At 40.7% G+C, this 61104-nt stretch overlaps 1 protein-coding gene and 1 pseudogene across 1 annotated transcript; both read left to right on the forward strand.

Moving 5' to 3' along the window:
- Positions 1–24123: 24123 nt before the first annotated feature.
- On the forward strand, positions 24124–38263 carry LOC118558874. Its single transcript, XM_036129467.1, has 6 exons — positions 24124–24159; positions 26548–26763; positions 28638–28705; positions 34483–34516; positions 36294–36533; positions 37794–38263. The coding sequence occupies exons 2-6, from the start codon at positions 26565–26567 to the stop codon at positions 38066–38068; spliced, it is 816 nt and encodes a 271-aa protein (XP_035985360.1). The 5' UTR covers positions 24124–24159; positions 26548–26564; the 3' UTR covers positions 38069–38263.
- Positions 38264–41182: 2919 nt separating this feature from the next.
- On the forward strand, positions 41183–60548 carry LOC118558879 (annotated as a pseudogene).
- The last annotated feature ends 556 nt before the right edge of the window (positions 60549–61104 follow it).

Below are 61104 nucleotides of genomic sequence, written 5' to 3' on the forward strand. Positions count from 1 at the left end.
AGTCTTTATGGACGGAGGTGAAGGGTGCGGAAGCTGGCTAGCAGGAGGAGCACGGGGAGACTGACCCGGAGGAGACTCGGGAGCAGAGGGCTTGAAAGCGTTGAGCTGAGTTGCATGACTGGAGGACGTTGAGCTGATTTGCTGGACTGGAGAACGTTGAGCTGATTTGCTGGACTGGAGAACGTTGAACTGAGTTGCTGGACTGGAGAACGTTGAACTGAGTTGCTGGACTGGAGAACGTTGAGCTGAGTTGCTGGACTGGAGAACGTTGAACTGAGTTGCTGGACTGGAGAACGTTGAACTGAGTTGCTGGACTGGAGAACGTTGAACTGAGTTGCTGGACTGGAGAACGTTGAGCTGATTTGCTGGACTGGAGAACGTTGAGCTGATTTGCTGGACTGGAGAACGTTGAGCTGATTTGCTGGACTGGAGAACGTTGAGCTGATTTGCTGGACTGGAGAACGTTGAGGCTGCTGTAGATCTCACCGTGCAGCCGAGAGGATTCTTGGAGGTGCAGATAGGCGCGGGCGCAGGAACTCTGGCAACCAGACGTGGGAAAATCTCTGGACAGAGGCGCAACAGAGGATGAAAACAGGCTGAGACTGAACGGGAGTGAACACTACGGGCCGGCAACGAGAGCAGAAAGAGGTATGTTTAAATAGAGGTGGAACCAGGTGGAAGCAGTAGCGAGTTGATTGCAGCCTGCCAGGTGAAACCCATCAGGCTGCGCAGTAACGAGAGAGAGAGGGAGAGAGGCTCAGCATGCAGCCCTCATGCTACATCCTGACAGTACCCCCCCCCCCCCCCCCCCAAGGCCGGACACCGGACGGCCCAGAATCTCCACGCTGGGTGGGTGGAGGGGGCCTAGGAAGGCGGGCAAGAGTCAAACTGAGAGACCAAAGAGCCAGCAAGCACCAAAGGGACCAGAGAACACTAGGGGAACCAAAGGGACCAGAAAACACTAGGGGAACCAGAGGGACCAGAAAACACTAGGGGACCCAAAGGGGTCAGAGAACACTAGGGGACCCAAAGGGGTCAGAGAACACTAGGGGAACCAAGGAGCTAGAGAACACGGGGGAACCAAGGAGCTAAAGGACACTGATGTGCCGGAGCACAACTAGGGCGCGGCACATCAGGGAAAGGTACGAGCGCTTGACAGCGTCGGGGGAAAGAGCGAGCGCTTGACAGCGCCGGGGGAAAGAGCGAGCGCTTGACAGCGCCGGGGGAAAGAGCGAGCACTTGACAGCGCCAAAGGGAAGGAACGGGCGCAACACAGCGCCAAAGGGCAAGAACGGCGCAACACAGCACCAAGAGGGAAGGATCGGGCGTACACAACGCCAAAAGGGAAGGATCGGGCGTACACAACGCCAAAAGGGAAGGATCGGGCGTACGGAAACGCCAAGGAACGGGCGTACGGAACCGCCAAGGAACGGGCGTACGGAAACGCCAAGGGGAAGGAACGGGCGTACGGAAACGCCAAGGGGAAGGAACGGGCGTACGGAAACGCCAAGGGGAAGGAACGGGCGTACGGAAACGCCTAGGGGAAGGAACGGGCGTACGGAAATGCCAAGGGGGAGGAACGGGCGCATGGAAACGCCAAGGAACGGGCGTACACAACGCCAAAGGGGAAGGAACGGGCGCACGACAGCGCCAAAGGAGAGGTACGGGCCAACAGCAGCGCTAAGGAAGGTAATGGGCGTATGAAACGCCAAGGGGAAAAGGACAGGCGGACTGACACGTCAGAGCTCAACAGCGCAAGAAAACACTGGAGCACAACTAACGTACAGAGACACCGGGGGAAAGGAAAGGGCGTGCGAAATCGCCAAGAGCAAGGAACGGGCGTATGGGACCGCCAAGGGTAAGGAACGGGCGTATGGGAACGCCAAGGGTAAGGAACGGGCGTATGGGAACGCCAAGGGTAAGGAACGGGCGTATGGGAACGCCAAGGGTAAGGAACGGGCATATGGGAACGCCAAGGGTAAGGAACGGGCGTATGGGAACGCCAAGGGCAAGGAACGGGCGTATGGGAACGCCAAGGGCAAGGAACAGGCGTATGGAAACGCCAAAGGGAAGACAACGCCAGAGCGTGAGGGAAGCGCTGGGGCCCAAGGGACGAGATCGCCGGGGCGTGAGGGAACCGCCGGGGCACAAGGGAAAGACTCGCCAGGGCGTGAGGGAAACGCCGGGGCGCAAGGGAAGTAACTCGCCGGGGTGTGAGGGAAACGCCGGGGCGCAAGGGAAGTAACTCGCCGGGGCGTGAGGAAAACGCCGAGGCAGAACGGGCGCACGGCAGCGCCAAGGGCTAAGTACAGGCGTACTGATATGCTAGGGCTCAACAGCGTACGGAAACGGTGGAGCACAACTAGCATACAGATAAGCCAGGGAGGAGGACGGGCGTATGAAAACGCCAGGGAAAGAACTGGCGCACGGAAACGCCAGTAAAAAAGGTACAGGCGGACCATAACACTCGGCTCAACAGCGTATAGGAACGCTAGAGCACAATTCGTGTATGGTAAACCTGGGGAAAAGAACTGGCGTATGGGAACGCCAGGGGAAGCAAGGACGGAGGGCGTCCTAACACGCCGGAACACGAACGGGGGCGTTCTTACACGCCAGGAAACACGAGTAGAAGGCGTCCTAACACGCCAGAAAACACGAACAGAGGGCGTCCTAACACGCCAGGAAACACAAACAGAAGGCGTCCTAACACGCCAGAATCAGGGAATGCGCCGAGCAGCAACTGGCCGATCGCACCAGAGGCTCAGCCGGCGACATGGGAGCGCCGGAGGGCTCTGATGGCGGCTTGCATGCGCTGGCAGCAACAGGCGGGTGCGCCAGAGGGCTCAGCCGGTTACTAGAAGCGCCGGAGGGCTCAGGCAGCGCCTAAACACGGAGGAAGACAAAACTAAAGACTAAGCCAGGGAAACAATTGATTACTACACTAAGACAGGGACTACTAGACTAAGACGGGGGCTACGAGACTAAGACGGAGGCTACGAGACTAAGACGGAGGCTACGAGACTAAGACAGGACTCGAGGGGGACTACAGGGACTAAACGGAAAAACCAAAACAAACCAGAAAGCTAGGAGGGGGACCGAAACCTAGAGCTAAACTATAAAACCAAGCAAAACAAGGAGATGAGGGCAGGTTCAACTAAACTGATGAAAAACTAGATAACTACAGCTAAAAATAGGAACACGAGCAAAACAGGAACTCTAAGGTGAAAACTAAAATTCAGAACCAACATTCGAAAGCCCAAAGGGAAACCTAGAACACTTGAACCGAACTGAAAATAAACCCAAAGCAAAACAGAAACTCAAATACTTTTAAAGAAAACGGAAAAAACCTCCTAAATATTTCCGAAACACAAAATTCCTAGATAAACCAAACTAAGGCTAAACCTATATAAATTATCAGAAAGCTGAACAACTAACCAACTTAAGAACTCTAAAGGAACACTAGAAAACTGTAAAACCAAAGAATGCTAAGTAACTCAAAACCTCGGGACCAAAATAACTCAAAAACAACAACTGAAACTAGAGAACTGGATGTCTAACTAAAAAAAACGAGAATCTGGAAAAATAAAGCTGAACTAGGTAACTAAGATCTAAGGTGGGAACTTGAGACACGCAGACAGGAACTTGAGCACGCAGACGGGAAGTTGGGCACGCAGACGGGAAGTTGGGCACGCAGACAGGAACTGAGGCGGGGCGGATCCAACCAGCTTCCGCACCTAGGCTCTGTGCGTGCTCGGGTTCATCCTTTGGCCGGCCCGTAATTGTCACGATTTGTCTTTGGATGAACCCGGACACAGCACGCACACACAGAGCTGTTCTTGAAGTGAGTTTTATTGTACAGAATGATGGGTGAAATGACGAGAGGAACCAGAGTCTTTATGGACGGAGGTGAAGGGTGCGGAAGCTGGCTAGCAGGAGGAGCACGGGGAGACTGACCCGGAGGAGACTCGGGAGCGGAGGGCTTGAAAGCGTTGAGCTGAGTTGCATGACTGGAGGACGTTGAGCTGATTTGCTGGACTGGAGAACGTTGAGCTGATTTGCTGGACTGGAGAACGTTGAACTGAGTTGCTGGACTGGAGAACGTTGAACTGAGTTGCTGGACTGGAGAACGTTGAGCTGAGTTGCTGGACTGGAGAACGTTGAACTGAGTTGCTGGACTGGAGAACGTTGAACTGAGTTGCTGGACTGGAGAACGTTGAACTGAGTTGCTGGACTGGAGAACGTTGAACTGAGTTGCTGGACTGGAGAACGTTGAGCTGATTTGCTGGACTGGAGAACGTTGAGCTGATTTGCTGGACTGGAGAACGTTGAGCTGATTTGCTGGACTGGAGAACGTTGAGCTGATTTGCTGGACTGGAGAACGTTGAGCTGATTTGCTGGACTGGAGAACGTTGAGGCTGCTGTAGATCTCACCGTGCAGCCGAGAGGATTCTTGGAGGTGCAGATAGGCGCGGGCGCAGGAACTCTGGCAACCAGACGTGGGAAAATCTCTGGACAGAGGCGCAACAGAGGATGAAAACAGGCTGAGACTGAACGGGAGTGAACACTACGGGCCGGCAACGAGAGCAGAAAGAGGTATGTTTAAATAGAGGTGGAACCAGGTGGAAGCAGTAGCGAGTTGATTGCAGCCTGCCAGGTGAAACCCATCAGGCTGCGCAGTAACGAGAGAGAGAGGGAGAGAGGCTCAGCATGCAGCCCTCACGCTGCATCCTGACAGTGTGATGTGGGTATATGTTTGTGCAAAGTGCAATATGATGGTGAATGAGCCAGTGGGGATTTTAGGTTACTTGATGCATTAAAAAAATACAAGCAACTTTTATAAAGCTCTGCTAATTGAAATGGGAATTAGATTGGTATAATTGTTGTTTATGGTGTTTATGAATTTGAGCGTTGTAAATATTGGGTTTGTATTAATTGTAATATTTGTTTTCAAAGGTTTTTACCTGACTGGTGTTGAAGCACTGAGAAGAAAAGAATCAAACAAAATAAAGAATGGGAAAAAGATTCAACTGTTCAGTCTGAGTAATTCCAGCTATACTCTTGTTGTCGTGGGTCAACCCCTTCAAGTGTGGGGTGCATTGGCAAAAGCACTTGACAGTGAAACATGTATTGTTCTCTGATGAGTCCACCTTTACTGTTTTCCCCACATCCGGGAGAGTTACGGTGTGGAGAAGCCCCAAAGAAGCGTACCACCCAGACTGTTGCATGCCCAAAGTGAAGCATGGGGGTGGATCAGTGATGGTTTGGGCTGCCATATCATGGCATTCCCTTGGCCCCATACTTGTGCTAGATGAGCGCGTCACTGTCAAGGACTAACGAATCATTCTGGAGGACCATGTGCATCCAATGGTTCAAACATTGTATCCTGAAGCAGGTGCCGTGTATCAGGATGACAATGCACCAATACACACAGCAAGACTGGTGAAAGATTGGTTTGATGAACATGAAAGTGAAGTTGAACATCTCCCATGGCCTGCACAGTCACCAGATCTAAATATTATTGAGCCACTTTGGTGTGTTTTGGGGGAGCGAGTCAGGAAATATTTTCCTCCACCAGCATCACCTGGCCACTATCCTGCAAGAAGAATGGCTTAAAATCCCTCTGACCACTGTGCAGGACTTGTATATGTGATTCCTAAGACGAACTGATGCTGTATTGGCCGCAAAAGGAGGCCCTACACCATACTAATAAATTATTGTGGTCTAAAACCAGGTGTTTCAGTTTCATTGTCCAACCCCTGTATTTGTGTCCATCCCTGCACATAGGGATGTTTTACCCACAGTGGATGCTTTGAGGACAGCCAGTGACTTCATCCAGCACAATAACTGACAGAAAAAGTTCTGGAATATTTAGAGTAGAGGTGAGTTTGATGTTTCCTTTCAAACTATTTTTAGGGTTGTTTCACAGAGTCATTTATTGTCACAATTGGACTCAAGGAACTATATATGAAATGGAAAAGCCAGGATCTGCAATAAAGTAATCTATACTGTTTGCAAAGATACTGCTATCGGACTTTTGGACTTGGGTACAAGTCTTATCAGCCCCTAAAGACTGCTTGCACACTTCAAGAAACATGCTGGTCAGTGTGATCAACTGAGTAAAAAATGTGTGTGTCATAATTTGGAAGCGTCTGGTATCGTTTTGATTTAGATTAATATTTTTTTCGTCGCTAATTTATGTTCTATAGGTCTTGCCATTGTCAGTTATTAGTTTTGCATCTGGGTCATGCCATATAGTTCACTTCTTCATGTTTACAATTGTTAGATGTTTTTCCTTGTTACCACATTTCTTCACTTTTTTGCCTTCAAGTTAATTCCTGTATTAATTTTTACTTAGAGTCTTGTGGTTGTGTTCTCAGTCAGATGTATGTCCTTGTATTCATTTGTATTCAATTATATTCAGCTCTATTCATGTTTATTTCAGTCTGTCACCCTCTGCCATAGCTCCAGCCAGTTTAGCTCATTTAATGCATCTATCTCATTGTATTCATGCCAATCACCTGTTTCCTCTGCCTTATATACCAGCCATTTCATTCATTCGTCATGGGTTTCTACTGTTTGCCTTACCGAGTCTGTTCTGTAAACACCACACCAAGCCTATTTGTTGTCATGCTGTTGTTTTTGTATCACTACTGTCATCAGTAAGTTTTTGCTTTTTATTGTTCATTAAATTATTCAGCTCATCTTGCTGCTCTTGCTTCCTTGTTTCCACCTGTCTTTAACTATCCCTGAGGGTGTGGAAAAATTAAATCTTGTTGTGTCGGCATCATGTTATATTTAATCCTGAACCGGTGTCTGTTTCATCAAAAATTTCAATATGGTAACACGTAATGACAATGAAGATTTTTTACCTTTATTTTAGCCTTTCTGATAAGTCCATTCTCTGTTCCTTTAGAACTAACATTAGATGAGATATGTTTTCATTACTGATTTAGTCTATAAGTGTGTTTTAGCCACTGTCATTCCCAACTTTCTCTTTTTATGGGACAATAAAGGAGTTACTTTATTTTATGACACAAGCTATCCACCCTGCATTACTACACACTAATAGTACCCACCTTGTGTCAAAAGTTAATTTATGACCCTTGATTTATGACACCTGTCACCCCCCCCCCCACCGGAAGTCCCGCCCCCTTCCGGAACCCCCCTCCTGACACCCCCCCCCTCACTTCCTGACCCCTCCCCATTTTATGACACCTGTCACACCTGTCCCACTTCCTTCCTTCCTTCCTGACCCCCTCCCCTTTTTATGAGACCTCTCACCCCTATGTGAACCCCTTCCGGACCCCCCTTCCTGACCCCCCACCTTACACACACACGCACACACGCACACACACACACACACACACACACACACACACACACACACACACACACACACACACACACACACACACACACACACATTACTTCAAGTATTTATTTGCCTATTTATTTAATTATTCTTTTCTATATTTAATTCTTTAATGCATATGGAGATGGTCAAGAAATGTGGTTTTTGTGGGGTTACTTATAACCAAATGTGTAACTTTAGTTGTATGAACCTTCAGACTTATACTCTGCGTTTGCAGGGTAGGAAACTTTGCTCTTTAGCATTACAACTTGTCTCTTGACACTGAAGGGCTGTGGTTGATGACAATAAACAGATTATACACATAAATCTGTAGCTCATACAGAACAACGGAAAAGAAAAAGGAGGCAAAATAAAAAAAAAAAAAAAAAATACCATCTCCATGCATGCTCCACTCTTGTTCTGCCAATAACCACACAACGGCAAGATAGGGTTTCTTCTCAATTCTTTCTCCCTCTAAGCAAACGGTACATTTACAGACACGCTCAGTAACTCTGCTGAGAACGTAATATTCCCCGTCATTCTAATAGTCAACTGAACGTGAGCTACAGCCGGGCTGTTTTGTGAGGAGTTTGTTAAAACAAAACTCCGATGCGTTTTATTTGTGACGTCGCATCTTAACCGGCATAAGGTTGGGGGGAAAATAAATGTAAGATCAAAGCTTATTCAATCAGACAAGTTTAGAGGCTGCAAAGGGAGGCTCCCATCCCCTGCTGGGCTAGGTGTCCCCGATGAGACGGGCGACAGCATGATGCAGCAGAATGCCCCTTCTGTAATCAAACACAATGGCGGGGGTAAATAATAAGATCAAAGCTTTTCAGGCGAGTTTTAGGGTTTTACGACGTGCTAGCAAAATGTGTTTCTTTTTCCCCCGGCTGCTTACAGTGAAAAAATAAGGCTCTTTCCTGTTACTATTCTGCTACATAGTGACTTATAAGGACATACACTACCCTGCTTTCCGACAAAAGTTTTCCAGTTTATGTTACATTACACCCACAGGCTTCAGTGTATTATATGTTGATTTTATATATTTGATCAAACCAGAGTAATTCAGAATTGTGAGGTTGAAGGGAAATTATACAGTTTTGGCCTTTTTACGAATGAAAATCTGAAATGAATGTGCTTGCCACGTCCACGAGGGAATAATTTATAGAATCCCCTTCTGGTGTGATTAGAGCTGGAGGTCTTATGGATCTATAAAACTTTACAAATCTAGCTCAAACTAAGAAAAGACCGATTTCTTTTACAATTTTCATCCATTCAACAAATCGACGAAGACTTTATGTGATAGACTAGCAGTGCATAATTGTCAAGCGAAAGAAAGATTCTAGTATATCGTAGTAAATACATAGTTTTAAAATAGCTTTAAAAATTAAAGTCTTAAAAGTGGTATGTGAATTTGAATTCAGTTGGCCTTTACTCTAATACCCCCTAAATAAAACCTAGGGAAACCATATCAGCAGTAAATAAAGTCACTTCACAAAGCCTCAGAGGTTTGATAGAGAACCTTAATAAAAACAGGCAACGTTCTGAAGACGAAGGAACACAGCGGATAGGTCAGGGATGAAGTTATGGACACATTTAGACAGAAAAGCCATTGTTAAAAGACAAATAGAGGGAGTCCCATTTAAACTTTATCGCTAGCCATGTAGGGCAGACAGAAAACATGGAAGAAGATGTTTTGGCCTTCATGACCAGTCTAACATAGGTAAAACCACTCTACCATTGCTCTACCAGTATGCTCAGGGTCTAGCCTCAAGTCTTTTGTCAGATTTTCTTCAAGGATTGCGCTGCATTTAGCTTAATCAAAGCCCCCTTTTTTTTGACTCTGACCAGTTTCCCTGTATCTAGTGAATATAGCATCCCTAAAGAATAAAAGCAACCAACACCACCACTTTACAACCTTTGGCCTGCAGTGTGGATACAACTAAATTCCATAATAATAAACAAGTGTTTTATTAGCAAAGTGCAACATTTTCGGAATACAAAATCTCTAAAACCATCATCAGATTATAAATCAACCAGCTGCTTGGGAGTCAGGGTAGAAAAAAAAAAAAAAAAAAGCCTAATCTGAGATACCATCACAAACTGAAAACGTAACTGTTCTGGGACTTAGACAGGAATTGTGTGCTATGGTCAGAAGAGACCAAGCTTTAGCTCTTTTTTTTTTGTTTTGTTGTTTTTTTGTTGTTGTTTTTTTAGGCAGAGGATTCCGGCATTTCTGTTTTAGAGAATGGTTTCATAATCAGTCTTACTGAATAAAAACATATAAAGTCTGCTTTTACCATCCTTAAAGCAAACAGTCAGCTCTATCGCGATAACATGTTAAAATTCCTTGCGTTTCATTAAAAATAAACAAAAGTAAATTGTAACAATATGGTTCTAATTCATCCATGACTAATTTAACTTTTTACCCACTACGTTTCTAAATATTGCCCTCTTTTTCTCAGGATTCCAAGATGCGTATAATCAATAAATCAGTTTTTCTCACTAATCTCTTACTCTGTATCTTAAATGCAGTAACAATGTAAGAAACAAAAACAACTAAAACAAAAGCCTGAAATATTTCTACAAAGGAGCAGCTAAAATGTCAGACCATTATTCTTCTGATTGGTTTCATGCTGTTATTTTTAATAGCTCACCTTCATTTATATATTTCGGTAAACCCACAGCCTCTTATGGAACAAAATGGATTTAACTATAGGATGTAAGAATGTAAAGACATGTTTAGCTTGATTTCTATATGTTATGCTGCTGCTGCGGCTCAATATTTCCCCACGTGTCAGATCAATCAAGTACATCTTGTCTGATTTATGTTTGGTAGATTTATTTTGTGCTTGGATGACATCGAAATGATCTTTTCCTCAATTCTAAACCACAAAAAGACGTAAGACACGGCGGGGGAGCCGAAATTTCCCATCATGCATTGCTCCTCATGAAGCTCTTCAAACCTTTTAAAAACTGATCTAAAACCATCGATAAAACATGGTTTACTTGATAATACATTAGAAAACACCCATATGAAAGAGTTATTGCGTGGTTTTATGGGTTATTTTAGCTTTTTTGAACTTTTTATGTTTAATTCTATCTGAGACCGTCACTCAGACTCAAGTAGCGTGGGATACACCGTCCATTTTCTTGCTGTAAGCCAAGCACTCTTGACAATGCAGAAATCTTGTAAGGCTTAGGCCTTTATATTGAGACGACTATGACGTCGATTCATGCTTTTGTGAAAACAAGGCAGGCATTGTTAATTGAAAATGAAGGTATGCTCTCGTTTCTCTGCATTCTGTGATAGGCTTATACTTTGCAACAGAAACAAACGTCAAGAGATTGGCTGCCCTGTGCAAATGGGGCTGCGGCCGTTGAAAATCAATCCGGTTAGACTTTATTTCAGTGTACTTGTAATATTTGTGACTGCTGTACGCATGTCGGCTAAAGTTATTGGGTACATGAAATGATGAACACATACATGTCTTTAAGTGTAGTTCAAAAAGTTCTGAGTATTGTGAAAATTTGTAAAAGCTATATGATATTCTTTCAGGAATTCCAATATAGTTACTATCCACAGTCCTATTGTATGTCGGGTTCTTAATGCTAATTTTGGACCGGTTTTTTTTTATCATCAAGGATTTGCGGATTTTATCAAAGCGGTTGAATGCAAACTCTTTAAAACAGCGGCGTTCACCATGGGTTGCAGGGTCTAGTTGTGTTTGGAAACAAAATGAAACATCCAACCACCACAAAACTCCCCCTCGAGTTCAGGGTTTTAGAGGATTTGCAGCACTGGTTTGGCTGTTAGTCTGTTGTTCCGCAGTTGCCGTTGATTTCCAAGCAAAATCCAACAATTTTGTGTTTGACTAAAAGTCTAGCATTTAAGGGGTTGATAGTATTGTTACCATGACTGTAAATTGTTGCTGGGCCATTAGTTCAGTCAGCTGTTAAATGCCTTCTAAACGGGTTTTAATGTCATACCTTCAACTTGATCAGTTGGTCTTTAATGAGCTTCTTCTGGTAAATGTTCCTCTGCTTTCTTTTATCTTCTGGTAGCTTTATTGTGTATAGATTAACCACGGTAAGTGAAGTTAATCCTTCTATATGTTACATGACTTTGAAGCATGAGATACTTGAGACTCATTTAGGAGCCAGCAACCCAATATGGGGGCAAAAAAAAAAAGAAAAACCGCAGTGTGCAGGTTGTGACAGGTTGCTGTATCTCACAGTTAGCCCAAACCCAGCATAAAACCTGCCCAATTAAAAAAAGCCCAAATATCAAACTCTCTCGTGTTAAAAGCACTGAACGATTAAACACCAGATCATGCCAATGGCACACAACTGCGCTGAAGCGATGAAAAAACTTCATGATAAAATAAAAATAAAAAAAGAAATCATGATATATCAACAGGAAAAATTTTTTATCAATAGCTTCCCAACAGGAGTAGTAAATCTTAACCTTATATAAATGTAATTTCTCTTACAGAGCTCAACCAAACATTTCTCTTTCACATAGCCATGAAATATTTTTAAGTTGATCAGTAGAACTCGACTCCTCTTGGGGCGTTTGCAACGGCCAATTATTCTTTTTTGTTTTATTATAACAATCAATATTATTCATTATAACTATTATTCGTTGATGAGGTCAAATTCGGCAGATTCGACTCATTTCAAAAATAAATTGACTGGTAAAATGAGTGCAAGGAGATGGCATTTTATTAAATTGGTTTTAGTTTTCTTCCAGACATTGACAACTATTTTAAGCAATTTTTGTTACAACTCATTGTGTTCAAAGGAAGCCTGATTGGATGGAAACCTGCCTAATTCGGCAACATTGACTACGCGATTGCTTTTTGTTTGTTTTATTTTTTAGATTTTGAGAATTTCTTTCTCAGCAGTGTAAAAGTAGTCACAGAACCGCTGTTCAGCCAGAAGCCTACAAAATGTTTTTTTTTTTGTTAAAAAAAAAAAAAAAAAGTGTTTCCCCCTAAACAAAATGGTTATTGACAAACGGCTCTGGCGGCTCATATGGTTAATATAGAAGGGGAACTGCATCGGGTCACCCCAACAGTGGCTAAGTCAAGGAAGAAGCTCTGTCATTAGCCTTCAAAATAAAAGCTCAGGACTCACTGAAGAGGATTTTTGACATCTTGATAGGTCTGAGAAACTGTAGTCATTACTTTGAATGTACAGCGTCTTCCAAAGTATTCACACATTTCCAGCTATTTCACATTTTGTCAAACAACAAAAAATGCAATCCTCCTACTAAAACATTTCGAGCTAGACTGTTTGGCGAATGACAGTGAAGACCTGTTTTCATGTTTTGCCACATATTCACGACTGAATTTAGATATAGACTTTGACTCGGCTATTCTAACAAATTATTTTAGCACATTATTATGCATTGGTTCGTGGCCTTTTTGAGGCTGGAGTTTCAGCTGGGATAATGATGATGAAGCAGAAGCATGTTGAAGCAATAACACGTTTATTTGTTGGCAGCACCATTCAACGTTAAAACCAACAACCAACCTGGTTCACGGACACAATCACATCCTTAAATACCCTTAGCTGATTAAGGGCTAAATCATTCTGCACCAGACAATTCACTACAGATTTTACCTATAAAATACAATATTTACATAATACAAATACACATATACACATTCCCACCTATTTTTATAAATATTTAATATTTTGGACCCACACCTAAAACCCCTTAAAACAAATGTGCCAAAGTTCCCCCCTGCTTTTCCCATGGTCTCTCCCGGAACCTATAAATGGTATCTGGAACCCTGGGGAAGTATTTGTCCAAACACCCTGGAGAGGACACAGAAAAACAGGTAAGTCACTAAATCCTAACACTTTTGTTTATATTCACACTTCCCACAGATTTTACACCACTATTTGCTTAAGTTTTTGAACAGTAGACCTTAGCTCCAATTTAACAATTCTTCTCTTTCCACAGACATCCACCCCATTTCCTAACGAGGAGCAGCTGTGGAGAGCCTGAAACAAAAGGCTACATGCTAATTATTAAAATATCCAATAGATATTCAATAAAGAGTTAAAACTTCTTGTGTGCAAATGGTTATATGTGTGCAAAATTATGCTCAAATATGCTGTGCTAAATAAAGTGCAAAAAGTACTCCTAAAGTGCAATACTGGTTACTTTTATAACAACAGTCCCAGTAATAAAGACCTCTTCATTACATTATGCTTTGATCTAAACTATACCGTTGTAGCTCTGGCAGGATGTTTAGAGTCATTGTCCTGCCAGTACAAATTTCTGTTGAATCTCTGTTTCACAGTGGGGATGGTGCGTACAGGGTGCAACGTTAGTTTTCCAGCCCACCAGTATTTTCAGCGTTAGTCTGATCTGGCCAGAGTCCCAGTTTTAAATAGGACTCAAGACTTTTCTTTCAATATGTAATATGTCATAAAGGTCAGATTTGCAGTGTACTTGACTGATAACAGTAGGATGTGCCCGGGAAACCTCCAAATAAAGACCCCTTGAAGATGTCAGGATCAGAAATTTAAATTACCCCAGTCGACTCCTCTCCTCTATCTATAAAAATCAGACATTTGACTTCTGACTACTGACTGGATACTTCTGCCATCACAATTAGAAATCATGTTCTTCTTACACTGGTCACTTAACTTTTACCTGTCTGGTACAACACTATACTGTTCAGCTGTGTTTTAATGGTGAAAAAGCAATATTTTGTAAAAAAAAAAATCCCCCTTTGGCACAGTTAAGCGCACAACCCTTGAACCTACCAAGACACCTGAGCTACAGATTATTGCAACTTCTCCAGAGTTACCAAGGGGAAAGATTGTTTCTCTGAGTGATACCCTATCAGACAAAACCGACTTACCGTACTACTTTTTTTTTTTTTTTTCTTTCTTTTTTTTTTTTTATGTCCATGAAGTAAGCCCTGCTTAGCCAGAACGTTTCCCCGGTGCATGGAGCGGGAGCTTTTGGTCGGACAGAGGGGCATGAGAGCCATAATAAAAACGACGAGCATAAACCGGGTTAAACTTTTCTGTTGAGACCGTTATCTTTTTTAGCCTTTAAAATGTTTAGGAGACATTAATGACCGCGGACGTTACCTGTACATGTCCTAAGTAGGGCTCTCATAAACTATTATTTTAATAAATTATTATTCTAATCATTATTCAGACAATTAATTGAGTAACACATTGTGCAGAATATTCACATAATTACTTAAGCTTATTGAATGAGTAATAGAAATAAAAAAATGCTAATCGGTAAATAATTTGCTTTAAATAAACAAGGATAAAACTACAGCTAAAAAGTTCTAGGATCAAAATGTTAAAAGTTCAGCCTTTTCTGGTTGACTTAACATCAATACAGTGCAGAGGCCTCTGTAGTAAGAATAGTCACAAAAATTATGAAGTTTCACTTGTACATTACATTCTGGATTTTTTTTCTTCTTGTGATTAGAATAGATTTTATTCTATTTATATAAATAGATTCTTTAGTGTACTGCAGGGCTAAAGTTAAACTTAGTTTTTTGTCAACAAAAGATAATATAATGATAATGGTACATTTATCACATAAGGTACAAATAAAGCATGGTAAATACTACCTTTTTCATATCACTCTGACCAGGTTTTAACAGAATAGAAACACCTGTACCGTCCCACAGTGGGGAAATTCAGTCGTGAATATGTGGCAAAACATGAAAACAGGTCTTCACTGTCATTCGACAAACAGTCTAGCTCGAAATGTTTTAGTAGGAGGATTGCATTTTTTGTTGTTTGACAAAATGTGAAATAGCTGGAAATGTGTGAATACTTTGGAAGACGCTGTACATTCAAAGTAATGACTACAGTTTCTCAGACCTATCAAGATGTCAAAAATCCTCTTCAGTGAGTCCTGAGCTTTTATTTTGAAGGCTAATGACAGAGCTTCTTCCTTGACTTAGCCACTGTTGGGGTGACCCGATGCAGTTCCCCTTCTATATTAACCATATGAGCCGCCAGAGCCGTTTGTCAATAACCATTTTGTTTAGGGGGAAACACTTTTTTTTTTTTTTTTTTTACAAAAAAAAAAAACATTTTGTAGGCTTCTGGCTGAACAGCGGTTCTGTGACTACTTTTACACTGCTGAGAAAGAAATTCTCAAAATCTAAAAAATAAAACAAACAAAAAGCAATCGCGTAGTCAATGTTGCCGAATTAGGCAGGTTTCCATCCAATCAGGCTTCCTTTGAACACAATGAGCTGTAACAAAAATTGCTTAAAATAGTTGTCAATGTCTGGAAGAAAACTAAAACCAATTTAATAAAATGCCATCTCCTTGCACTCATTTTACCAGTCAATTTATTTTTGAAATGAGTCGAATCTGCCGAATTTGACCTCATCAACGAATAATAGTTATAATGAATAATATTGATTGTTATAATAAAACAAAAAAGAATAATTGGCCGTTGCAAACGCCCCAAGAGGAGTCGAGTTCTACTGATCAACTTAAAAATATTTCATGGCTATGTGAAAGAGAAATGTTTGGTTGAGCTCTGTAAGAGAAATTACATTTATATAAGGTTAAGATTTACTACTCCTGTTGGGAAGCTATTGATAAAAAAATTTTTCCTGTTGATATATCATGATTTCTTTTTTTATTTTTATTTTATCATGAAGTTTTTTCATCGCTTCAGCGCAGTTGTGTGCCATTGGCATGATCTGGTGTTTAATCGTTCAGTGCTTTTAACACGAGAGAGTTTGATATTTGGGCTTTTTTTAATTGGGCAGGTTTTATGCTGGGTTTGGGCTAACTGAGATACAGCAACCTGTCACAACCTGCACACTGCGGTTTTTCTTTTTTTTTTCCCCCATATTGGGTTGCTGGCTCCTAAATGAGTCTCAAGTATCTCATGCTTCAAAGTCATGTAACATATAGAAGGATTAACTTCACTTACCGTGGTTAATCTATACACAATAAAGCTACCAGAAGATAAAAGAAAGCAGAGGAACATTTACCAGAAGAAGCTCATTAAAGACCAACTGATCAAGTTGAAGGTATGACATTAAAACCCGTTTAGAAGGCATTTAACAGCTGACTGAACTAATGGCCCAGCAACAATTTACAGTCATGGTAACAATACTATCAACCCCTTAAATGCTAGACTTTTAGTCAAACACAAAATTGTTGGATTTTGCTTGGAAATCAACGGCAACTGCGGAACAACAGACTAACAGCCAAACCAGTGCTGCAAATCCTCTAAAACCCTGAACTCGAGGGGGAGTTTTGTGGTGGTTGGATGTTTCATTTTGTTTCCAAACACAACTAGACCCTGCAACCCATGGTGAACGCCGCTGTTTTAAAGAGTTTGCATTCAACCGCTTTGATAAAATCCGCAAATCCTTGATGATAAAAAAAAACCGGTCCAAAATTAGCATTAAGAACCCGACATACAATAGGACTGTGGATAGTAACTATATTGGAATTCCTGAAAGAATATCATATAGCTTTTACAAATTTTCACAATACTCAGAACTTTTTGAACTACACTTAAAGACATGTATGTGTTCATCATTTCATGTACCCAATAACTTTAGCCGACATGCGTACAGCAGTCACAAATATTACAAGTACACTGAAATAAAGTCTAACCGGATTGATTTTCAACGGCCGCAGCCCCATTTGCACAGGGCAGCCAATCTCTTGACGTTTGTTTCTGTTGCAAAGTATAAGCCTATCACAGAATGCAGAGAAACGAGAGCATACCTTCATTTTCAATTAACAATGCCTGCCTTGTTTTCACAAAAGCATGAATCGACGTCATAGTCGTCTCAATATAAAGGCCTAAGCCTTACAAGATTTCTGCATTGTCAAGAGTGCTTGGCTTACAGCAAGAAAATGGACGGTGTATCCCACGCTACTTGAGTCTGAGTGACGGTCTCAGATAGAATTAAACATAAAAAGTTCAAAAAAGCTAAAATAACCCATAAAACCACGCAATAACTCTTTCATATGGGTGTTTTCTAATGTATTATCAAGTAAACCATGTTTTATCGATGGTTTTAGATCAGTTTTTAAAAGGTTTGAAGAGCCTCATGAGGAGCAATGCATGATGGGAAATTTCGGCTCCCCCGCCGTGTCTTACGTCTTTTTGTGGTTTAGAATTGAGGAAAAGATCATTTCGATGTCATCCAAGCACAAAATAAATCTACCAAACATAAATCAGACAAGATGTACTTGATTGATCTGACACGTGGGGAAATATTGAGCCGCAGCAGCAGCATAACATATAGAAATCAAGCTAAACATGTCTTTACATTCTTACATCCTATAGTTAAATCCATTTTGTTCCATAAGAGGCTGTGGGTTTACCGAAATATATAAATGAAGGTGAGCTATTAAAAATAACAGCATGAAACCAATCAGAAGAATAATGGTCTGACATTTTAGCTGCTCCTTTGTAGAAATATTTCAGGCTTTTGTTTTAGTTGTTTTTGTTTCTTACATTGTTACTGCATTTAAGATACAGAGTAAGAGATTAGTGAGAAAAACTGATTTATTGATTATACGCATCTTGGAATCCTGAGAAAAAGAGGGCAATATTTAGAAACGTAGTGGGTAAAAAGTTAAATTAGTCATGGATGAATTAGAACCATATTGTTACAATTTACTTTTGTTTATTTTTAATGAAACGCAAGGAATTTTAACATGTTATCGCGATAGAGCTGACTGTTTGCTTTAAGGATGGTAAAAGCAGACTTTATATGTTTTTATTCAGTAAGACTGATTATGAAACCATTCTCTAAAACAGAAATGCCGGAATCCTCTGCCTAAAAAAAACAACAACAAAAAAACAACAAAACAAAAAAAAAAGAGCTAAAGCTTGGTCTCTTCTGACCATAGCACACAATTCCTGTCTAAGTCCCAGAACAGTTACGTTTTCAGTTTGTGATGGTATCTCAGATTAGGCTTTTTTTTTTTTTTTTTTTCTACCCTGACTCCCAAGCAGCTGGTTGATTTATAATCTGATGATGGTTTTAGAGATTTTGTATTCCGAAAATGTTGCACTTTGCTAATAAAACACTTGTTTATTATTATGGAATTTAGTTGTATCCACACTGCAGGCCAAAGGTTGTAAAGTGGTGGTGTTGGTTGCTTTTATTCTTTAGGGATGCTATATTCACTAGATACAGGGAAACTGGTCAGAGTCAAAAAAAAGGGGGCTTTGATTAAGCTAAATGCAGCGCAATCCTTGAAGAAAATCTGACAAAAGACTTGAGGCTAGACCCTGAGCATACTGGTAGAGCAATGGTAGAGTGGTTTTACCTATGTTAGACTGGTCATGAAGGCCAAAACATCTTCTTCCATGTTTTCTGTCTGCCCTACATGGCTAGCGATAAAGTTTAAATGGGACTCCCTCTATTTGTCTTTTAACAATGGCTTTTCTGTCTAAATGTGTCCATAACTTCATCCCTGACCTATCCGCTGTGTTCCTTCGTCTTCAGAACGTTGCCTGTTTTTATTAAGGTTCTCTATCAAACCTCTGAGGCTTTGTGAAGTGACTTTATTTACTGCTGATATGGTTTCCCTAGGTTTTATTTAGGGGGTATTAGAGTAAAGGCCAACTGAATTCAAATTCACATACCACTTTTAAGACTTTAATTTTTAAAGCTATTTTAAAACTATGTATTTACTACGATATACTAGAATCTTTCTTTCGCTTGACAATTATGCACTGCTAGTCTATCACATAAAATCCAATTCGTCTTCGTCGATTTGTTGAATGGATGAAAATTGTAAAAGAAATCGGTCTTTTCTTAGTTTGAGCTAGATTTGTAAAGTTTTATAGATCCATAAGACCTCCAGCTCTAATCACACCAGAAGGGGATTCTATAAATTATTCCCTCGTGGACGTGGCAAGCACATTCATTTCAGATTTTCATTCGTAAAAAGGCCAAAACTGTATAATTTCCCTTCAACCTCACAATTCTGAATTACTCTGGTTTGATCAAATATATAAAATCAACATATAATACACTGAAGCCTGTGGGTGTAATGTAACATAAACTGGAAAACTTTTGTCGGAAAGCAGGGTAGTGTATGTCCTTATAAGTCACTATGTAGCAGAATAGTAACAGGAAAGAGCCTTATTTTTTCACTGTAAGCAGCCGGGGGAAAAAGAAACACATTTTGCTAGCACGTCGTAAAACCCTAAAACTCGCCTGAAAAGCTTTGATCTTATTATTTACCCCCGCCATTGTGTTTGATTACAGAAGGGGCATTCTGCTGCATCATGCTGTCGCCCGTCTCATCGGGGGACACCTAGCCCAGCAGGGGATGGGAGCCTCCCTTTGCAGCCTCTAAACTTGTCTGATTGAATAAGCTTTGATCTTACATTTATTTTCCCCCCAACCTTATGCCGGTTAAGATGCGACGTCACAAATAAAACGCATCAGAGTTTTGTTTTAACAAACTCCTCACAAAACAGCCCGGCTGTAGCTCACGTTCAGTTGACTATTAGAATGACGGGGAATATTACGTTCTCAGCAGAGTTACTGAGCGTGTCTGTAAATGTACCGTTTGCTTAGAGGGAGAAAGAATTGAGAAGAAACCCTATCTTGCCGTTGTGTGGTTATTGGCAGAACAAGAGTGGAGCATGCATGGAGATGGTATTTTTTTTTTTTTTTTTTATTTTGCCTCCTTTTTCTTTTCCGTTGTTCTGTATGAGCTACAGATTTATGTGTATAATCTGTTTATTGTCATCAACCACAGCCCTTCAGTGTCAAGAGACAAGTTGTAATGCTAAAGAGCAAAGTTTCCTACCCTGCAAACGCAGAGTATAAGTCTGAAGGTTCATACAACTAAAGTTACACATTTGGTTATAAGTAACCCCACAAAAACCACATTTCTTGACCATCTCCATATGCATTAAAGAATTAAATATAGAAAAGAATAATTAAATAAATAGGCAAATAAATACTTGAAGTAATGTGTGTGTGTGTGTGTGTGTGTGTGTGTGTGTGTGTGTGTGTGTGTGTGTGTGTGTGTGCGTGTGTGCGTGTGTGTGTAAGGTGGGGGGTCAGGAAGGGGGGTCCGGAAGGGGTTCACATAGGGGTGAGAGGTCTCATAAAAAGGGGAGGGGGTCAGGAAGGAAGGAAGGAAGTGGGACAGGTGTGACAGGTGTCATAAAATGGGGAGGGGTCAGGAAGTGAGGGGGGTGGTGTCAGGAGGGGGGTTCCGGAAGGGGGCGGGACTTCCGGTGGGGGGGGGGTGACAGGTGTCATAAATCAAGGGTCATAAATTAACTTTTGACACAAGGTGGGTACTATTAGTGTGTATTACTGAAAGTAAAAGTGAAAGTAATGTGAAGTGAAAGTAACTGCTGTTGTTTCACAGAAGCTATAGAGTTTCCTGTAAGTCACATGATCCTGGGGCATCGGGGGTATTTAAATGAAGACTTAGTTTGTCTTAGTGACGCTGCAGAACACCAGAAAAAGGATTTAATCGAAGATGAGAACACCATGAGCTCTGCAGGTAATCTTTACTTGGTTATACATTCCAGCTTTCTCTTTGATGTACAGTATTTTTTCTGTGCTTGTAGTTAAAATCTGTGTGGGAAGCATGGACCTGATTTCCCTTAAGATATATTTAAATTTGATTCACTTCAGATCCATAGAAAAATACAAACTGAAATTGTTACAGATGATAAACTAAGCCTGTATCTACCAATCTACTCTAGCTATTGTAATCTGTTCTATCTTAACCACACCTAATTTCCTTCTGCAGTCACACGTACTTGCAAGAATTCTTTAGAAAGAATGTTAAACAGTAAAATTCTATTCATTAAGTGCAGTAGTAACACACAGCAAAATGCAAAGATGAAAATATTTCATACATTTACAATCTTTGGCCTTTTTTTTGACAGAGACACGCTTACTGTTATTTTATCCTGACACATTATTCAATCTAAAAGTAAAAGTCTTGGTTTGAGTGTGTGGACTGAAGTTATGCCAAAAAATAACTATTCCTTGCTTTTTGTGTGTTTCTCTTTCTATATCCATGTTGAATCAATGGCTGGAGGCCAGGGAATAGTAACAGAAAGTAAGATTTGAAGTTTTTGCTCAGCTGTGCTTTCTGCATTGAGACTAAAGTCTTTGTTCAGTTTTGTATACTTCATGTTAGTTATGTATGTGTCAAAAAGAGGCAAATGCATTATCCCTCATGGGGTCGCGGGGGTTGCTGGTGCCTATCTCCAGCGTTCACAGGGCGAGAGGCGGGGTGCAAATGCGATACAAAAAACAATATTTCTTAATTTTTACACTTGTTTTTATTATATTTTTCAATGTGTTTAATAGCTGGATGTAACTGTTGTGTTTTCATGTGTGAGGTGCAATCAGTTTCAAATGCTTCTAAACAACAGATGACGAAGTCAAATAAATCCACATTCAGAAATTTCTTTTTCGTGAAAGTTGAACTTTACAGTGTTGTTGGGGGAGGTGAAGGGTACAACAGAACGACCGAACTGCTCCAAAGAACAAAAGAGGAGCTGCAGGGTTCTGCAGCTCAGGTGGATGATCTGTGACCAATAAAACATATAAGTTGCACTTCCACAGATCTGGTGTTTCTAAAATAGTGCTAAAAGATAATCATGAGGACTCCCTTTTACTATTTGCATCAAGTCATATAGATGAAAAAGACATTAGGAACAATGTGTTCCCATCAGATAAATAAAACTTTAACACCTAAAGTACATGTAATGCATCATCCTGAATTTAAAATACCCACATAAATCATTAGCTAAATTTCTCTTAACCAAACGATTGTAGTAAAATATTTTGTTAGTTTGTTTTATTTAAAACATCTTATGAAAAAGTGACATTGCACTGAGGACAGCTTCACAGATTAACAGCCATACACACACCTATAACTGCAACATTTTCACAGGAGTACAAGGAAGTGAACGGGATGATAAAGAGGCAGATGAGCTGGGAAAATCAAACAATCAGGAAGACAAGAACCCACAGCACAACACAGACCCAAAATGTTTGGAGTCCACGAAGGAGGCTGGGTATAAGATCAGAAAACTTTATATTCTCCTGGTTATAACGGGTGATGTTTTGAGCATCACATACAGCAGTTTAAACAATCTCCAGCTGTTTAATTTTAAAACCTTTTAACTATCCAAAAACGGCTGCAGCTCACAATCATCAGCAAGATAGCCTACCTCAGAATGCAGCTCTTCTATGATGGAGACAAACGTGTACTTAAAGTCATAAACAGTCTAATCCTCCAACCCTTGAGAAACACACTTTGCTCCTTATTGGAAAAAACACAAAAATGCAATTACATGACCTTAAAACACCAAATTAACTTCATAAAAGCACACACCAGGGTTCCAGAATTTGCTTTTCTAGGATGCTAACAGCCAGGTCTGCAGCATGGGCACCTCATTGCTTATCTGTAGCTACATCATGTGGCTAAACTACTCAGACAAGTTCCATGTTGCATAAAGCTTCCTTAAGGTTTAAAAACTCCCAGAGGGTGTGTTTCAAGTTGACCCATGTTGAGGTCTGGTCGAAGTAATGGTGTTAGCTGTTTGCACATCTTTTCTACACATTAATTTCATTCCTTCCAACAGAAACATGTCTGTACTCAACCAATAGCAATGTCTGAACTGTTTAGTAACAATGTAAAAATTGATACTAAAATATCAATACCTCCCGATTTTGAGCTCTAAAATCGATTCTCAAATCAAAATATAGATACTTTTGATTAGCCATATGAGTTAATGAATAGAAATAGCAATAACACCATCAAAAGCAACTAAACTACTGAGGTAATTCCTAAATTACAAACAATGTGTTAAAATAATTTTTTCTTCTCCTTTGGTAAGTGCAAAAAACACCGCTCAGTCAGTTGGTAGACTACATGTGTCAATGCGGCCCAGCAAGGCAATTTATCCAGCTCTCAAGAGCCAAGAAAAGGCATATCGAGTCATAAAATAGAGAAATGTATTTGTTTAAAATGTATAAAGTGGCTAAAACTGTGCCTCCTGTAGTGAATGTTGATTTTTTTTTAACTGTGTAGTAACAGCCACCTGTCACTAGATGTCAGTTTTCCCACAACCCATTAAAACAACTCAGAAATGTCCAAAAAGAGAAGAAGTGATGCAGAATGATGAGTTTACAGTAAAACTCACCCCAATATCAACTTCTTTACAGATAACTGTATAAAGCTGGCCTTACTGTTACTGTGCTTTTTATTTATTTATATGTAAACTGTATAAAACAGTGAAATCAAAAGTCTCTTCTACACACAAGCAACCAGCCCTTTTAATGACTTCATGATGCTAAAATTACCCAATATAGAGTAGGGGTGGAAGATATATCGAATATGCTCGATGTATCTCAAGTTTCCCTCCGCGCGATAGTTAAAATGACTTTGTCGCGACCATCGCGTGTAAATTTTCATGGCAAGATTGAGCCGCTGTATTTAATTTACTGTGAATTTAGTTTTTCCCACATGCTGTGAACGCATCACTCGCTCCTCCTCGGCGTGCAGCGACTGGATTTCACAAGAAAGAATTCGAACAAAATGCGGTAATTTGCAAAACATGCAGTAACACCATTGACACAAAAGGTAGCAGTAGCACAAATTTGTTCCACCTAAAAAGTCGAGTGCAAAAGGAAGAGTCTTGTAAACTCCGCGTGTCGACCCCCCCCCCCCCACACACACACACACACACACACACACCGAAGGGAACTTTAATTAAACCAGCTGTAAAACTGTTGAAACTGGCGTCTTCGACCAAGGTACTTTTTATCAGTTTGATTAAACGGTATAATTCAGACCGACCAAGGTACTTTTTATCAGTTTGATTAAACGGTATAATTCAACATAGAAAAAACAGAAAAACGGCCGTTTTCTCCGAACAAAACAAAAAAAGGAAAAACGATTCGTTTTCCCGTTTTGTGGTTTCTGCACATAAAACCAAAATCCATTAAACGGCTTGATTTTGTTATTTTTTGTTTTCGCCCCCAAAACGGAAATACCATTAAATTTTCGGGTTCAGAAGTGGGCGTGGCTTTCATGCCCGCCTGTCCGGTGCCCTTCAAAATAAAGGCATGGCATGGAGAAACTTTCGTTGTATTTTCTGCCCTCATCGAAACTTCTGTGTTTTAAATTAAAGCAGGTCTAATACATATTTTAAATATATACATATATTTAGATGTAATATATATTTATAATTTTTTATAGCTACAGGGTTTACTCGGAATAAAGTCATCTATTGAGTGTCAGAGAGATTTAACTGCGACAGGACAGACATGGCAAATTTGACACTCAGGACAGGTATTTCAAATGACCAGCAGATGTCGCTGTTCATTAATGTGACAGTTAATCACCATATCCAGCGTATTTTAACACCTCATAGTCAATAACTGGAACATTTATCAAACGGTGTGTTGTGTGTGGAACTTTATTTTTGTGGGGGAGAATTTTTTTAGATATATATCTGGGAAAACAGCCAATATAAACAGGAGTGAGGTAGAAAAAATAATAAATCGATCTCTCTCTCCTCGTGGCCCCGTGGCTCTGTTATAATAAAGACTCTTGAGATCTGACCTGTTTTCCCCGAGTGTTTTCTGCATGTGGGCCAAACACATAAAGGCGAGCATGACAATAACAATAATAATACAATTTATTTAAAAGCACATTTCTGAATACTCAAAGACACTTTACAAAAAAAGCACATGAAATCAACAAAACAGTATGAAATAATACACTAAATGCACTAAAACACAGAACAAATTGCACTCATCTAAACTTTCAAAGCAAGTTTAAAAACGTGTAATATATCATTAAAATATACAGTGCAATTTTGATAAAACAGCAGTGGTGAACATTTGAAAAATATATAGCAAAACATTAAAAAACAACATATCCATAAAACTATTATTTATCTAAATTGCTTTAACTGTTAAGTAAATATTTTATTTTACAGAGAATTTAACTTTCAGTCGCCAAGTATTATACAGCAGCAAGAGTTTGTATACTACTATTGTAGACTATTTGGAGAGACTACATACATTGTTGAATATAAATAAGATCAAGCATTCAGTGCAGGATTGTGGCATCATTTTGCCCTGTGATTTCATGTTATTAGATGACTTCTGAACAGCAGCAACACACACAAGATGTTTGGGAGAGATGATGGTGAAGGATCTACAGCCATAGAGGAAGACACAAGTTTCAAAGGATTTGAGACAGTTCTTCTCTCAAAGTATAAACTCCCAGGAAGAAAAAAAACTGACAGAGTAGGGTCATCTTTGCAAAATGCTAGAGGCGTACTGGCCACTAATATATGGACTTTTGTGTCCACAGAGGCAGGTTTGACTGTAACAATATGAAAATGAATTATTAAGAAATTTGTTTTGGGAGCCCACACTTTCCATGGCCAGCATACAGCAGATATCAGTTGAGTGCTTGTATACATCACAGGAGAATGGAGCATAGCTGACAAGGTTGTTGCAGTTGTAAAAGATAATGGAGAAAATATGGTTGCTGCATTGCTCAAGGCTGCATGGAGGCATAATAAGTTTCTTGCACATACTCTGAATTTAATTGTCATAGTGTAAAAACTATCCTGGAAGTGTTGGAGAAATGTGATTATGTCCTTTTTTCACTACAGAAGCTCAGGGATATTCAACAGCAGTTGAGCACAAGTTAATCCAGTCAGTAGATTTTTGATTATATTCAGTTTTTTACATGCTGGTGAGGCTCTGTAAGCAAAGCTGTGAGAACAACCCCCTGCCTTCTAGGGAGGAAAACATTGTTCTTCAATGAGGGAGAATTACCTCCTTCAAGCAAACAGTTGATGCACTACAGCCATTTGAAGAAGTGACACAGGATGTTTCATTCTCAGAATCAGAATCAGAAATACTTTAACAATCCCAGAGGAAAATTATTTTCTCTACACACTCCAGATATACAGATATACAAACAACATATTTAGGTTTAATTCTTAGATAATCTGTGAATACCAAATTAGCTATTTTTAAACAAAGGGAACTACCAGTACTGAATTTAAAATTCAGTGCGGGTTGCTGGGCTTAAGAGGATCAAGCCCCAAGCTGTTCGACACACCCTCTGCCCCTGATTTTAAATGTTTTAACAGCTTTGTTAACTTCTCTGTGTTAAAGGGAACAATAAAACTGTGATGGACAAACCTTTATTGTCAGCTGAAGACAAAAAGAACCCACCGGATAATGCCACTAACATCGAAAAAGGAGAAAGAGCAAAAACCAAGGAGGAAGAAACAAGAAAGATAACTGGCATAAGAAATCTTGGGGCAAACTCTGAGGTCCCTTCTGATGAAGATGTCGTGGAGCAGTTGGGCGAGTTGGGCGAATTTGTCCGTGAGTCTGTGGATCTCTTTTTATTCATTCTCCATTCTAGTGGTTATAAAATGCTTTTTTCAATATTCAGAGCAGTTTAAACAATCTGCAGGTGAAGAAACTGTCAAGTATTTTAACAGTCCATTAATCTCTCTGAACCACTCCTGTTCACAATCATCAATCCACCTACTAAATTAAAGTAAAATTTGACACATCTCCTTTGTGACATATATTTAGTTTAGGATTGACTAAAAGCTTGAGCTTGGGTGAACCCATAACCTCATGACCTATGGGTTCACCCTAGCCATATCCTATGGGCTATGGTTCTCCTGTCAGTCCGATAGGAGAACCGGGGGGGGGGTTGATATGCGAAATAATAAACATGAGGTGTTCTTTGATTTCACTACATTAGAAAAATAGTCTCTACAAGCTGTTTGAACAGGCCAACAAATATTATTTGGCAAGCAGCAAGGTACACTAGAACTGCATTCAGCCAACTGCTCTCACTTATGAACACACATTCATACGCCGATACGCAGCTCAGTATGCAGCTTGGGGTTAAGTGCCTTACCCAGGGGCACATCGACACGTAGCAAAGGGAAGCTGGAACCCACAACCTTCCGATTGCAGACCACTACTGAACCCATCAAGCTACAGTCCCCCACATGGGTGCACCATATGGGGGACTGTAGTAACAAACTGTCTGCATGTTGAGGTTTTTGTCCAGTGAGCAAACTGTGAAGAGGGTCCAGCAGAATACCTGTGATTGCTTTCAGACATCTCAACACCAGTCACTCAAAGGATTTAATGTACATAGATGTCAGGGCTCCATAAATGTAGTCATTTAAGCCTGTGCTTGTGCCTTTCTTGGGGACTGGGATGATGGTGGATCATTGGAAGCACAAAGGAAGCTCACAGAGTTCCAGAGACTTTTTGAAGCCATGGGGAACAATTTTAGTGGAAGCACTTAGGCATGACGAGGAGACAGCTCAGAGCTTTCCTGGCATTTTGAAACTGAAAGAGCCTATTAATTGCCTTCTTAGAGATCATAAATTCAGGTAGGGCTCTGAGGGGGAAGAGTGCTGCATGGAGTGCAATGTTGACAAGTTGGTGGAAAGTGTGAACATCTGATTTTCAAAGTGGAAGTTGTTAAAGTCACCAGCCAGACACGGATTATAGCAAGGTGAGGAGATGGGCTCCTGTAGGCCGTCATGTTTCTCAAATTCTTCCAAACTGTAGAAGGTCAATAAGAATATCTGCCAATATTTATGAAACAAAAGATTGTAGACAGAGTGTTGGAAAGTGTCAGCATAAGGCAGTATTGGACAACATTGAAATACTCCAAGTCAATTACGTAGTAGAAATATTGTTTTAATTGTCTGCCCCAACAAAGTGCAAGAATCAGATTCTAACAATGTACCTAATAGTTCACACACTGTAATTAGAACAATAGTCTGTTATATAAAGTTTGTTTTCTTTCTGTCAAGTCAGAAGACACTAGTCTTGGGGCATAAAGGTGGTCCAGAGGTTGTGCACGTGACCCATGTACAGGACCTCAGTCCTCAATGCAGCCATCCTGGGTTCGAGTGCTGGACCGTGGACGTTTGCTGGATATCTTCCCCCCTCTCTCAATCCTTTTTCCTATCAGCCAACTTTCAAATTAATGCCTTTAGAACCATGGAAATTTAACTAAATAAATAAAGGAAACTGCTCCTTCCATAGTGAAGAAAATAGCTGAAGGCATGTCATTTCAAGGGTTGAAGAGAATAAACTTAACAATGTGCAGAGCAGATGTACAAAAAAACATTTGAATTAACATTCCACACAAGAGTAATACTTGATTTCTTTAAGTCTGTTTTTATCTTTGAGCTGAGTGTAAACCCTGATCCCCACAGTTCTGGAATGGGATGGAGGGAATGGATCACAAAGCCCTGAGGAATCACTATCAAAGTCAACTTCACCGGTAAGATGGACAAAATCAAAATCTATTAAATCTGAATATCTCAACCTTGAGTAAAGCACACCTACGAGCACTGTGAAAAGCCATCATCAGTAGTTATTCAATACAAACATAGAGTATCATAGGTTACAGGCTCTGTGTCATGTGCCTGGAGCCAGACCCAAACACAGACAGTAGTTCAATTAGTTTTTAATAATAATAATAATAATAATAATAATAATAATAATAATAATAATAATAATAATAATAAAAATAGAAACTTAGGAAATAGGAAAACTGGACATAAACACAGGCAGAAAACAGGTAGAATGGAGTAAATAACTGGCAATCTGCAGCTGCACCTTCTCCCATCTGCACAGCCTAATAAGCTTTAATTTACTTACCTTGAGTGCTCCCTGGCCAATTTAGCCTGTTGTTATAAATGGGTTTTCCATTCTTCAACTTTGATTATTATCCAAGCACAAATACTTTCAACATTCAGGTTTTCATTTATCTGCAGATCAGGCCTTCACTCTACATGTGTTATAGCTGTTTAGAACTGGTTTGCATCTTTCATTTTAATATTAACTTTTTCTGTGGCATTTCTTTAGGAAAAAGAGACTAAATGGTTTCTCATGGAGTGTCCAAAAAATATAGCATTTGTAACAGTAAATTACCAGGATATAATCAACATTCAAATCTCAATCAAACCTGAAAAGGAAGAAAATGACAAAGTCATTGAGGACAATCAAGATCTAGCAATGCTAATGATCATTGGATCTATGCATAAAGTTGCTGTGTAGAATTTGCCATACTGTAAAATTGCTGCATTGAGTTCAATGGACATATTTTGTCCTATAAACTAAACTTATAATAATGAGTTTCTGACACAGAACTTAAGTTTGTGTGTTTTCCAACATTTAAATTATGGTTGTAAATTGTCCTGACTTTTATTGAGTTGGGAATATGCAAATCTTTACTTTCAGTTTTAAGGCAACTATGTACTTTCGTTTCTATGTTGAAGAGGCTTGAATCCTGAATCCACAGCACATAAAACAAATGTTTACCAAAACAGCAGTTATCAGAGGCACAAAGTGAACAAGGTGAAAACGGGATTGAATCTGTGTGTGAATATCATTTAGGGAACTGTTTTAGTGCAACACTTTCAAAGAAGAGAAAAAACTACATCAAAACATATTTTATGCGTTTAGCTACCAAAACATGGTACAGTTTGATTTTACATGAAAAGGTACTTGGTAGTTTGATTCAGTCGCTACCTATGAAAGTGCCGTATTCGGTACCCATCCTTAGCAATGGGTATCTGTTGGAGAAGAAATGGCCTAAGTAATTCAACTAGCTCATCAAAAATGCTACTATCCATTCCTCCGCTTTGTCCCACAAACAGAAACTGTGCGAAAAGTAGGAATTTGTCACCAGAAATGTAGGCAATAGGTTTACTTACTATGAAGAGTAAAACGTCCACAGACACTCTGGCAGGAGTCGGACGGCTCCCTTTATGTGCACGGTTCATCCAAGTATGTGGGACCCTTTAGGATGTATATGATTTGATGATATTTTTGTCATTTTGCACAAACAATTTACTTACGTTGTGAAAATAACGCTTGTAAAAAAATGCTGACTGGCTGACAGCATTATGACAGGAAGGTGTGTTTATTTACACTCTCCTTGGGGCAGTTTGTACATCACTTCCGGGCTTCCTGTTCAGTTCATAAGATTATTTTGTAGCGCATGTCAGTTATGACAGCACCAATGTGTTGTACCAAGAATGCCAACTTTTTACATGAAAATGGCTATATGCTTATTATTTTTTTCTGTAAAACTCTGACTTCCTGTTAGCTATAAGAGCCAACTCATTTACCCTGAAATTTACCAAAAATCTCATATTTAATCCTGCCATGAACCTATTTTATTTACTCAATAATTGGCTACAATTCCTTATGAATGTGGCTATCCATCCATCCATTTTCTTACTCATTTATCCCTCATGGGGTCACGAGGGGTGCTAGTGCCTATCTCCAGCATGCAATGGGCGAGAGGCAGGGTACACCCTGGACAGGTCACCAGTCTGTCGCAATGAATGTGCCTAATATTCAGTAAATAAGTGAACAAAATCAATGATTAAGTGAAACCCAAATATGTATAATCTGTAGAGGTCAAACACTTATGTTACTCTGTTGGTCTTCTTCTTTAAAAAGGGGCAATTTTACTTGATTAGTCTCATTACACCTGCAAGCAATCTGATTTTTAAAAAATTGTTTTAAAAGACTGTTTCCAACTGGAGTTTTCACACAATGATCTGTCCTCACAGCTTGTGATAACACCCTAGTAAAGATATTTAAATTTCTTAAAATCTAACATCTTTCCCATGACCACAGGTTGTCTTTCTTTCGACATGATGGTTTAAGAAATAAGAAGCTACTTATTGCATCAGCTGGGGTAAATATGTTGTTGCCAGCTAAAAGGCAATCCCCTATGCAGAAATTATCCAAGAAGAGGCTCTTTTATATTTGTTTAGTTAAATCCAGGTGCCAACTTTTTATACACCAGAAAGAGTATTTGAGCACATTTAGTAGAGAGGAAGATATGGTTGCTTGCTTTTATCGCTTCACACTGACTACGTCCCGTGTACACTCCATCATCTATTTCAAAATTTGTCATCCACGAATCCAAACTTGACGCGTGTAGTATTCGTTCAAGCATACAGAAAGCACTGCCCCCCTCCGGCCTTTTTTTTAAATGTATCGGATTCTCTTTACTCTTCCTGTGTCTAACTGCTTGTCTGGTTCATTTGTTTTTTTATAAATGGATGCGTTTTGCTCCATCATGCGTTGAAAATAGACTCTGTCCATATTTCTGATGGAAGACGGTTCTCCCGTTATGCTGCAGCACCATGGAGCTGGTGGGAATTTCTGCATTGACTAGAATTGCTTTTATTTGTGACAGAACAGAGTATACACGGATGACTGTGTCTGTGTGAATAAGGGGGGATAGTTGTTAAAACAATTAGTAGATCCAGCTGGATTTAAAGTTTGCGACCACATCAGTGTTGTGTCATTCTGAGATGTGAGCTCTAACTTCAGAAACAGATTGAACCTAACCTTCAGCTAAAACTAAAGTAAAATCCAGGTCAGACTCAGCAAGTTAGGGCTCTTGATGTCTTATATCAGGACATTTTATCTTCAATGTGAAATAGCTGCAGGGTTTTCTGGAAGTTATGACATCCATCCATCCTCTTCTGCTTATCCGGGGTCGGGTCGCAGGGGCAGCAGCTTCAGTAGGGAGGCCCAGACGTCCCTCTCCCCGGCCACTTGGGCCAGCTCCTCCGGGGGAATCCCAAGGCGTTCCCAGGCCAGCCAGAAGACAGTCTCTCCAGCGTGTCCTGGGTCTTCCCCTGGGCCTCCTCCCGGTGGGACGTGCCCGGAACACCTCACCAGGGAGGCGTCCAGGAGGCATCCTAACCAGATGCTCGAGCCACCTCAACTGGCTCCTCTTGATGTGGAGGAGCAGCGGCTCTACTCTGAGTCCTCCAGAGATAATTGAGCTCCTCACCCTATCTCTAAGTGAGAGCCCAGCCACACTACGGAGAAAACTCATTTCGGCCGCTTGTATCTGGGATCTCGTTCCTTCGCTCACGACCCAAAGCTCGTGACCATAGATGAGGGTAGGAACGTAGATCGACCGGTAAATCGAGAGCTTCGCCTTTTGGCTCAGCTCTCTCTTCACCACAACGGATCGGTACAGCGCCCGCTTCACAGCAGACGCTGCACCAATCCGCCTGTCGACCTCCCGCTCCATCCTCCCCTCATTCGTGAACAAGACCCCAAGATACTTGAACTCCTCCACTAGGGGCAGCACATCCTCCCCAACCCGGAGGAGGCACTCTACCCTTTTCCGGTTCAAGACCATGGTCTCGGATTTGGAGGCACTGATTTTCATCCCGGCCGCTTCGCACTCGGCTGCGAACCGCTCCAGTGAGAGCTGTAGATCACGCCCTGATGAAGCCAATAGGACCACGTCATCCGCGAATAGCAGAGACACAATCCTAAAGCCACCAAAACGGATCCCCTCAACACCTTGGCTGCGCCTAGAAATTCTGTCCATAAAAGTTATGAACAGAATCGGTGACAAAGGGCAACCTTGGCGGAGTCCAACTCTCACCGGAAACGAGTCCGACTTACTGCCGGCAATGCGGACCAGACTCTGACACCGGTCGTACAGAGACCTGACAGCCCTTATTAAAGGGGGACCCGGGGGACACGGTCGAATGCCTTCTCCAGATCCACAAAGCACATGTAGACTGGTTGGGCAAACTCCCATGCCCCCTCAAGACCCTCCTTTCCAGAACCCCTGAATAGACCTTACCAGGGAGGCTTAAGAGTGTGATTCCCCTGTAGTTGGAACACACTCTCCGGTCCCCCTTTTTAAATAGGGGGACCACCACCCCAGTCTGCCAATCCAGGGGAACTGCCCCTGATGTCCACGCAATGTTGCAGAGCCGCGTTAACCAACACAGCCCCACAACATCCAGAGCCATAAGGCCCGTTTACACTACACCTAAAAACCGAGCCATGCCGAGACCGGTCCTAGCTTGGTCCAGTTAACTGAGATAAATGCAGCCGTTTACACACACAGGAGTTATCTCGGTTATGGTTCCTTGGTTGCTCCTCGCCTCCTAGTGGCGATCTGCGGTACTACTGCTCTCTGGGATTGAAGGCGGGACCAAGCAAATCAAAATGGCGGCACCCGTCACATTCAGGATGTTATTGTTAGACAGATTCGGCTTTTGGGACGTGGATAAGACAAATGAACGTCTAATAAGGATTTACAGACGCGGGAAACAACAACAGACGCTGAGGTTCATAAGCAGAATCATCTCTGGAAACCGTGTGGCACGGTAAGGAAGCTAGTATTATTATGAATGTCTGAAATTTGTCTGAACGGAGTGTGAATCGGGACGTGCAGCCAGACACGCCGGGAAACCCGCGGACAGTCAGCTGACTGTAAGGGGATGACGCGGTCTGCTCATGCGCTCCTCGTTCTCAGGGAACCGGGCTCGGTTAAAAAAGTGTAGTGTAAACGGGCCTTTAAGGTACTTAGGGCGGATCTCATCAACCCCTGGGGCCTTGCCTCCGAGGAGCTTTTTAACAACCTCGGCAACCTCAGCACCAGAGATGGGAGAACCCGACCCAAAGTCCTCAGGCTCTGCTTCGGCAATGGAAGACGTGTTGGTGAGATTAAGGAGGTCTTCGAAGTATTCCGCCCACCGACGCACGACGTCCCGAGTCGAGGTCAGCAGCACACCACCCCCACTGTAAACAGTGGTGGTACTGCACTGCTTACCCCTCCTGAGACGCCGGATGGTGGACCAGAATCGCTTCGAAGCTGTAGGGAAGTCTTTCTCCATGGCCTCTCCGAACTCTTCCCACACCCGAGTTTTTGCCTCGGAGATATGACAGCTACCCAAAATTTCCAGCTGGTTACTCACTTTGGCTGGACCACTCCATCCTCTTGTTCAAGCTCATATCTTCCTCCTGCGGCAGCTGCTGTCTCGTCTTTGTTGCAGCTATGTAACAACAAAACAGTCTGGATTCTAATCATTTCACCTCATTTTAATGTGTGAAGCTATTAGGTGAGACAAAATCCACTGCTGTACACAGTCAGTGTACATTTACAGAATACAAAGATTTACTTCAGCCTACACACAAATTAAAGCTGGAAGGTTGTAAACTTGTGTTTGACTGAATTTCTGTTTATCTGCATATTTTCATTTCTGTGTGCAGGAGCAGTCACAAGAACAGACGTCCAATTCATGGGGTTTGTACTGTCACTTTTACTAAAACAATGTTAGCTTCCTGTTTACTAATTGGCTGAAGTGTTGATTTTGTCAAGGGAAAATCAAAACACTTCTTTCTGTAGATAATTGACCTGTGCCAAGGAAAAAACTTGTATAAGTTAAATCAATACAAACCTCTTAACAGTTTAAAAATCATTTCACTAACAATCTCTACAGCTACTTCCTTACTACATGCAATTTGCTGATTCTTTTATACACTGGCACTGAAAAGTCTGAATACATTTACTGTTAAAATAACAGTAAATGATTCATAATGATTAACCATTCAAAAATAATGTCTTATTTTTCTTGTATAATTCAATTAGAAAACAAAATAAAGAATTAACTATTCAGTCGCAGCTCAGTTAAAAATAATTGTGATTAATCACATCAGCTTCCAATAAAGATAATTTAGGTAATCAATTAAGTCATCAATTCAACAAAAAAATATTTGATTGTTTATTTTGTATTTATTTTTTTACCTTTGACATACTTTTAAAAAGCTGTGAAATAGAAAAAGATTGTTTTTTTATATATATTTCTCCGTGAGCTCTACTGTTATGTTTTGCTCCACTTAGTTAATAAGCTGTTTACACTTTAAAATGAGAGGGCAAAAAGTGTGAAATCATATGACATCTTTCATTTTCCATTGTTTCTCAGATTTTCTCACAATCTGAGAAACATTAAGAGTTTCTTTGAAATTGATCTTTTTAGAGTTTTAGATCAAATCAGAAAATTAACACATCCATTAATGATGAGGTCCTACTCTTGCATCAGTGATCATTAGGTGAAGGTAAAAAAGGGGAAAGCAGCTTAATGTTTTGTTGCATGGAACTAACATATCTGCTTCTGTTTATAATCAGTATAAGAGATTTCACTGGTTGGTAGAGAGGGGGGATTGCTGTAAAGTCATTGAATAAACGGGGTGTTCTGGGCTTCCCTCGATAGATAATGCTTCATGAATAAACAATATAGAATGAGCTGATTTTGACCAAAATGGTCTGCATGTGACTGAATCTGACCATGTGCATTGCAGTGGAACAAACTGGATTCATTTGGATAGAATTGGATTCTGCATTTTATTTGCACTTTGTTTGTAATGGACAAATATTACATTTATATATTCTCTATATAAAAAAAACATTGAATTAACTGACTCTACAGAAATCCAAACCTTAGCTGAAAACACAGCTTTTGCACAGAGAACAGCAGGTATGAAAGTCCACTGACAACTTTATCTCTGAAGTAACTAGTTTACCAGTAGAGAAACTAAAATTGTGTTCTGCTCAAAATAATAATAAAAAATACAACTCATGCATCCTCTGTAATACAATCGATGTAGGTTTTAGGACACGCAGTTCTGAGGAAAGATTTTAGCTTCAAGGAGAAAACCTTTAAGAGTGAAGGTAGGCAGATAATATTCTTCAGATTTTTTCCATTAGACTGACAGACAAATATATAAAGAAAAGGAACTAATTATAAGTATACTTTTATTACAGTTATATATATATATATATATATATATATATATATATATATATATATATATATATATATATATATATATATATATATATATATATACTTTAACAATAATCAGTATGTTACAGTTCAGCCATATAAAAATAATTTTAAAAAACATGTATCATTTAGGCAATCTTAGCAAAAGCTGGATTCTGTTCATTGCCTGCATTTTAGTTTTTAAATGTGGAAATGTTTAATAGTTAAGAAAATAAACTTTCTTTCTCAAATTGATAGATTATATGCCGAGTATGCAAAGTATACCATTCAGGCCCAGAGTAAAGGTCTACTGCTTCATCACTGGAGACACATTTGGTGCTCATGAGAGCATAATGGCAAAAGTCAGAAACAACAGGCTGTTCTCTCCACTTGTGGAAGAAACACAAGGTCCAGAGGATTCTCGGGTCATCGTCGTCTTTTGTCCAATCACGTCACGTGTTGGATCAGATGTGGAATCAGCCATGAGAGACCAACGAGGTAATGGATACCCTTGTTTTTGTTGGGTCACAACAGGAAGTGTTACTCTCTGAATGATTTTCTGTTTGAAAACTCACCCCTGGCTGGCTGCTCTAATATTTAAAATATTTTTTTACACACAGATCTGTGAAACGGAGATTTTTCTTAATGTGTTCATGTATTCTTCTATAAGTGTTTAGTCATTCCATACTCCTCAAAAATGTTCTGGGTTTTCAGTTTTGAAAAGAAATATTAAGTGTCAATACACATGTAAACAGAAAGCAGGTGTTTCTCTCTCTTGAGTTATGAAGTAAAGTAACTTGAGTAGTTTAGATAAACAGTCTTGAAATGTAATTACATTACAATAATGATCTGAAATACATGGGGTTTGAAATCCAATAAGTGTCCTGTCCGTTTTTACATTCATTATATCTGTGATCTCTCCCATACTTTAGACACCTGTTTGCCTTTACATGCTGCAGCACCTTAGAGGAGGAGTTATATAAGGCCTAGCAGGAAAATTCATGGATCCTAGTTTGATCCTTGCAGGAAGAACAGCCTCTTGAAATTCCAACCTCTGGCTGCATCCGAAACGTTCTATTTAGAGGCCCTACCTCATTTTCCTTGACCTTTATGAGGTCAACAGTAACAACTCGTGGGGATGAAAGGAGTTTCAGACTGCTGTGTCGAATTCATCATTACGAGATGGAAATGCACATGGACGATTCTTGTTAAATCATCCAAAGAGGCTGGGCAGAGAGGCAGCAGCTGGCTGGGACCAGTTCTAGAGCTACAAGAGGAGGACAAATGATGAATGATTTAACAGTTCTTTTAGGGGCTAAATCCTCTTAAGAGCATTCCTTATTTTATCCCATGTCACACTAAAACCGATATACAAAATATGCAATAAAAAAATCCAATGCATAATAATCATCAAAACTTGCAGTTCAAAGTTACAGTGCATAATAGTCCTCTCATGACTCCATATTCCCATTACATTTGGGAATGACAAGTAAAAACTATTCTAGGCAATGAGATTTTACTTGCTTTATTGTTGCAATTATTTTGAACACAGATGTGAATATATTATTATGGTCTTTCTAAAATTTGTAACATCAGAACCTACCTGTTGGTGAATAAGAGTTTTTAGACGTTCCCCATTGTTTTAGTGTCTGTTATCGGAGACAACGTAATGATTAAACTGAGAAGAGTATTAGTTCATCTTTACATGTAAGAAAACTTCTAACCTTAATTAAATCTCCTTGTTTTTCTGTTTTATAGTCTCATCGTCAGATAAACCAGTGATTCTGGTTCTTATGCATCACACCAGAGACGTCGACTATTCAACAGGAGAGAGCAACTGGTCCGAAACGTATAAAGATGTTGTGCTGGCGGCCCATGTTTTCTTCCATGAGACTGAACCAGGATTACTGAATTGTGAAAGGAACGATCAGGCAATTGAAGAAGTTAAGCAAAAGTTACATAGTTATTGGGAATGGTATTCTTTATGTTTCTCAACAAAACCAGTCAGTCACATGCCTTGTGAAGTTGTTTAAGCTTAAATGAGAAATTTCTCATTTTTGAGTTTCTGACCCCCAAACATTTCCAATATTTGGTTTCAGCTCTGTTTTATATAAAAAGAATCAACAACTCTGGTGTTATTCTTTATATTTTTTCTTGAAAGTAAAAACATAACTCAAAATTATGTCCAGTAATGCATGCTTTGTAAATAAAAGCTTTGAACAGCTTGTTGTGCAAAATGTATTTCATAGTGAATTTTAATATCAGTGAGAAATGCTCAAAGAAGATAGAATGGCCCTGTCTGGTCTTTATTTCTCACTTTTATGTGGTTATTTCTGGAGTGAATGTCAAGGCCCCATTTCACAAAGCAGGGTTTTTGGAAATCCAAAGTAAGTTTGTTGGTAAACTCCAGCATACGCTGGCTTTTCCGTTTCAGAAGGCTGGAATGCTGTTACCCTCAGTCAAATTATAACAACTCACTCTGTGAACCAGCTCGGTAGTAGGATAGGTTGAACTGAATCTGGGTTTGTCCTACTTTTTACCTGAGATCTAACACAAGCAAGTGTTAGAAAAAAGTGTGCCCTTTCTGAAGGAACCAGTGGACGCTGAAGTGAAAATACTCCAGAGAAATCTCTTTTGGTTGAGGCTGGTCAGACCACGAATAAATGTTCTATAATTTCCAGATTAATTTATTTTCAAGTGTTACAGTTTTTCGCCACAGTCAGTAGTAATATTCTCATCGCTTGTAAAACAAAAAAGAGAGGACACTCTCAGTTCAATCTGAAAAACTCACAGAGAAAGAAATGGCAATTAGAAGGATTTTATTGATACAATATTTTAAGTCTTTGGCGCTCAGACCTCGGCAGGAACATTAATGCTGAATTATACTTTAATATGCATAAGTAGATGTATGAGAACAGGGATGTTCCCCCCAGGTCTGAAACTGGTGGTGGAGTGGACATAGAAGAAGTTTGTTCAGTCCATATGATGATCTGTTTAAGATAGATGTCCAACTTGATAAACACAGGTTTGCATGAACTGTCCATGATGAGCAAGCTTGAAGCGACTGAGGAGAGGAAAAACTCCCCTTTGGGAAGAAACCTCTGGCAGAACCGGGCCCAACATGGTGGTCTTCTGCCGGACCAATAACAGGCGATAGGGAGTGATGAAGACTGAAGGGAGAAAACACTCTGATGGGTTGAGGATGGAGGAACGTCTTGGAAGCTATGAACTCAGCTATGATGGTGGAGAAGGGGTTGGGGGTGGGTTGAATCGGACATCTGATTCGAAATCCAACATGCAATCCGTTTGCGCTTGCTGGTTAGCAGGCTGAGACGTGGATTTGAAGTTGCTTTTAAGATGAGCGTGGGATGCTGATTGGCTTCATGGAGGTGCGGTTCGTAGCTGATTGGCTCACATCAGAGGCGTATCGGACTCTGATTGAATGGAGGCAGGCGATGAGTTTCTTCGATTGAACTTGCGCCTTCAGCTTCATTTCTGAAAAATGTCATTATACTGCACTTAATTTGGCAACTTTTTATGCAAGGTGACAGAAAATATTTCAAAGGCAACTGTATGTCGCACTATCAGGGATGTTACTGTTGTACTCAGTTACTGTAGAGTTTTGTGGGGTTCCCTGATCACAGACCCACAACATCAATTAAAGAAGAACTACACTGGATTGTGCTAGGATGTCTTCAACTCAGTCTTTAACACCTTTCCTCCAGACATGTTGGTCTGTATGCTCCACACTGCTCTCATCCTGCATCAGTGACTTCCTCACCAACAGACCGCAGGTGGTGAGGACTGAGAAAAGCATATCTGCCCAACTGATGCTCAATACTGGAACAACGCAGGTCTGTGTCCTTCGCCCTGCTCTCTTCACCCATGACTGTTCAGATATCAACCCCAGATACATGGTTGTGAAATTTGCTGACTACACTACTGCGGTGGGTCTCATTTCCAACAATGATGAGACCCACTACAGAGTTGAGGTCCACAGTCTTACAGAGTGGTGCTCCAGGAACAACCTAATGCAAAACACAAGCAAGACCAAGCGGGTCTTAACGGACAAGAGGAGGTCCAAGAAGACTGAACACGCTCTTCTCTGTTTACAGCGGGAGATGTGTGGACAGTATTGATTTTTTTGGGTATTCACATCTCCTCTGACCTCTCATAGACCGTGAACACCTCCCACCTCGCAAAGAAGGCCCAATAACTGCTTTTCTTTCTCAGGAAAGTAAAGCAGACTGGACTTTCCATTGAACTGTTATTAAAAACTTCTACAGACCTACAATAGAAATCATTTTGTGTATCAGTGTCACATTTTGGTATGGGACCTGTACAGTGCAGGATTTAGCACAGGTGGAGAGGACAGCACAAGGGATTATGGGATGCCGTCTACAGGACCTGGAGACAGTTTATGCTAAACGAGTCCAGAAAAGATTTAGAAATATTGCCACAGATGCCACCCACCTGGGCAATGCACTGTTTATCCCACTTCCATGAGGGAAATGATTCAGGAACATTACACCAAAGTCTAACAGGCTTCAAAACATGTATATTGATGATATCTCTTGCATAAAGTATGCATAATATGTTTATAGTCTTTGTTCAGGGAAAGGAGGCAATCTTTCATTTATTAGATTTATCGAAAGTTTCTGTGTTCTTGTGCTGTTACGCTTCTTTTTAAGTTATTTAATGTTTACCCTATAACTCTTGGTCTGTTAGGCATTGTCTGATCAATACAAGCTCAATCAGCCGATATTAGGACAATAGTTGAAAGAGTGATTCAAACACTGGCATTCTCTTTACAGCAAACTCTATACAAGCAGTAGGCTATTTTAGCAAGAAAAAAAGACTTATTGTAAAATCATTAGACGTCACATTTTTTTGGCACTTTTAGAAGTTATTTAAATATTTACCTTATTCAATTCTTAGTCTACTCCATTCTGACTTTTTTCTCAGAATTCCGAGAAAAAAGTCACAATTGAATAAACTTTTTTTTAATGGCCCTAATCCTCTTCCCTAATCTTCTGTTGGAGAATGCACCTGTCTGAAAGACACTAACCAGAATAAAAGAAAAGAAAAAAAAGAACAGAAAAAAAATGCTCAGATTATAAATCCACTCGAGGACTCCGTTTCCCAGAGTTCTTTGCGGCCAGGCACTCCAGGGTGGACCTGAGGTGGGAGTGTTCCGTTCAGCATCCTGATGGAGAGACGCTGACCGCAGCTTCGAGTCTTCCCGGACAGCTTCATCCGTCTGATCGGTCCGCTGTTCCCGAACCCTCCACCGAACCCTAGCAGGCCCCACGGGAGTCCGTTCGTCTCGCTGCTTTGTCTTTGTTGTTGCGGTCAGTGCGGGGATGGAGGCTGCAGAGTGCGGGGTGTGCGGGGTGAAGGTGATGTGCCGCTTCAGGCCGCTCAGTGATTCGGAGCGGAGCCGCGGAGACAAATTCGTCCCAAAATTCAACGGAGAGGACACAGTGGTGCTGGCGGTGAGTTTTGACCCAACCGAACCAGGCGGAACAGAACCGAACCTGTTTTCCTTGCAGACACGCCCTCCTGCTGCAACAATAGGAACACAAGCAGACCCGACAGGAGAGAAAACTACACATAATGTGGAGCAGGCTGGGTTTATGGCGCTTTATTCCTTAGTTTTGTGTTGTGTGGGTTTAATCTCCTCATAGCCTGACTGAAACCAATTGATAATTGGATTGCTATTTGTGTTGGAAGACATTAAGAGCAGCCTTATGCTAAATAATTGATTTAATTTTAATAAAAACACTGTGTAGTTAGTTACAGCAGACTGCTGATTAACCAGCTTTATGCTTTCACATGTCTGAATACATGAAAGATGAAAACATGTCAAAGTTACCCGTGATCACTGTAAAGAAATGCGTTTTAAATATTAAATTAGAAAAGCAGACAAATGCAGTCCTTCTCGTGCTTTTTGTTAAATGTAATTGTAATTGTGAATCTGCTGCTTTAACATGAAGCATTCAGGACTGACCTGACATGAGAGTCTCCAGGAATGGTTTCTGTTGTGAATAATGATCATGCAGTTCCTGGGGTTCCAGCGAAGGACACGAACAGAAAATAATGAGCCAGAGATAACCCAGTTATAATGACCTAGCTGCAGAGGAAAAGACGTTGGGTTTTATTGAGTCATTTTGTTTCCAGCTGGATTATTTATATCAGTTTCTCTGAAACCTTTGCAGAGAAATAATTTAGTTTTCCATTCATTCGTCTCAGATCTGTAGAGGAGGCAGCTCATATATGCCAAAAGGACACACTTCTGACAAAATGATTTCCACATTTGGGACAGAGGGAACAGATGGATTGAAACAGGGATGAAAAAAGGTCATGTTTTTCAAAAAGAAAAAAGCCAACACTCAACCGACGGGGAGGATTGAGCTACTAACTCTTTAGTTCTTACAACTTGGTCCTCCAACTCATCCGAAAGAGATGATATAAGCTGTCTTATCCTGATTCAAATGACCAAGCACTCCACTCACACCTAGAAATAGTCTTTAACGACCCAGGGCAGTCACAGGTGGGTTGTTAGAATGTCCCTAGGAGGACGGGCCTCCATGTGCTTAAAAACAGCAGCGCTCCAACTGCAGGTTGCTCCCATGTGAGCCACCAGAACTGACAAGGACTCCTGACTAACCTTTGTGAGAAAAACTGAGCTAAAGTCCGGTTTGCCTCCAATTTAAGCCTGTTTGTTGTATGCCGTTAATACAGCAACAGGAGGAAACTTCTCCTCAACAAACCACACTCCTCTGATCTCGACACAGACCTTCTAACAGCATGAAGTCATAACACTGTAGGAACAATCACCAGTCATGGGGGCAAATTCACGGAGCGCAGAATTGATTGCGTCTTTAGTAAAGTCAGTTATAGTGAATGCTTGAAATGAAAACAAACTGGTTTGTTTCCCATAAACACATTGAACTCTGGTGGTAGTTGAGGGGCTTGATAAAGTTTATTGATGGTGTTATGAACTAGAATCAGGCAAACCCAGTATTCAAGCCAAACAAGTGAGGTTAAGGCAAAAAACAGGATTTTAATAATGAAAACAGGGACAGGCGGGCTCAATAGTCAAAAGGGCAGTCCAAAATCCGGTACACAAAAAGCAGTCCAAAATAGGCAGAGGTACAGACAGGGCAAAGCAAGCTCGGATAACCATGGGACAGAAACTAGTCGGTAAACCGGATAATCAGTCAGACAGGGCAGGAAAAACAGATCAGGGAACAGGCTGGCTCAGAATCAAAAAAAGGCTCTCGGGTTATCATCAACAGGTCAATCAAGAAAAGAACGCTGGAACAAAACTCACCGTGGCTCGTTAATGATCTGGCGGAGAACTAAAGACCGAGGCAGAACTATATAGTGAGGTGAGCAGGTGAACAGGAGTGAAGACTAATTATAAGTGAGCAGGTGGATCTAATCAAGGCAAGAAAGCTGACAGATTGCTGAGGGGAGACCAAACAGAGCTGATAAAGTGACAGGTGGAAAACAAGTAACCTAAACAGAACAACATGTCTAAATCAAAACCAAACAAGACCCCAAAAGCAGAAACTTAACTAATAAATCTGATAACATAAACCAAGACAAAACCCAAATCGTGACAGATGGATATACATTTAAAATGTCCTTCCTGGTTGATAACAATGATTCATCCTGAATGTCCATGCTAAAGGACATCCATCCATCCCAGGTTGCATTCAGACAAAAAAAGAGGGGGATGGAGCCTCTAACAGACCTCATGGGAAATAACCTGTTGCCATGACAGCAGGTAGAGGCCAACAGAGGTCACGTGATGACATGATGAGAGAAATGATTGCTAACAGATTCTGATCCATGCAGTGAAAATGACTGAACAGACGTTGAACTCAGTGTGAGGCTGGTTGTGTGTGTGTGTGTGTGTGTGTGTGTGTGTGTGTGTGTGTGTGTGTGTGTGTGTGTGTGTGTGTGTGTGTGTGCCTGGCATGGTTCAGCAGCAATCATTTTTCTTCCGTCTCATTGGTCCAGTCATCTCAGCCGTCTCCCTGGGGATGCAGAGATGCAGTCACCATGACGACAGGCATCTTATTGAAACAGACAGACTTGCAGCAGGAAACTGACTCAGGATCACTAAACGTAATTGATGGGTTGACGGATGCTTTGAGATCAATCGCTGTTGACATTTTTGTTGCCATCAGACGATAAAGAAGAAATCAACCCTTCTATTATTTTTTGTTTTTTTGTTTGTTTCAGGTATTTGCGTCTGGATCAGGTGGAAAGTATCTATTTACTGAAAACCTGTTGACTTTGAATTTGAGAGAAATCCAATTAAACTGATCTGCATCAGCACAGACATCAGCAACCGACATGGCACTACCTAAATAAACATGGAGTTAAAGGCTGTTTACAAGGCCAAGAAGTAAAAGGCTTTGGACTATTCACTTCTCTCTGTAGACTAAAGCTGAACTAAGCTTTGTTTACAAGCTAAACAGGAGGCAGTGAAAAGACCAGGAAAACTTCAGAGAAAAACTCCAAACTAACTATAGGGAGTCATAAATGTTGGCATTAAGCTACAGGTAATAAACTTGTTCATGACTTGTATGAACTGTAATATATTTCAGTCTGGACAGAATGGCACCAGCAACCCCTCGCGACCCCATGAGGGATAAGCGAGTCAGAAAATGGATGGATGAATATTTCAGTCTGTTGCTTTTCCTCTTCTGTGTCTTTATTTGGGTTTTGCAGCACAAAACTATCTCTTGTAAGGTCTTTAATGTTTTCCTCTCCAGGTAACCTTCAGAGGCAGATCAGTGTCTAATAAGTGTAATTGAATAAAGGCATAACATAACCATAAATTCACAATAATCAGGCTGTGGAAAGAAAAGTTAAAGCCATGATGTTTAATGAGATATGTGCAAGGAACACATTTTTCGATCACAAGTTGGAGCTTTGACAGTAAAAATCTACTCAGCATGACCCGTCCACTGTGTGTTAAAGACAAGTTCTGGCACATTATTACAAAGTGATCCTGGTGTGTTTTGGCCTTAGATCCAGCAGCCAGACGGTCAAACAGTCTGTCTGGCATGGCTTCATTCCACCCTTTTTTTGTAAAAGTCAGCTGACCCTTAATAAGTCAACAGTTTTGATGTTATCCTCTCTCCCTTGGGGTTTCAGAGGAGTAAAGCTGCAGAAAGACTTCAGCACACCGCAGACATATTTCAGAAATCACACAAAAACTAGCAGATGTCCCAGTTTGAAGTATTTAGTGAAAGGAGCTAATGTCAACTGCATTACAAGTTAATTATTTTCGGTAAATACATACTTACGTTACTTACAAAGTAATGATTGACAAAGCTAATCATTACTTTATAAGAAATTAAGTAATTTGACAATTTGTCATATTTTTATAGAAAGTAGAGTATTAGTCACTTGTTACAAAGTAGTTATCTCTATTTAAAGGAAAATCTATAGACTTAGATAGTCCAGGCCTAGCTTCAGGAGAAGGGCAGCTACTCTAACATCTCTGCAGACCTCACACATCCTGGTCACAAACTGTTTAGACTTTTACCTTCAGGAGACAGTTTCTTCTCCCAGGCTGTCCCTGATGAACACAAATAACACCTTACAGGCAGGGTAGTCAGCTACTCTTTAGATATAAGTTGTGATGTACTACAGCTCTTTTATCCCTTATTTTATTTCCTCTAGAACATATTTAATGTTAGTATGATGTGAGCATTCCAAACACATTAAATTCCTTCTTTGATCGCACAAACCTGGCCAGTAAAGCTGATGCTGACTGTATCAGGCCAGAATTAGTGACTTCATGGTAGAACTGAACTTTGCCTTCAAAAAGAGAAAATGTATTTAGATATTCATGGCATGGTCAGGGACCAGAGTGTATTAATAAACTGTGGTGAGCAAGTAGAAGAACACAGTTTGTCAGATAAAAAACAAATTACTCTTTGTGTCCTACTTTTAAAGAAAACCTAAACTCCACCCGATAAGATTTAAACTCTTCTAAAGGTGTTTTAGTGAAAACATGGTTGAGTTTTGTTCAATGCAGAGTCAACAAATAAAGAGTAAGCGTGACCTACTACTAATAACTGTCATGGAGAAACCGGTGCCTCAAAGGAACATATTTATGACTTCTAAGTGTTGTAGTTTGCCCTTAAGGCTTCTTTTTTAAAGACTCTGCTTTCAAAATGGTTGTCTAGGCCCTCCTCCTTTGATTGGCACTGCTATTGACAAACTGCATTGATCTGCAGTTTCTCCAGAGCCAATGTTATCCACCATAGCTCATTTCCTAAACTCCCTCCTCGTTCTGATTTCTTGCACGTTGCTCAGGCCGATCTGGCCTGAGTTACAGGCCAGATCGCTGTAACAGGAGTTACAGCCTTTTGAAGTTGGCCTCTCCATTTTGACACAGTTTGGATGTATTTTGATAACACGTAGAACGCCTGGACATAACCGTAGAAGAAAAGGTCCAGAATAGTCATTTTTGATAATACTGACTTTAAATGAACCTGTCATAGAAAAAACTTGTCCTGTGACTTTATTTCTGCAGTCTGCAGCTGCATGACCAAGAAAAAAAACAAGAACAAAAAAAATAATAATCTATGTGTGTTCAAATTTAAATAACTAAAAACTGCTTACCAGTACAACACATTGGACTACTCAGTTAAGAAATCTAAAGTGTTAACTTTACAAAGACACCAAGCTTTTGCATCTACCCCAAAGGGTGTAAGAACAGCATCTAACTGAATTTGGGGATGCTTTTTTATTTTTAGGTGTTTTTGAGAATCAGGTTCTGTCAGGTCAGTTTTACATCCTCTACTTATTATTTGGAACTTTAAGCAAACTGCATGCTGTTGTGAGCGAACAACGAGTTCTTAAATTTCTAGACACACCCACTGTTCAAAGGCTTTTAAAACTAAAGATGCTAACACCTCTGGTCAGACGACGGCAGATTTTAAGAAGTGGAGAAACAACAGGGTTTGGGTAAATGCTGGTTTTGCAAGGAGCGATTAAGTATCAGATGATCACTGGTTCACGACTTTGAGACTTTAGTAGCCGTACACATATATTGTCTTGTCCTTAGCGTTTGTTGAACTTGAATCAAGAAAATGTCTTTTCTACAGCCTGTAGAACTACAGAACATTGATGATCATGTCCCAATTCACAGCTCGGTGCTCATATTTATTTGCTAAGACACATAAAAGCAGCTACAAAAACAATTAAGGGCGAAATCAGTGTCTGACCTGCAGCCATTTAAAATGTAACATTTTTATGCTCATCACAGTGAGAGTCCTGGTTAGTCCTGCCATTTTTTCCCCTGGTCCAGCTTTACAGCTCAGCTCCCAGAGCCTCACACAAATCCACAGAATGGTTTGTTCTATTTTTCATTAGCTTGAAATACTGCGTCTCTATTTCTTGTAGCGTGCATTTTCTACTCTCTGTGTTCTTTGAATTGATGTTTGCGGATCTGTTGGCTGATGATAAACCCTCCAACCTTCAAATGTCAGCAGCTTACAGAGGTTTTTACGAGATTCACAGCAGCAGACACACAAACACCCATGGATGTGTTCGCAGATGTGTTTTATGCACATCCTTTTTATGAAAAAGGCATCAGTAAGCACAAAGACATAAGGCTGTGGGTTTGTTGTGGTCAGACTTAGAGTCTTCTGATAATTTCTCCCTCTTTCAATTAAATGCATTACAGCCACAAACGGGCTCTTGGAGACAACTGGACTTTAACTCAGTATTTTTCTGAAAACATTTCTACACCAGCTGAGCGACGTTGTGTATGCAGTCCGATGCAGCGAGGACTGCTCAGACTCCTACATTGGAGAAACTAAACGACTACATAAACGCATGGCGCAGCGTTACGCCACCAACTCCTCAGTGTGCGCGGCTCCACCATCCAACTCCTTCCAAAGAGATTACATCAGCTGTCTGATGATTTTTGTGACCAAGTACTCACAGTCAATGTACTTTGCCTAAAAGGTTAGGTGTGGGGAAAGCTTTCACAATGACCCCCACAATGAACCACAAGTAACAAATTTACAAACTAGAAAACTACAAACAAGAAACCTGCACACTATTATCTCTGAATATCTAAATGCATATTTCTGTAAATGAAGCCTCAAATCATCATTGCACAAAAGCACCTTACTACCTCATTATTATCACTCATTGTATTGTCACTAGCTGTGACTCATGAAGGACAACTAGTTCATACAAACTTTTAAATGTTCATCTTTTAAATTTTTTTAATCTTTGAACGCTATAATAAAAACACACTGTAATCCTTGTTCATTGCCTGTTTGGTTTTCTTACTATGTGTACTTTTAGCCGGAGTGGCATAAAAGAAATGTCACCACGGTAAGACGGGGTGACAATAAAGAATCTTTGAATCTTTGAAGAGCTGAGAGTGGCGTGATCTAAGAACTTTGGCTGTAGCTGAATACTTATTGAAACTATATTCATATGTGTGTGTTTGAGAGAGTCTTTTATTTTGACAAAGTCTTTCCTGTGTTTCAGGGAAAGCCGTACGTGTTCGACAGAGTCTTTCCTCCCAGCACTGAACAGATTCAGGTGTATGACACCTGTGCTAAACAGATTGTCAAAGGTGAGGCTGAAATACATAATATGATTGTATTATGAGCATTGGTTTCTTTAGAAATTAAATTAAATTTCAGCGGTTTCAGATTGTCTTTCGTGTTTTATGGTGTTTTCTTCCCTGGTTGGTTTTTTATGCCGTTACATCAGTGGTTTGTATCTTTATCTGGTGTTTCAGACGTGTTGGGAGGATACAATGGAACGATCTTTGCTTACGGTCAGACGTCATCAGGAAAGACCCACACCATGGAGGTAAATGTGCTGCTGAGTGATGCATCATGTTGGTTTGTCTTTGTGAACATGATGTTGTGTTTCAGGGGACCCTGCATGACCCCCACATGATGGGGATAATCCCCCGGATCTCCAGGGACATCTTTGACCACATCTACTCTATGGACGAGAACCTGGAGTTCCACATCAAGGTGATCAGATCATCAGTAACACTATTAGGTTCCAGCTGACCTGAGAGCATTTCAGAGCACTGCATACCAGTGCTCTGAAATGTTTGCATGTATCATTTATGCGATCTTCTCTGTCTGCAGGTCTCCTACTTTGAAATCTACTTGGATAAAATCAGAGACTTGCTGGATGGTGAGGCGTTTCATCTGTTTTCTGATTTTTAAGGTCCAAGAGTTCGTTAACATTTACTGACCAAAGTTTAATGTTTCAGTGTCAAAGACCAACCTGGCTGTTCACGAGGATAAAAACAGGGTTCCCTACGTCAAGGTACCTCAGTCGCATAACATTTTAACTACTTAGTGTTTTACAACATTATCATTACCACGTCATTTGTCACATGTAGCTTTAATTAGAACTCCAGTTTTAGCAAAGCAGTTTTGCAACATCACATGAAACAATATGTCAGTGCTGCTTTACCATTAGAACATTATTATCAGCACAACTCAGGCAGAGTACTGCAGTAGTAATGTTTTTGTAGTAATCTTGAGGACAAACAAAGTCTCCATTCCCGCCGTTGTTGGCAGTTACAAAGCAAACCCCCCACATCTCCACCATTATGTTTGACATCTAATGTAAGTGATAGGCTTTGTTTGGGTTTCTCCAAACCCAGTGCTGTGCATTAATTTTACACATCTGTACTTGTCAAGCCTAAGTGGTGCAGCCATTTTCTTTTATAGAGAGAAAGGCATTTCTCCATAGTTCAGTCTTTTTTCTAATGTTCCTGACATTTATTAAAACATTTTGTTTACAAACTGAGGCCTATAGACTTCCAGATGAATATTGGTTTTTTTTAATATCTCTTAGCACTCTGGAAGCATTGCATTTAGGTTAGTTTCAAACACTGGTATCTAACCCAAATGTTTCCTCTTTTGAATAACAGTTTGAAAGAATGGTGGATTAATAAATTAGAAATGACTTATAACCCTTCCCAGATTGATTATAATGTTGTTACTTGTGCCTCTCCTTCTTGGCACTGTGTAAACACACAACTGTTTGGTCCAGACAAGGTAACGACCAAAACTCCTGCATATACAAAGTGGTCATAATGATGGACACGCCCCTAACTACTAAAGAAGCTGCAAAGGTGTCATGGAGACATTCTTTGACCCATGACTGTATATTGTGCATGTTTGCAAAGCACTACAATAATGATATATTTAATTAATTGTTTAAAAACTGAGAACTGTAGTAGCAGCCCGTGTTTGATGTCTTCCATGTTTGCTGTCAGGGTTGCACTGAGCGTTTTGTGTCGAGTCCCGAGGAGGTGATGGACGTGATCGACGAAGGAAAAGCAAACAGACACGTCGCTGTCACCAGTAGGTGTTCCAGTGCATCTGATATTACTGAAGTATTACTATAACCACTTCTCTATTAGTGCAGCTACAGACACTGTTTTCTTGAAGCTAGAACAGAATACTATTTGGTGTTTCTGCTCTGTCAATAGTCAGCATGTGTTCCTAAAGTCAGAACATAGAAAACATTGGGAACCAATGTGGCATCATTGGTTGAAAAGACAGCGGCTATGGTGGTGTGCATGGCCTCAGACGAGGGCTGCGCTGTTCCTCTGTTGTATCTCCAGCTGACGCATCTGTTCTTCACCCGTCTTCTTCCTGCAGACATGAACGAGCACAGTTCTCGCAGTCACAGTATTTTCCTGATCAACATCAAGCAGGAGAACGTGGAGACGGAGATGAAACTGTCTGGGAAACTTTATCTGGTCGACCTGGCAGGGAGCGAGAAGGTCTAACCTTGTTTCTCTCATCCTCTTGGCCATTTTGACCAAAGACTTTTCAGTGTTTTCTAGTTGTGGTATTTTTGTTTGCAATAAACTAACAAAAGGTAACTCTCCAAAACATCCAGAGGTCCCTCTATCCGTATTCTTTAATCCGTCGATTTCCCAGCTAATCTTTTTTTCTTTAGTATTTCCCTTTCTGACATTTTGATGCTATTGTTCAGGTCAGCAAAACTGGAGCAGAAGGGTCTGTGCTGGATGAAGCGAAGAACATCAACAAGTCTCTGTCTGCTCTTGGGAACGTCATTGCTGCGCTGAGTGAAGGAACGGTGAGCAATGACCAGATGATATGCTGTAGGGAAGTTGTTTTATTTAAGCAGGATAAGACCTGGAGCTGGAACAATGAAAGCAGAATAGAGGTCTATAGAGGGAACTATAGAGGGTTCAGTAGTTTTTCTCGTAAAGCCAAGCTGGTGTCAAGAGTAGAGATGTAGACCATGGTGAGCTACATCATGCTGTACCAGGGTAGACTGAAGCGGGTGAAGTGCCTTACCCAAGGACACAACGACTGACACAACGCTTCATTGTGATTGGTTGTCCTATTTCAGCTCTGCATGTTGTTCATAAACGCACAGATACCCTCAGTCTTTAACCCTGGGTTGATTCAGTCAGTTCATAAGCACCTCCTCTGAACCACTTCAGTGTAACTTTTACTGTTAGGCTTCGTTAAGACAGATCGCTCAAAGAGAATATGAATGTTGAACTTGTTACAAAGTATAGGATTCAATATTAGAGACTCTAAAACAGATTTAGCATGCCTTCTGCTCTTTATTAAGAGTTTAGGTCAAAGACCACTGAAGCATTTAATGAGAGGGAATGAAGAGATGATCCTACAGGCTGCAACACAGAAAAGTGGTTCTAGATGTTTCTGACACCAGAGTGACAGAAAGGGCAGGATTCCAAACCAAGTAATCAACCATTATTGATCGCATCTTCAGTGTGTTGTGTGTCTGCTTGCAGAAAACCCACGTCCCGTACAGGGACAGTAAGATGACCAGGATTCTGCAGGACTCCTTGGGAGGAAACTGTCGGACCACCATCATCATCTGCTGCTCCCCGTCTGTTTACAACGAGGCGGAAAGCAAGTCCACCCTCATGTTCGGACAGAGGTACAGTTCACAGTTACTGTGGTGTTCATGACAGACGGTCTATTAGCAAAGAACAGAGTCCAATGGAGCGTCAGGAGGAACTCTAACCCACATTAGACTGGATGTGGCGGTCAGGACTGAGAGCTGGTTTTGAAATCCCTTGAATGGGCTTCAGGGGGTTCCATTCTCAGCGGGAAAGTCTGAAACTTTGGGGGATCAGTTTAAGAGCTGAACTCTTGGAGCAGCGTGTTATTCCTGACTCTGTGCTTCTCTCTGTGATTTCACGTTTCAGAGCTAAAACCATAAAGAACACAGTTTCTGTGAACCTGGAGCTGACTGCTGAGGAGTGGAAGAAGAAGTATGAGAAGGAGAAGGAAAAGAACAGAAGTCTGAGCATCATGATCCAGAAACTGGAGAATGAGCTGAAGCGATGGAGGAAAGGTGAGGAGAATCAGCTGGGGGACTAAAGCTGCACCAAGGCTGTTGTTATGCTCAGTTTTAACTTTATCATGTTGCTCAGAGTCTCTAAGACATGAAGAATAGCTGCTAATATCGGTTAGAAATGTATTCATCCCTTTCCTGCCTCCACACATGCCGAAAATGTAGATTTGTGCTTTATGGAAATTATACAGTTAAAATTTCCAAAAGGTCGGTTGGTTTTATTAGTGTATTTTAAAATAAACGCTGTAAATCACTGATATTCAAGTCACATCCAAAACTTACTACATCTCTAAAAGGAGTCGTCTGCGGTCAGTTTTTATCCTGAGGCTTTTATTTAGCCCTGCTTCCTGCAGCGGGAACAACAACAGGAAATAAAAATTACGGGAAAATGTTCCTGCAGTGGAAACGCCCCTTTAAAGTAACTCCTGCTCTGTGCTAGGCCACCAACTGGTTTATTATTATGATTATTTTTATTAATTTCAACTTTAAAATCATTTGATGATTACCATAATTTCACTCAGCAACTCTTTGGAAGTTAAGATCCTGGTTAACATCATTATTCCAGGTTTCAAAGGCAGAAAAATTTGATTTTAGAAACTGCTGATTGACTTTTTATTTTTGACACTGATAGTTAGAAATGGAAAATACCTCAGAGGTAAGAAGGGCCGTAGTGATTTACTTTTTTAATAAAAGGATCGTTAGTAACTTTGAGTTTGAAACTGGACGTGAATTAAAAAAAACAAGCTGCTGGGTGTTTCTGACTGTTTCTGAACCTCTCCAGGTGAGGCTGTGCCTGTGGAGGAGCAGCTGAGCAACAGAAACAAGAAGAGCGCCGCTGAGACGCCAGCAGTGATCGAGAGCCTGGCCCCGCCCACCGTACCGCTGTGCGAGGAGGAGAAGGTGCAGTACGAGACGCTCATAACCAACCTCTACCAGCAGCTGGACGACAAGGTGAGTTTCACCTCTACCTGCAGCAGGTTGACGATGACAAGATTAAATCAGAACCCTTACAACTAAGGACTCGTGTTTCAGGATGATGAGATCAACCTGCACAGCCAGACCTCTGAGAAGCTCAAACAGCAGCTGATAGAACAGGACGAGGTACGCTTCACACGGGATCCCCGCCTTACAGCGCCACAGCTGACCCGTCCTCCTCACCGCCGCTGGTGTTCTGCTCCCACAGCTGCTGGCGTCCGGCCGTCAGGACTACGAACGTCTGCAGGAGGAGCTGAACCGGCTGCAGAGGGACAGCGATTCGGCCAAAGAGGAGGTGAAGGAGGTGCTGCAGGCGCTGGAGGAGCTCGCGGTCAACTACGACCACAAGAGCCAGGAGGTGGAGAACAAGAACCGCTGCAACGAGCAGCTGAACGAGGAGCTTGCACACAAAACTGTGAGTCCTTTAAACCGCCTGGTCAAAAATAAAGTCCCCGTCTGAAAAGTCAAATAACGTGGCCATGCACCTTTTAAGCAGTGTAAAGATGTCAGGAAATGCTGGGTGGTGTTCCAACAATGTTCTGGCCGTTCCAGGCGGGTCTGGAGGTGGCTCAGAGGGATTTGTCCGCCCTGCAGGAGCTCAGCTCTCACCATAAGAAGAGGTCTGCAGACATCCTCAACCTGCTGATCAGAGACCTCAGTGAGATCGGCAGTGTCCTCGGGACCACAGAGCTCAAAGCTGTAAGACTACCATTCCCACTTCACTGTGTACACAGGCAGCCGCAAACGCTGACGTTTAGGCAAATCCTGAGAACTGTAACAATCCTGGCTGCATCAGCAGGTGTTCGCAGCCTGACAGACTCTTTCCTGCACGCTTCCAGATGGCCGAGGTGAGCGGCGTGATGGAGGAGGAGTTCACCACGGCTCGCCTCTACATCAGTAAGATGAAGTCTGAGGTCAAATCTCTGGTGAACCGCAGCAAACAGCTGGAGGTCAACCTGGCGGAGAACACCTGCAGGACGGAGGCCAACGAGAAGGAGCTGAGTGCCTGCCAGCTCCTGGTCTCTCAGGTAAAACACACCTGGCCAGTGACGGCTTTATAAGGCTGTCACAGACACACCGATCAGAAGTGTATCCAGGTTGTCCTGTTTTTGTAAAGCTTTGACTTGCCTAATTAAAGTTCTCTTCATATACTATGAAATAAAAGATTTAAGAACAGAGCAGAGGTAACAGACCATTCATGAGGGAGCATCTGCTGTAAAACAGGATGTTGTGAGTTTTAAAGGAAGACTACATTTTTTCACAGTTCACATTGTAACCTAGCTTTCTAACTGTTCACTGCAAAAATGGAACTAAAAGTAAGTAAAATGTTCTTGAAATGAGTGTATTTTCCTTGATTTGAGCAGCTAAATAAGACTATTTGCCAATGGAATAAGAGTTTTGCACTTAAAATAAGAACATTTCATCTCTATCATCTTATTTCAAGTGCCGTATATCTAATTATCTCATCTTAGGGGTAAAAATACTCATCCCATTGGCAAATAGTCTTATTTGGCTGCTCAAATCAAGGAAAATACACTAATTTCAAGAACATTTTACTTACTTTTAGTTCCATTTTTGCAGAGTTGAACTAGCAACCTGCAGTAGTTATTAGCACGATTTGCATGTGTGTGCTCTAGAGAAAGTGCATCCTTACCTTAGCTCAGACATATCTAGAGCACTGCCAATATCTCCAGATCTTCAGCTAACAGGATAAGACAGAGCAGCTTTGCTTTAAGGCTCTGCAGAAAGTCACGTTCTGTCTTGCAGCCCCATGGAACCACAAACCATGCTGTTTCCTTTTAAATAGCTCCATGTCTCTGTGTTTCCTCTGACCTCATTTTCAACATCTCTCTTACTATAAATAACAAACTTTAACTCACTGATGGCTAAATCGTCTGGTTCAGGTCAACGGCGGACTTCTCAGTGTATCTTTAATTATTCCCCGTGAGGGTTGAGATGGTTTTCTGTGCACTTTAATGTAAAAATGTGGATTCGCTGAAAGATTAGATTTCACAATGCAAACCTGGACCTGTGATATGAGGACATTAAGGTTTAATCTGAAATCAGCAAAGCTGCTGCAGGAACCCTTTCTCTGTGGGTTATGAGCTTTTTTACAGATGTTTTCTTATGAATCAACACCAAAATGTACCAAAAGACACCCTGCTGACTCTGATCGTACTTCATATTACTGCTGCTGTGCCAGACGACCTTGTGTGGTTTGGGGTTTGTTGTTGTTCATGTGGTCGGGTCTTTATGTTGCTGTTTTTGCAGCTTCAAGCCAAGTTGGAGTCCCTGAGCGCCGACCTGCAGAGGATGGAGCAGAAGAAGAGGCAGCTGGAGGAGAGTCAGGATGCTTTGATGGAGGAGATTGCTAAGCTCCACGCTCAGGGTCAGGGCCTCCATCATGTTTACAGAAATAAAAATCTGCTCTGTGATTGGTTGAGAGATTACCAAACTGAGATGGTTCTTTGTGTTTTCAGGTCAGATGCATGAGGTGACGGTGATGGACAAAGAGAAAGAACACATGAGCAGACTGAAGGACGCGGTGGAGATGAAGGTAAAGAGCCTTGATGCTCACTCGTGGTTCTTTAGGATCTACAGGAGATTATTAAACAGAGCTGGGAGTCAGGGATTCAGGTTCTTCAGATTCATTCAGCCATCTCTCTTCAAAAAGTTTGATCTCACTTATCAATGTCTTCACTTTAATAATTTGATAAGCCAACCCAGTTTACTCTTGATTAAACTGAACTGTACTGAATGATAGTTTGCTATACAGCGCCCTCCTCTGGCCGGTGCAGGTAAGACATAAACAGAGTGTATTTTGTAACAGGCTTTAACAGAAGACTAATGTTACATGTTTACCCGTGATTCTATAAAAATATTACAGAGTTCTGATTGAAGATATTTATCATTATCATCATAGATTTCCAGCTGGTTGGACTAGAAACTTAAAAATTGTGATACGTTTTACCAGGAAACCTGATATGTTCCTTAAGATATATGATGTTCTTGCTGCTTTGGGTTTGGCAGAGAACGCTGGAGGAACAGATGGAGAACCACAGGGAGGTGCATCAGAAACAGCTGAGTCGACTCCGTGATGAGATCGAGCAGAAGCAGAGAGACAACGATCATCTCAAAGAGTACCAATTATTAAATTTTTACTGTGATCAAATGTTTTCTGTAGTGGCCTTTGAAGAAGTAAACATTTTCTGCTTTAATGCATTGAAGCAGTCATTCTGAAATGACCCAAAATCCCTTTTTAAAATGTATACATACACACACACACACACATAAATTTATATCACATATATCTATATCTATATCTATATCTATCTATCTATCTATCTATCTATCTATCTATCTATCTATATATATATATATATATATATATATTATATATATATATATATATATATATATATATATATATATTGTGTGTGTATGTTCATTTATAACATATAACAATGGTTTCTAACACTAGATTGTTTCAACATTGCCATATCTTTAACTAAGTGATATGAACAACAATATATGTGGCTTTAAGCCTGACTCGTATCTGCAGTCACCTTTTAACTACCTCATAGCAAAAATAATATCATGCCATGGATATGAAACATAAACTTCAGCTTTATTAGGTTTTGCACTTTTTTAGGTGTTTATTGATAGTATTCATCACTATACTGCCTGCACGTACAGACCAAACAGCAGGGGGTACTGTACCCCGTTTAGAAGGCCTGTAATTGTCTGGACAAAATTATCTGATCATAATTCCTGAATGGTAAAGTCTCATCTTCTCTAACAAAGCTTCTGTGTTCATCTCTCAGTGTGGAATCAGGCTCTTCAGCTGGAGAACAGAAAACTTCAGTCGGATTTTGATAACTCAGAGCCGAGGACCAAAACAAAGAGCAAAGACTCCAGAAACTGCAGTAAGTTTGTCCCTCTTTGCTTCCTGTACAGCCAACAGGAGTTTAAAGGTAAAATCTGTTTATTTCCACCTGATTTCGTTCACATGATGTAGATGGAAGGGGGGCGCTGCAACTTAAAAATCAGACTTTAATAATTTAATTATGTTTCTTTTGTTTGGAATCTTAAAAGCTAGATGCTTTACTGAGATTATCAATGTTTTTCTTTTGTGTGTCGGCTGCTGCGATTCAGTTTTTTAATCTGCAGTCTTGTGATTTAATTTCAGGTTCCTGAATGAGAAGAGAGAACAAGCCAAGGAGGACCTGAAGGGTTTGGAGGAACTGTGGTATGAGCTTCATTGGGTCATATTAATTGATCTACATTTTCAGATAAAATAGACCAGATTAGTGGTTTGAAAATGATTTTGCTTTTATTTCCCAGACCAAAGAGCTGCAGACCCTTACCAACCTGCGGATCCAGTTCATTCAAGACATCGCTTCTCGAGTCAAGAACGTAAGCACAGACCAAATCAGAGTTTTCAGTTTCTGCCATGAGCAGGACAGGTTCTGTTGGATATGTTCTGATCAAGTAACAGAGATCGTGTTTAATCTGTGAATCTGACATTTAAGTTGCTACTGATTGGCTGTCAGGCGGTTGTGTCATATTGATTTCAGATGTGAAATTTATGCCACACCAGTTTTTCCACATTAAACTTTTAACAGGTGTTATAATCAGACACAACTGACTTGTAACAGTAAACCAGTTACTTTTTATTTATCCGTCTATAGTAACAGAAGCTGTTTCAGGACACTTTAGAAATTTCTGCTAAACCTGTAGAGCTAAGGAGAAAGTTTTGTCCTCCGCGTTGAACAGAGCTCAGAGAACGACAGCGACGAGGCCGGCGGCAGTCTGGCTCAGAGACAGAGGATCATCTTCCTAGAAAATAACTTGGAGCAGCTCAGCAGAGTCCACAAGCAGGTGAGGAATCACAGCGACCCAGCTGCTCCGTTGTTTCAGGGGAGAAAGCGTCAATTTAGCACATTAATCTATGTTTCTGTAAAGATCTTTGACTTTCAGTTGAAGAAGTTGTTAAGATTTTTGGAGATGTTGATGAGCTTTTCATGATCCTTTATTTAAAGAGGCAAGGTGCAGTTAAGTACAAGTTTGCTCATATTCAAGGTAAATGAGATCTAAAACAATTCAGGATCAGGAGTTTTTAACAGGTTCACACTTAATGTTATATTTTTGCATATTATAGTTAGTACGCTTTATTTTGAAGAATGCACAGTATTTTCCAGTGGCATTACAAAAGTATTAATACCACTTGTTTTTACATTCTAATGTGGGAGGAAAATCACAAACTTTAGTGTATTTTATTGGAATTGTATATAATTGACTGAAACAAAAAGCATTAAAGGGGTTTTTAAAAATGTTCCCCAATACCTTTTTAAAAACTTGCATTGTTTGGTTGTCATTTAGCCTTCCTTAGTGAATAGTTTGTAGGTATTTATTACTTTTAGGGTATGTTTCTACCAGCTTTTTGACCTCAAGAGAGACTGAATGTTTTTCCCATTTTTTCTTTTCAATATAGCCCGATTGGACAAGCATCATCTGTGAATATCAGTCTTCAGGACTGGTCTCAGATTCTCAGTTGAATCTAGGTCTGGACTTTGACTGGGGCCGTTCTACCAGATGAATAGGCTTGATTTAAAGCATCCCCATTGTAGCTCTGACTGTATGTTAGTGTGGATGCCTTGCTGGAGGGTGAACCTGAACAGTTCAAGTCTTTGGCTGCCTCTTACAGTTTTTTTTTGTTTTTTTTTCAATTTCTTTGAGCAACAATCACAAGCAAGATTTACATTGAGATGTTAAGACATTCAGTAGCGCTCAAAGGAGTAGGTAGAAGTTCAAGAACTTATAAGAACCTACTCCGAATTACAATTATTCAGCACATATGCAGTCTTCTGATAAAAGGAGGCATTTACAAATCAAAGCAACAGTTACATGAATATACAGAGTCCTTATTTTGAAAACAATTGTCCAGAAAGAAGATATCTAGTAGTACTTATTGAAAATGTTACAAATTATCACATTAAATGTTTGGGTTACATGCATATTTTTTTAAAGATGACATTGTATGCCTGCTTTTAAATTGTCTAGCATGGGTACTCCTTTTTATTTCTATATCTACCTACTCCACTACCACAACTCTAGCTTGGCTGGACCCCCAGACTTTTAAGTTTGGGCGAACACCACATCTTCTCTACTGTTGAACATTTTTGTATATTGCCGGGAAGTAGATCACGGCTTGCTTTGTGCACTACCGCAAGAGTTTTAAATTTGATTAAGTCTTCGATTTTCATTATGTGAAATTTTAAGATTTAGAGAAAAGTGCATTAGTGTGATCTCTGAAATCCAACATCATGAGGTTTGCTTCCAGATATGCTCTGTATTTACCTTCTTCTAGCTACTCTAACTAGCTTCTCTGTCCCTGCTGAAGGAAGGATTCCCCTTTCTTCATTATTACCTCATTCTGCTTTAAGGATCTCCGCAGCTTTATCCCTGACCTATCTGGTCCTTGGTCTTAATGGTGCTGTTTGTTCTCTAATGTTTAACAAACTCTATTCGTTTGATGAAGAATTACATCTGTGTAATGAAGTGCAGCCCTCAAACAGGCTTACCTGGATTCAATTTAAGTCTCTGTGTTCTTAGCTCGTCCGGGATAACGCTGACCTGCGTTGTGAGCTCCCCAAACTGGACCGGCGGCTAAGAGCTAACGCGGAGCGAGTGAAAATGCTAGAAACGGCCCTGAAGAATGCCAATGAGAAGCTGCAAGGACCGCAACGGACGCGCGAGCGGGAGCAGCAGCGGTAACTACCAGCAGGAAGGGGACCGGATCAAAGAGGCAGTCCGGTCCAAAAACATCTCCAGGAGGGGACACTCTGCTCAGATTGGTGAGATCCCCTAGTTCCAGCAAACTCGTTGGAAATCTGAACCCTGCAGGGTCTTAAGTGACTCACCTGATTCTGTGTTCATGCAGCCAAGCCAATTAGAGCCGGGCACCAGTACCATCATCCGTCCTCCTCCCAGTCCATTAAACCAACCATTAGAGGAGGAGGCGTGGCCTCCAGTCCTCGCCATCACTCCTCCCGACATTCAGCAGCTCAACAACAACAACAGCCTCGGTTTCCACAGTGAAGCCACAAGTGACTCCAGGTCAGTAAAAGCAGCAGCTTTACGGCAGTCTGACCCAATCAGGACTGAGGCCTTAGCTTTTAGTCATGCATAATGAATTAATACAAAAAAATGAGGCTTTACTGTTTCACTGCAATAAGACTAAGATAAATAATCAGCCTTTTAATGTAAATTTTAGTCGACAAGTTTATGGTAAAACTCAAAATCCCTCAAGTACACAAGAATGTATGGAGTCTAAGAATCAGGTTTTTGTGGTTAGAAAAAATGGTGGTTATGGGTGTTTAACAGTTTAGAGACAGAAGAATATTTCAAGGTTTGTAAACCAAAATGATTTTTCTGAGAAGTCACATTGAAGAGTTCAGACCTGAAGTGGCCAAGTCACTTCATAAAATCCTAAAAAAATTTTAAATAATTTTGTAATCTGTGCATTAGTTAATTGTAAAGAATTTGGTAAGGTAGACAAGTGATGCAAATTAAAACAAAGAATTTCTAATGTAGAACATTTTTGCTGATTAGAGGATTTTTATATTTTCTTTGCTGTGTAAAGACCTTATGAAGTTATTTATTCTAAGGGGTAAATGAACTAACAGAGTGA

The sequence above is a fragment of the Fundulus heteroclitus genome, unplaced genomic scaffold, assembly GCF_011125445.2.
Source record: "Fundulus heteroclitus isolate FHET01 unplaced genomic scaffold, MU-UCD_Fhet_4.1 scaffold_173, whole genome shotgun sequence".
In the NCBI taxonomy this organism is placed as follows: Eukaryota; Metazoa; Chordata; class Actinopteri; order Cyprinodontiformes; family Fundulidae; genus Fundulus; species Fundulus heteroclitus.

Coding starts and splice junctions, on each gene's coding strand:
- LOC118558874 (XM_036129467.1), top strand. CDS start 26,565: ATGGACAAACCTTTATTGTCAGCTGAAGACAAAAAGAACCCACCGGAT. Junction 34,517..36,293: donor ACAGACGTCCAATTCATGGG/GTTTGTACTGTC, acceptor TCAAATTGATAG/ATTATATGCCGAGTATGCAA. Junction 36,534..37,793: donor AGCCATGAGAGACCAACGAG/GTAATGGATACC, acceptor TCTGTTTTATAG/TCTCATCGTCAGATAAACCA.